A 72,089-nucleotide genomic window follows, 5' to 3' on the forward strand; every position below is an offset into this window, starting at 1 on the left:
TCGCCTGTCATGGATTCACACACGGAATCGATTGGAAAAGGTGTTATATAGGCGCTGTATCCTCTCCTGAGGCCATCTGACCTACAACTGTTGTACCTGGCTATTAATATGGTGAATACTGGCACTGGGACAGAGCTGACTACCAAGCTAGTCCCACACAAGTTCTATCGGGGACAGCTCTAGAGACCTTGCTGGCGACAGGAGGACCTCAACATCACGCAGTCTGTTCATAGAAATACGTGTAATGTGAGGACGAGCGTTGCCCTGTTGAAAAATGGCACCACGATTCTGTCGCATGAGAAGTAATACATGAGGACGGAGGATATCCGTGACGTAGCGTAGTGTACTCAGATTTTTCACAATGGCTGCCTGCCGTCTCCTGAAGTCATATCCGATGTCTCATCACACCATAACTCTAGGAGGAACACCGCTGTGCATCTCCAGAATATTAGAAGACTGAGCCGCCATACTCGCTGACGATGGTTGTCCTGGGCACTATAGAATCGCGATTCATCGCTGAACACAATGCGACGCCATTCTTCAGCAGTCCATGATTCCCGGGCACGACACCATTCCAAACGCAGCCGTATCTGTTGTGGTGTTAACAGTAGGCTAGGCATGGGGTGACAGTTCGCCAGTCCGGCTGCTGCTAGTCTCCGACTAATTGTGTGGGAGACACAGAATGTTGGAGGGAGTCTGTTTCTAGTTCTCGGATGGCAGACAATGATGATAAGGCGTTACGCTGTGCTTCGTGTACAATACGGCCAGCGTCCTTTGTGGTAGCCAGACATGTTCGATGCTAACCTGGACGACGTGCTTGTCTGCCCTCACGTTCCCCTGCAGTCCAACATCGGACCACTGTCACATCCGGATGCCCTACAAATCTTAAGGGGAGCCGGAGGTGGTCAAATCCAAAAAATTACGATTTTTTTTGCTACCGAAAATTAATTGGAACATTCCTCTTTAATGTAAACTTTGAATTATTGTTCTACTCGCCCTAGAAGTGGAGTTATTACCATTTTCCCCCACGCCTGCAGAGGAAATGGGCGGCCGCTGAATGCATCTAACACCCTCTCGTGACTTCCTGGCGAACTGCTCGGGATTTTCTCAGCCTGTTACGCATACAGCGCCTTATGTTACGCATACAGCGAGTGTGCAAGGGTTGGCTACATTGTTTTCTGTGACAAATATTACCCGTATTTCCTTACAGCTTACTCCTATTTTCCTCAGAATTTCGAACATCTTGCTCCATTTAATATTGTCGTACACTTTTGTTCTGGTTACGATGCCACGTTTTAGTAACCGTGTATATAAGAAGAGGAAGAACGTAGGGAAAAGAAAATTAACACTAATACCAAGTTGCGATACTACAATGAATAAGAGCGCGGAACATCTTCTCTTTGCTGTTTACCGTTTCGAATTAGTTCAGTATTTCGCCTGTTGTTGGCAGTATTATACTTCTTGTGTAAAGCGAGTAATATGCAGTATGTACAAGAATCAGGAGGGAACAATAAAACCAATTTTTCATGACTTAGCACAGCAAGAATTGTTACACAAATGTCTACACGGAAAAACACAGAATCCTAATGAGAGCGTAAACAATTTGATTTGGAAAGTGATTCCTAAAAGGGTGTTTGTAAGCATAAAAACACTGCACTTTGGCATTTATGATGCAATAGCAACCTACAACCAAGGGAACAGTGTGAAGTGTGAAGTTCTGAAGGCATTAGGATTTACAGCTGGGGTGAACACTCTACGAACACTAAGAAATATTGACAGAGAAAGGATAAGAGGAGCAGAAAGAAGAGAAAGGCATATGAAGTATGCTGGAACAACAGGCCAGAAAAGAAGACAGAAGAGGAAGCTTTTGGAGGATGAAGAAGAAGACCCTGATAATCCATCCTATAGTGCAGGAATGTATTGAGAAACTTTGATAGCCATTTCCCGTAAATTAGAATTTTTCGAATAAAAGGAACATTTTCTCAAAATCCACTCAACCAAGAGAGAATTTTTATACAGCACTCCTGGTGGTCAAACTTACATTGTAACACAGCCATTTGGCAATATGTTCAGTAGTTTCATTTCAGTTTAATTATAAAGCAATTATTTGTAAAAAAAATTGGGTCATTAATAAAAAAAATAATTGGAAGGAAACTAGAAAAGATACTCCAAAATCCCTCTGTCATAACTGCAATACTAAACCACTCTATATGTAAAAAAAATTCAAATTTTTCTATTTGGTAGTTTATTCATAAATGTTCCTCAAACTTAGTGATTTTAACATGGGCAGCATAGGCACCTCCGGCTCCCCTTAATATTACACGATTCGACCAGCCCGCCGAATGTAGACCCACGGTGAGTCCCATTTCCAACTCATTCGGGTACTGATAACGCTGTCTCACATGAGTACACGTCATCTCCGTGTCTTTCACAATAATCCCTCAACATCTGACACTGTTCACGCCCCTTAAATATTTTAGAGTGCCTGCACTCTGGTGGCCATTCCACCTGTTTCAGATAAGTACGATTCTAATCCTTTACATACCCACCGATGGTGTGTTCAACAATGGTTCAAATGGCTCTAATCACTACGGGACTTAACATCTGAGGTCATCAGTCGCCTAGACTTAGAACCACTTAAACCTAACCAACCCAAGGACATCACACACATCCATGCCCGAGGGAGGATTTGAACCTGCGACAGTAGCAGCAACGCGGCTCCGGACTGAAGCGCCTAGAACCGCTCGGCCACAACGGCCGGCGATGGTGTGTACGTCAACGAAATTACATTGACATCTGACCATGTTTTCTGACTGCTTCGCTATTTTTGTGAGGTACTGTATCCCTACCGCGACAGCAGGTATTTGATATACATGGAATGTCTTCTCAGCAGTGCATATAGATAACCATCAGTTGTATGACAGAGACGACAGTGAAAATTTGTGCCGATCCTGGACTCAAACCCAGATTTCCTGCTTGCCGCCGGCCGGGGTGGCCTAGCGGTTCTGGGTGCTACAGTCTGGAAGCGCGCGATCGCTACGGTCGCAGGTTCGAATCCTGCCTCGGGCATGGATGTGTGTGATGTCCTTAGGTTAGTTAGGTTTAAGTAGTTCTAAGTGCTAGGGGACTGATGACCTCAGCAGTTAAGTCCCATGGTGCTCAGAGCCATTTGCACCTGCTTACCATTAGCGGTCGCTTTATCATTCGGCTATCCAAGCACGAATCACGGCCAGATCCAAACTTTCATATGTCGTCAACGATGAGTCTGTAACCTAGACTCGTACATCCATTATGCATATTCCCATACAAGGGAGACACCTTAATTGAAAGTCGTTTGCCCGATGTCGGCGGATAAATACAGGGTGACAATTATTGAACCACATGAAAGAAAGGTAAATTAGTTATAAACAAAGGCGTACACACACTTTATTCAACATGTAAAAGTCAATACAGATATTCGGATTTAGTTTATGACATATTTGGACCCGCCAGGTTAGCCGAGAGCGCCAATACCCTGCTTCCCGGACGCGGGAAGACGCGCCGGCCCCGGATCGAATCCGCCGGCGGATTAACGACGAGGGCCGGTGTGTCGACCAGCCTGAATGTGGTTTTTAGACGGTTTTACACATCTCACTAGGTGAATACCGGTCTACTCTCGACGTTCCACCTCAGTTACCCGGCTCGCAGACATTTGAAACACGTTCGCACTGTTTCATGATTTACACTAGACTGAGACAGTCGGGGTACACTGATTCCCTCCTGGGGGGGTATGGGGTGGTGGCAGAAACGGCATCTGACCACCCTTTCAAACTAACCTTGCCAAATCCGATTGTAACCACGCCGACCCTGCGCAACCTGCGGGACAAAGGCGTCAACAAAAGAAGAAGAAGTAGTTATGACGTGTTCGATATGCCTGCCATCATTGGCGATGATGTGGCGCAGACGAATAGCGAAATTCCGCATGATCCGCTGAAGTGTCGGAACATCGATGCTTTCGATGATCTCTTGAATGGCTCTTTTCAGCTCATCAACGGTTTTCGGGTTATTGCTGTACGCCTTGTCTTTGATATAGCCCCACAAAAAAGAGTCACATGTGTTCAGATCTGGAGAATATAGTGGCCAACCGAGGCCCATGCCAGGGTCCTCTGAGTACCCTAGAGCCAAATGCGGTCCCCAAAGTGGTCATCCAGTACATCAAACACTCTCCTGCTTTCATGAAGTCGAGATCCGTCTTGCATGAGCCAATCTCGTCGAAATCAGGGTCACTTTGGATAATGGGGATGAAATCATCTTCCAAAGCATTCACGTACCGTTCAGTAATCACCGTGTCATCAAGAAATATAGCACCGATTATTCAGTGACTGGACATTGCACACACACAGTCACTCGTTGAGGGTGAAGAGACTTCGCGAAATGCGGATTCTCAGTCTCTAAAATGCTCCATCAGCTGATGGTGGTTATTATTCGCAATTGCGAATTCATCTGATATGTACACTTATTTGTGGTGAAAGATTTAGGTGCCTGACCCTGTACAGACGTAGACACGTGTCTCAGCCAGTGTGCATTATTGAGCTGAACGCCACACGGCGGCACAGCGCAGCGATGACTCGATCCGCTCCGCGCTACGCCGGTGGCCGTCAAAAGTTTACGCCGGCCGGGGGAACCAGAGGAAATTGCGACACGCGGCACCCGTCCCCCTGCGAACTGTGCAGCAGAGGGGCGGGCGGCGGCGCTGGCGTGCCGCTGCTATCAGCCGCTGACGGCGCCGGCCCGCGTCGCGTTACGCGAGCTGCACAGGCGTCAGCAAGGCGCCGCTCCTCACGCTCCCTGACGTTCCCCGACGCGACAACCGCTACGACTGTTAGGCACGCACGTGAAAACGGATACATTCCAGTTTCGTAAAGGTTGGATTTTACGGGCATTTCAAAGCACTGGCGTAAATGCTTGCAGTAACATATCGGAATGCGACGTTGAGGCACTGTGCAATAATTCGAAACTAACTTCTGTCATAATTACCAAACAGAACACAAAAAGTTGTGCTGAAGAATTCTCACTATGTTGTAAGGGTAGAAAATTTAAATTACCTGGTTTTCTGAAAATGGACTCACTCTTCGTATTGGAAAAGACACACACGCACACACACACACACACACACACACACACACACACACACACACACACACACACACTACATTCGAATATGAAGATTGTAACTCTTCTGGAAAGAACAGATACCATTGATGACCGTGCAGCTTCTCTAGAATAAATGATAATTAATTGAAACACTCAGCCGGCCGGTGTGGCCGTGCGGTTATAGGCGCTTCAGTTTGGAACCGCGTGACCGCTACGGTCGCAGGTTCGAATCCTGCCTCGGGCATGGATGTGTGTGGCGTCCTTAGGTTAGTTAGGTTTACGTAGTTCTAAGTTCTAGGGGACTCACGACAACAGATGTTAAGTCCCATAGTGCTCAGAGCCATTTGAACCATTTTTTTTTTTTTTTTTTTTTGAAACACTCAGCTGCCGACAGGTGTTGTTGATATACCTCGATGGGGACAAATACCATTGATGACCGTGCAGCTTCTCTAGAATAAATGATAATTAATTTAAATACTCAGCTACCGACAGGTGTTGTTGATATACCTCGATGGGGACAGTTGAAAACGGATACATTCCAGTTTCGTAAAGGTTGGATTTTCCGGGTATTTTAAAGCACTGGCGTAAATGCTTGCAGTAACATATCGGAATGCGACGTTTAGACACTGTGTAATAATTCGACACCAACTTCTGTCATACTTACCAAACAGAACATAAAAAGTTGTGCTGAAGAATTTCAACAATGTTAGAAGGGTAGAAAATTTAAACTACCTGGAGGAAATCGCGAAGATAGACCGACAGTGTTCAATTTTGGCTACACTCCTATTCCTTACATATGTTAATGTCCTGGTACTTTTTGCAGACAACACTAGTGTTATAACAAATCCCACTAGAGAAAAAGCCACAGAAAAATTACTAATGATGTTTTTCAAAGAATTACGAAGCGGTTTTCTGAAAATGGACTCACTCTTAGTATAGAAAAAACAGAAAAACACACTACATTCGTATATGAAGATAGTAACTGTTCTCGAAAGAACAGATACCATTGATGACCGTGCAGCTTCTCTAGAATAAATGATAATTAATTGAAACCCTCAGCTGCCGACAGGTTTAGTTGATATACCTCGATGGGGACACTTGAAAATGTGTGCCCCGACTTGGATTCGAACCCGGGATCTCCTGCTTACATGGCAGACGCCCTGTCCATCTTTTTTTCTTTCCTTTTTTAATCTCATTTTGTTCGTTTTCGTTCGTTGTATCAGCTCGGGGCGGACGTCGCAAGACACCCGTTTCAGTTCGTTGTTGATCCTTTAACCCAGTTTTTTTCATTACGGAGGGCAGCTAACCCTGTGACCGAACACGCTGAATTACCGTGCCGGCGATACATCTGAACCACCGAGGATACAAAAGAGTAGCGCGACTGCAGGGACTTATCCCTTGCACGCTCCCCGTGAAACCCACATTCCCAACTGTCCTCAATCTACATACGTAATGTACCTAATTGATATTTGCCCATCCACTCATTACTCGCGCCCACGAAGTTCCGTGCGAATGCCCACAGGTTGCCGGAACTCTTACGGGAATCGTCACCTTAGTGGGCGCGAGTAATGAGTGGATGGGCAAATATCAATTAGGTACATTACGTATGTAGATTGTGGACAGGTGGGAATGTGGGTCTCATGGGGACCGTGCAAGGGATAAGTTCCTGCAGTCACGCTATTCATCTGTGTCCTCGGTGGCTCAGAGGTGAATAGAGCGTCTGCCATGTAAGCAGGAGTCCCGGGTTCGAGTCCCAGTCGGGGCACACATTTTCACCTGTCCCCATCGAGGTATATCAACAACACCTGTCGGCAGCTGAGGGTTTCAGTTAATTATCATTTACACTACATTCGGTTTTGTAGAAGAAATAAGAGTCATACGAACAACTGACTTGGCACATAAACAAGAGTCAAACAACATGGTAGAATGCTCAAAATGTTTGGTTGTACATATTGCTGAAAACTTGGACTGGATGAACTATTGTATGCGTATTACTGATCTCCTCAAATAGTTTCTAGGCTTGAAAACAAAATAATTAACCTGCAGACATAATTTACATATTTCCACTCAGTAATTATGGAATAATTTTCTGGGCTAACTCGCCATCTGAAAAGAAAGTATTGATTGCAGAAACAGTAAGAATAATATGTGAACCGTAGACATCACGCAAGTACCTCTTCAGGGAGACATGAATTTTAACTGCAACTTCGCGATACATATATTCGCTGATGATATTCGTCATAAATAATCCATCAGAAATCGAAAATAACAGTGAGGACCGTACCTACCTACAACGCTAGAGGAAAAAATAGCTTTTATTACCCATTATTAAAACTGTTAGTGCCTCAGAAGCGAATTCAACCAACTTTTTCATCATTTGCCAAGTGACATAAAATGTCCAAAGCAAGTTTTAAATGTGACCCAAAATAATTTCTTCTCGGCATATGCTTCTATCACATGGACTAATTTCTAGATAAAAACAGATAACCTACAAAAATAAATAAATAATAAAAAGATCTGGTTTTTAAGTGTTCTTGTTTGAGTAGGGCTAAGAAATATTGTATTCATTAATGTTAACACAAATCGTGTATACATATCTTATAAAAATAGTCGTTTCACGTTATTTTGATAAAAGAATCGTTCAAATAGTGTATGAAACATGTAACCAACCAACCAACCAACTAACAGTGGGTTTAGCCCCCAATCTCGTAAACACTAGAATTAGTTCCGGCGCAGCTCTAGCGGCCTACCGACCTCGTCCGCGCAGTGGGGCCTGCTGTTTCTGTTCTGCTAACAAGGGAACCTCCCCATCGCACCCCCTCGGATTTAGTTATAAGTTGGGACAGTGGATAGGCCTTGAAAAACTGAACACAGATCAGTCGAGAAAACAGGAAGAAGTTGTGTGGAACTATGAAAAAAAATAGTAAAATATACAAACTGAGTAGTCTATGCGAAGATAGGCAACATCAAGGACAATGGGAGTCAAGGAGCGCCGTGGTCCCCTGGTTAGCGAGAGCAGCTACGGAACGAGAGGTCCTAGGTTCAAGTCTTCCCTCGAGTGAAGAGTTTAAATTTTTATTTTCGGTTTATGTGACAAGCTCTTATGTTTTCATCACTTTTTTGAGAGTGATTATCACATCCACAAGAAAACCTAAATCGGGCTCGGTAGAAGAATCTTTTTACCCATTCGCTAAGTGTACAAGTTAGGTGGGTCGACAACATATTCCTGTCATGTGACGCACATGCCGTCACCAGTGTCGTATAGAATATATCAGACGTGTTTTCCTGTGGAGGAATCGGTTGACCTATGACCTTGCGATCAAATGTTTTCGGTTCCCATTGGAGAGGCACGTCCTTTCATCTACTAATCGCAAGGTTTTGCGGTGCGGTCGCAAAACTTATTACAGTGAACAGAGACGTCAATGAACGAACGGACAGATCATAACTTTGCAAAAATAAAGAAAGTAAAATTTTCAGGCGAAGGAAGACTTGAACCAAGGACCTCTCGTTCCGCAGTTACTCACGCTAACCACGGGACCACGACGCTCGAGGGCATATATTTACCTTGATATTGCATATCTTGCACATGGACTCCTCAGTTTGTATATTTTACTTAATTTTTTTCATAGTTCCACACAACTTCTTCCTGTTTTCCCGATTGATCTCTGTTCAGTTTTTCAAGGCCTATCCACTGTGCCAACTTATAACTAAATCTGAGGGGGGGTGCGATGGGGAGGTTCCCTTGTAAGTAATGTAGATTCATGGTTCAAATGGCTCTGAGCACTATGGGACTTAACGTCTGAGGTCATCAGTCCCCTAGAAGTTAGAACTACTTAAACCTAACTAACCTAAGGACATCACACACATCCATGTCCGAGGCAGGATTCGAACTTGCGACCGTAGCGGTCGCGCGGTTCCAGACTGTAGCACCTACAACCGCTCGGCCACCCCGTCCGGATATGTAGATTCATGACTGGGTACTGCGGCGCTATAGCTTTATACTTGACATGGCCAATACTTCAGTCTTCAATAGCTTCTGAAGAAGGCCAAATTATTTTGGCTGAAACCTAGGTAAAGATTGGTTTCTATTTGCAACTCAGGCTGATGTGTTATATGTTTAACTATCACTGTTGCTCACAGGGCTGCAAGATGTTAAAAATTCATCATTAATTCCCATTTATTCTCTATGTAAAAATGCATGATGACGAAAAACACGAAACTTCCTCTCAGATTAAAATTGTGTGCCGGACCGAGACTCGAACTCGGGACCTTTGCCTGTCGCGGGCAAGTGCTGTACCAACTGAGCTACCCAAGCATGACTCACACCCTGTCGTTACAGCTTTACTTCTGCCAGTACCTAGTTTCATTCTACAAACACCCGCCAGGCTGTGGCTAAGCCGTGTCTCCGCAATATCCTTTCTTTCAGAAGTGTTAGTTCTGCAAGGTTTGCAGGAGAGCTTCTGTAAAGTTTGGAAGGTAGGAGACGAGGTACTGGCAGAAGTAAAACTGTGAGGACGGGGCGTTAGTCGTGCTTGGGTAGCTTAGTTGGTAGAGCACTTGCCCGCGAAAGGCAAAGGTCCCGAGTTCGAGTCTCGGTCCGGCACACGGTTTTAATCTGCCAGGAAGTTTCATATCAGCGCACACTCCGCTGTAGAGTGAACATTTCATTCTAGATGACGAAAAACACTTCAGACATGAAATGAATATAAAGGGATTGGTAATAGTGTAACATAAATAACACTACATTTTATTTGATACTGTTGCCACAGTATGAGAAGCACGCTGTTGTACAAAACGCTTTCATTGGTACGTACGCCATTTTGCTGTCAACAATAAATAGTAGTGTAAGACCAAAGCAATCCCAAGGTAACTTCCTCGAATATACTAAATTTCAATGTGACGATAGCATGTGCAAGGAAGTGCCTACGGTCAAGAACCTAGCAGGTTCATGAATGCTTATTTCGTTTCATCGCTCCTTCAAGCGCATCACAGACCCATCAGAGCAATCTTTGTACTGTTGTTGATAATTCTTCCGGGTTATATGGCCTTAGTCCATGGAATTCTGCTATTCCTAACGTTTCGTCCAATACTACGTTGGACATCTTCAGAGGTATGGCTGGTCCTGCTGAGTCCTGCCGACTAACGAGTCGGGCGTCGGAGAGCGGCCTAAATACCGAGGAAAGTGGGCGTGGGTGTGGGTGTGGTCTAGCTTGCGGTAAAAAAGCCTTAGACGAATTTTTTGATTATCTTAGTAGCATAAGCCCTAAAATTCAGTTTACCATTGAAGTGGAAAAAGACCAGGCTATTTCGTTTCTCGATGTGTTAGTCATGAGACAGACCGATGGCAGTCTAAAACATAAAGTGTTTCGGAAGAGCACACATACTGATAGATACTTACATAAGAACTCCAGTCATCACCCACAACAAAAAAGAGGTGTAATCAAAAGTTTAGTGGACAGGGCAAATCGGATTTGTACGCCGGAACATCTGGATACGGAACTGAATCATCTGAAACAGGCCTTCGAAAGAAATGGGTACTCAAACAAAGAAATTAATAGAGTTTTAAGACCTAATTACAGCAGGCCAAAGGACAAGGATGGTACACAGCAATGGAAGAACACGGTGTCTTTACCTTTCATTAGTAAGGTTACAGATCGAATCGGCAAAATTTTGCTGAAACATAAAGTGAAACCGGTATTCAAAGCTACCAGAAAAATAGGACAGGTACTTCGTTCTGTTAAAGATAGAAGGCCACCATTATCATCTAGCGGTGCGTATAAAATTCCGTGTACTTGTGGCAAGGTCTATATTGGTACTACGAAAAGAAGTGTGAATACGAAGGTAAAGGAGCATCGAAGTCTTTGCCGACTGGGAAAAATAGATAAATCGCCCGTTACGGAACATGCACTTCAGTCAGGTGACCATGTAGTTAAGTTTTCTGAAACTACAGTTTTAAGTGCTACCACGAACTATTATCCACGACTGTATAGGGAGGCTATTGAAATTTATAAACATGAAGATAATTTTAATAGAAAAGAAGTGGCCTTGAAATTAAGTGAGATATGGACAGTGGCGTTAGAGAATCGATAAGTGATTTTTATCTAAGACGGACTATTATCGATAGTTACATTTTATCTTTGACTAGCTTTCTTTCTGCTATTATGTGCAAGCTAGACCACGCCCACTTTCCTCGGTATTTAGGTCGCTCTCCGACGCCGGACTCGTCAGTCGGCAGGACTCGACAGGACCAACCATATCTCTGAAGATGTCCAACGTAGTATTGGACGAAACGTTAGGAATAGAAGAATTCCATGGACCACGGCCATATAACCCGGAAGAATTATCAACAACAGTACCATCCGGTCGTGAAAGCCTTCATTGTGTTATCTTTGTACTACACTACGGAGGTGTCGCACATTCGTCAAGGCAAAGATAAAAACTAAACTCCCGAACAGGCCATGAAGGCCCAACTGTACTGACCGGCCGCCGTGTCATCCTCAGCTCACAGGCGTCACTGTATGCGGATATGGAGGGGCGATGACAAAGATAGGACACTGAAGTAACAATATGTCATGACCACCCGACCAAATATAAATCCAAAATGATGCCCCTTTCAAACGCAGTCAGGTGCTGATGACGCCGTCTCACACGAGTACGGGGTATCTCCGAGTCATTCAAAATGACCAATTAACATCTGACATAGTTCATCCCTCTCACGTGCCCCTCTAGGTCTGGTAACAAAAATGAACACGATCAGTACTAACGATCTCTTGTGGTCGTTCTGCGTGTCACAGGGAATTACATTTCTAATCATTTACATACCCGCCGATGATCCGTACATGTATGATGTTACGTTGACCCCCGACCATGTCTTCCGAGTCCTTCAGTTTTGTTTATTATTTTTCACTTTTTTTTCCTTTCGGGCAGTGAAATTTATGGTTAAAGCAAAAATGAACGCAAATAATGAGATGCGTGAAGAACATAGCCTGAAGATGAATATTTCAGACTGTATTTAAAATTTTGGTACTGTGTGTGAAATTATTTTATATTACTGAGGAGATGATTAAAATTAATGTTCTTGCGTTTTGAAATTAGTGATAGGCTTAGCAATGACTAACGAAAATCGCTGTTCCTTCCTTCTAGCTTTTGCCGGCGGGAGTGGCCGAGCGGTTCTAGGCACTTCAATCTGGAACCGCGCGACCGCTACGGTCGCAGGTTCGAATCCTGCCTCGGGCATGGATGTGTGTGATGTCCTTAGGTTAGTTAGGTTTAAGTAGTTCTGAGTTCTAGGGGACTGATGACCTCAGAAGTTAAGTCCCATAGTGCTCAGAGCCATTTGAACCATTTTTTTCTAGTTTTATTGGTACGGACATTGCTGCTCCTATGAAATTGTGATAGTTTACTTATAACCTATTTTATTAGTGAATAAAAATATTATGGAGGAGCAGTTCGAATGCACTGTCGGTAAACACAGAGCCTTATGCAGCAAATTGCCTTCCATTAGGAAAGTGAAATGCGCTCAAAAGACTGTGCTACGACTTTCAAAGCGATAGAGAACAGCGGTCAGTCGTCGTTTCCCTTCTAGCTTTATTAAAGTTAATTCAGATTTCGGCTAGCAACTAGCCATTATCAGAGCATTATTTAAGAGTCTTTATTCATGCCCTAGTACGTGTACACCTGTTGTTGGGGTTTCTGTCACAGTTCATTCAAGACTGCTGTGTAAAGAAGATAGGCTTTGCTGAGAGCACGTCGGCTGGAATCTTCTTGTTCTCTATGGATAGTTCTGTTACTGATTATTGTACTTTAAATGCACCGTAGGTCATCTGAAATGGCAGATCAGGCTGTCTGGCGATTGCTCCTTCCTGTTTGCTTTGTCTCCAACTTGTCGTCGTTCGGCCGACAACACGCGGTGCACATGAACTTATCGCTGAGTAAATATTATTATCATAAATATTATTTTATCAGCGACTGACTCCGCTTTTTAAAGCGCAGAAGATGCCACAACGTTTCATCGTCAAAAAGTGTTTGTGTTTTCATATTATTCGTTTTATTTTTCAGTACAACGTAGGTTTATTTATCGCTTAGATGATTCACGTATTTTGTCATATCTGGATTTAATATTGTTGCTGAACGAGAGAATATGTTTAGCAACACAAGTTAATGCGTGAAATGGGTATTATGCGTTTTATTCATCTTGCAGTGGTAACAGAGCAGATTTATAACCGAAGAGAACATTATCAGAATAAAAAATGTAACACGTGCTTTCTTTATTTCCGCTGATAGCAGACCGCACATTTCCGCGGTCCCTGAAGAAATGCACAACACAACAGTTTCAGCGAATCATTTACATGGAATGCCGAATCGAGCGTGCTAGCAGATGATGATGTAGTCCCCTTTATTCTTGGCAAAGTTAATTAACCGCTTATTGTTCAATTATTTCGAGGTGGATGAGAAGTTATACCTAAACCAGAACGAAGGATCAGACTGTGGTCCCCTGCGAGATAACTAGTCTCTTTGAGATTCTTCAGATGTTAAGCAGAACTGGTCGTATAAATCCGTTTTTAGTGCCTCTGTAGCGCTTTTATTGGTATCTTGACAATAAAAGTGCCGTATCTGACACCTCTTATGGCACGCTCGGGCTACTTCCCTTTGTTTCTTACAGTGACAAAGTCGAGTTCTGAATCATAGCCCCATCTAGAAGGGTGTCTCCGATGTGATAAACATACAGAAGACTATATCTCTATTGATCTTCTCGCAATCAAACGGCCTGCCGCTCTTCTGTGGGTGGTACAACTCCTAAATACAAGACTGTCTTAGCAACATCACATTTTGCAAATGTCAGATTGTGAGATCGACCAGTTACTGAACATACACTTACCCTCTTGTTACAATAAGTCATCATCACAACATCCGAGATATAGACTGTAATCTTACGAGAGACTGAGATATGAATGTGTGGATGTACACTTCAGTTTATGTATTCTCGTCTCGTTGCTTGAACTTCAGTATCTTCTATTTGTTTTCCCTCGATAATTTTTTGCGATCTCATACGTGGTGGGAACAAAAACTTATATGTTACCCGATCTAGCAGAAAACTACAAACTCCCACTTTATATTGCGCAACGAAATAAAATAATACTTTCATAGGACAACCATATCTGAAAATAAGAAAACACTGCATGAAGCTTTCGGACGAATTAAAACTACGCGCCAGGCGGCGTCGCGACCCACACAGAAACTCCGCCACACCATTATTCCGTCGAATCGAGTAAAATTTAAAATTAAGCACGATCACAAACTCTTAGTTGTGGAGCTCAGGTCGTAAAACGACAGCCAAGCAGATACAAGTGTGCGGATGAATTTGATTTGTGTCTGTAGCTGCGGTTTTGTTGAATTAAACTGCTGCTGTGTTATGCTATGGTTGTGGTGCTCTACTGCACTTAATCATTATTAATAATATTGCACATTACAATACCGCACGTCGACTATCTTACTGCAGTGCTATTTCTACAGTACAATTTACATTCAGATCATAAGTCACGGTATACGTCCTAATACCGTGTCGGACATCTTTTTGCTCGGCGTAGTGCAGCAACTAGACGTGGCATGGACTCAACAAGTCGCAAGTCCCTTACAAAAATATTGATCCATACTGCCTCTGTAGCAGTCGAAAATTATGAAGGTGCAGGATTACATGCACGAAGTGATCTCTCGAATACGTCCCATAAATGTTCGATTGGATTCATGTTGGTCGATCTGGGTGACCGAACCATTCGAAAATGGGTCAAATGGTTCTGAGCACTATGGGACTTAACTTCTGAGGTCATCAGTCCCCTAGAACTTAGAACTACTTAAACCTAAGGACATCACACACATCCATGCCCGAGGCAGGATTCGAACCTGCGACCGTAGCGGTCACTCGGTTCCAGACTGTAGCGCCTAGAACCACTCGGCCGGCACCAAACCATTCGCTCGAACTGTCGAGAATGTTTTTGAAAGCAATCGCGAACAACTGTGATTCGGTGACATGACGCATTGTCATCCATAAAAATTCGGGAACAAGAATTTCACGGAAGGCTGCACATGGTCTCCAAGTAGCCGAACATAGCAGTTCCAGTCAATGATTGGTTCAGTTGGACCAAAGGGCCCAGTATGTTCCATTTTAAGGAGCAATATTTTGTGGTTTACTTACTCTAAGATTGAAGACGACTGTGCAAGTTGAAATGGCATAATTAATGTCGCAATATTAGCACAAAAACACACGCTTTTACACAGTTTTCAATGTGACAGCAAAAAACAATTGTCAGGATGATACATCTCGTCAACATCAAAAAGTGAAATAATCTTAAACACAAGAATATTAAATATTAATTCTCAGAAGGTTAAATTATTCTAAACACGACAGTATTAAAGTTTAACTACAAGTTTTTGTACAAAATTGTTCCTATACTTACGTAATGATGCTAGTCAGTACTACGAAAATCGTCCGATTCCAGTTCAAAATTCGGTACTATTTTAGGATGAAAATCAAGTCTACACTAGATGGTTAGTTATGTGACAAATTGAACAAAAGATTATCCAAGGTCGCTCGAGTTTACAGTACATGCAAGCTGGTGAACCAACAAGTTTACGCCTCTGCACGCGGTATTTACCTTAAGCTGCGATGAGCTGTCATCTGCTAGGCCACTCTCTTCCGCTGAAATTCGTATAAAACTAATTACACCTTTGCTGAATTTTCTAGCACAAACTTTCCCTATGTTTCTCGTTATGCGATGAGAATGTGCTGTACGCGTGTGTTTGAGTGGCATGCTCGGTTCAGGACCGGTCGTGCAGACGTCGAAGACGATGCTCACACTGTAAGGCCCGTTAGCCACACAACGCCAGACATTTTTACCAAACTTCAACAACTGGTCGTGCGGATCGACGTTGAACCATTCAAAACCTTGTGGATGAAGTGGGTATTGGTTATGGGACATGTCAACGAATGTTGACTGATGAATTGGGCATAGATCGTGTCGCTGCAAAATTTGTGCTAAGGATCTTGACTGCCGATCAGAAGGCACAGCACGTAGAAGTGAGCACGGACCTTCGTCAGACCGCATCTGATGATCCAGCCTTCTTGTCACGGGTTATAACTGGCGACGAGAGCTGGATTTACGGTTATGACTCAGAAAAAAAGCAACAATTGTCCCAGTGGAAGAGCCCGGGCTCTCCAAGACCCAAAAAAGCGAAACAGGTGAAGAACAAAGTGACGAGCGTGATCATCGTTTTCTTTGATACCAAGGGAATCGTGCTCAAAGAATTTGTCCCACCCGACCAAACAGTGAATTCCGCGCACTACTGTGACGTTTTTGCGACGGCTCCGTGAAAACGTGCAGTGATGACGGCCCGAACTTTGGCGTCAAGGGAACTGGCTGCTGCATCACGACAACGCGCCCTGTCACACGTCCTTGCTCACCAGGACCTTTTTAGCAAAAAAACAACATGGCGGTTGCACCCCACCCACCGTATTCGCCAGATTTGGCACCTTGCGACTTCGCGCTATTCCCAAAACTGAAACTCAAGTCGACAGGTCGTCGGTTTGACACTGTAGAGAGGATTCAAGAAGCATCTCTGGCGGTGATAAATACCCTCAAAGAACAGGACTTCCAGAAAACGTTTGATCAGTGACATAAAAGCTGGGACCGGTGTGTACGTGTGGGTGTGAACTACTTTGAGGGTCATGGTGACCATTAGTCCAAAGGTAAGGTTTTCAATAGATGGCAGCACCAGTCCCGAAAATTTTGGATAGCACCTGGTACACTGAGGTGATAAGGTCATGGGATAGCGATATGCATCTATGCAGATGGCGGAGAAGTGGGAAATAAACGTCCCACTGTTATTTTGACTTGTGACCTATTTGACCCAGTGATAATGAAGTGAATAATAATATTGTATTTTCATTTATGGCGCATTGTTTTAAAAAAGCTCACAGATCGTATTTATGGCTACAAATATTTGACATTACGGTAGATTGTTCCATATGACAAGTTCTTTATCGTTAGATGTAAATTCGAGTCTCTCATGTCAGAGTCACATCGATCCTGCTACCTGTGAAGGTGTGAAACTGTTTTTGCACAAAGTAGTCTGACACATTGTAATTGGCAATAACACGTAGCAAATTCCTACTGGTTCTCTGATAACCTACCGTTGGAGACATATGTCCCGGTAATAGTGAAAGAGTTAAGCCAGGACTATTATCGTACGCAGTCTGGTCACTAGGAACCGTGTGTTACGACACCTCTTCAACACTGCCAGCCAAATTCTGTCGAATAAAATTTCTTCAATCAGCAGGATTCGAAACGACTAACTCCGAGTTCAGCATAGTCATAAATGTCGTATATCGTATTAACGTCTACTGGGAAGCCAGCTTGGGTATACATTTTTTCTTCAAACTGATCTGTATGTAATAATCTGAAGCCATTTTGACTATTGTCCGACCATGACTATAGCAAGATATATGTAAATGTTTTTTTTAATTATCGCTACCAGTCACAAACTTTGTGAACTACTGTATTACTTATTTATTTAGCGACGTGTTTCGAGGGAATACCTCATCTTCAGGCTAAATGGCATTACAAATACTACATTACAGTAAGGTCATACTGATGTTACATAGTCTTATCGTAAATGCTGTGGTCATCTTGTGGAAGAAGAGAAAACTTAGTAAGAAGCGACGTCACTTTGGAAGTTGGACTGATGTTTGCACGAAAATGTTTTGTAACGGTCACTCACTTTGTTCTTCTGTCGTGGCAGTCTCGTTGTGATGTTACAATAGACAACGATCTCAAAGTACTACATAATTTAGAAAAGAGCTGGGAAATGGACATCTTGGAAGAAATGGAAATATTCACCTATGGCCACATGGGGAATAACGAGATCCTGCAATAAATGACATTCGGCCGGTGTGACCGTGTGGTTCTAGGTGCTTCAGTCTGGAACCGCGTGACCGTTACGGTCGCAGGTTGGAATACTGCCTCGGGCATGGAAGTGTGTGATATCCTTAGGTTAGTTAGGTTTAAGTAGTTGTAAGTTCTAGGGGACTGATGACCACAGATGTTAAGTCCCATAGTGTTCAGAGCCATTTTTCAACTAAATGACAGTCTTCAAAAATTCACATTTCTTTTGCAATTTCACTACAGTACTCCTAGGATAAAAGATACATAACATGACAGTCGTTTGACTGCTGCCGCAGCAATAGCTTGGAAGTATGTAAAATACACTCCTGGAAATTGAAATAAGAACACCGTGAATTCATTGTCCCAGGAAGGGGAAACTTTATTGACACATTCCTGGGGTCAGATACATCACATGATCACACTGACAGAACCACAGGCACATAGACACAGGCAACAGAGCATGCACAATGTCGGCACTAGTACAGTGTATATCCACCTTTCGCAGCAATGCAGGCTGCTATTCTCCCATGGAGACGATCGTAGAGATGCTGGATGTAGTCCTGTGGAACGGCTTGCCATGCCATTTCCACCTGGCGCCTCAGTTGGACCAGCGTTCGTGCTGGACGTGCAGACCGCGTGAGACGACGCTTCATCCAGTCCCAAACATGCTCAATGGGGGACAGATCCGGAGATCTTGCTGGCCAGGGTAGTTGACTTACACCTTCTAGAGCACGTTGGGTGGCACGGGATACATGCGGACGTGCATTGTCCTGTTGGAACAGCAAGTTCCCTTGCCGGTCTAGGAATGGTAGAACGATGGGTTCGATGACGGTTTGGTTGTACCGTGCACTATTCAGTGTCCCCTCGACGATCACCAGTGGTGTACGGCCAGTGTAGGAGATCGCTCCCCACACCATGATGCCGGGTGTTGGCCCTGTGTGCCTCGGTCGTATGCAGTCCTGATTGTGGCGCTCACCTGCAAGGCGCCAAACACGCATACGACCATCATTGGCACCAAGGCAGAAGCGACTCTCATCGCTGAAGACGACACGTCTCCATTCGTCCCTCCATTCACGCCTGTCGCGACACCACTGGAGGCGGGCTGCACGATGTTGGAGCGTGAGCGGAAGACGGCCTAACGGTGTGCGGGACCGTAGCCCAGCTTCTTGGAGACGGTTGCGAATGGTCCTCGCCGATACCCCAGGAGCAACAGTGTCCCTAATTTGCTGGGAAGTGGCGGTGCGGTCCCCTACGGCACTGCGTAGGATCCTACGGTCTTGGCATGCATCCGTGCGTCGCTGCGGTCCGGTCCCAGGTCGACGGGCACGTGCACCTTCCGCCGACCACTGGCGACAACATCGATGTACTGTGGAGACCTCACGCCCCACGTGTTGAGCAATTCGGCGGTACGTCCACCCGGCCTCCCGCATGCCCACTATACGCCCTCGCTCAAAGTCCGTCAACTGCACATACGGTTCACGTCCACGCTGTCGCGGCATGCTACCAGTGTTAAAGACTGCGATGGAGCTCCGTATGCCACGGCAGACTGGCTGACACTGACGGCGGCGGTGCACAAATGCTGCGCAGCTAGCGCCATTCGACGGCCAACACCGCGGTTCCTGGTGTGTCCGCTGTGCCGTGCGTGTGATCATTGCTTGTACAGCCCTCCCGCAGTGTCCGGAGCAAGTATGGTGGGTCTGACACACCGGTGTCAATGTGTTCTTTTTTCCATTTCCAGGAGTGTAGTTTATTATCATGATGTGTTCAATAATATTGTAACAGGTGCTCAGTTTGTAGTGTATTTCGTCAACCTACATCTGCAATACGATAACAAGATGTGCAAAAGACATGTAAATATCTGACACCACATAGATCGACAAATCGTTAGTCAAATCGAAACCAGCTGAATTTCGACCCCCATCTTGTCCATTGCATTACAGAACTGTTTGTGATCGTGTTTCCAAGTTATGTTAGTGACAATTTGTGAACAGTGACCAATATAGTTACGAAAATGGAAACACCTCAGCGCGTCACAACGAGACTGCCACGCCAGAACAACAAAGTGAGTGACCGTTAAAAGACATTTTCGTGCAAACATCAGTCCAGCTTCCAAAGTGACATCGTCTCTTACTAAGTTTTCTCTTCTTCCACAGGATGACCACAGATTTACGATAAGACTATGTAACATCAGTATGACCTTATTGCAAAGTTGTTTTTGTAATGCCATTTAGCCTGAAGATGAGGTTTACCTCGAAACATGTCGCTAAATAAATAACTAACAGTTGACAAAGTTTGAGACAGGTAGTGGTAATATATAAAAAAAAACCTTTACATGATCTGTATGTGGTTTGCGGTTACGGTGCGATATTTGCACTGTAAATTTGAAAGTACTTAAACACGGACTCGAGGCAGCTGCGTAGAATATCCATCTAAGGTATTTGCGATGTATAGGATTCGTCATGTGACATTGAATTACTGTTGAAATTCTTTTCAGAATGGAGAAGTCCCCTGTTTTCGTGCGACGACGTGTAAGTAATGTCGTTTTAAAGGGCTCTCGAAGGAACACGGAGCTGGCGCTGTTGCTCTCTTAACTCAGTCCATCCATTGAAACTCACGGCAGTGTCATCGACAATACGCAATATTGCTCTCGATCCAGAATTCCAACGTTAATTGGCCGAGTAACTCTCGCGTCTGTGTTTGTAGCTGCTGTTCGTATTCATAGGCTGTAACTGGCAGAGGAATTCTGTGGGGTATGTGGAGTATCGGCGGAGAACGGAGTGCTCTGTCAGCCAGCTGCCCGAGGGCCTGGAATGATGCGCCTCCGGAGCAAGAGGACGTTATTAAATAGCAGCCCGATCAATGGCGGGAGTGGGGAAGGGAGAGCCGAAATCTTCGTTGAACATACGCTATGCCTGTTAGGTTTACAAGTTTTCGTTTCGCATACTAAGAATATCTCCTTGTCTGGCGCCTCCGTTTCGCTATAGTGGTTACCCAGAAGTACCGGGTGGTTGTACACACGCCCAAAAAAGTTATACATCACCTCGGTTCCCAGAACTCCTGAAGATAGACGCTGATTGTGGATATTGTATCACAGACACAGTCCCTTTCACTGTTCAGGGATGTCACTAAACCCGCCCAAACATGTAAAAAACCTTGCATGAGCAGCGCCTATTAGACGGTGGGGGTCCGACAGCCGATCAGTTCCCGTCATTCCACCAGGAAGGAGGTAACGGCTAGTGTTGTCTGTACTTCAACCACGCCTAGTCAGGTCAATACCGCGGTTCGATCGCGTCTGCATTGTTACTTTGTGCCAGGAAGGGCTCTCAACACGGGAAGTGTCCAGGCATCTCTGAGTGAACCAAAGCGATGTTGTTCGGACATGGAAGAGATACAGAGAGACAGAAACTGTCGATGCCATGCCTCGCTCAGGCCGCCCAAGGGCTACTACTGCAGTGCATGAGCGCTACCTACGGAGGCTAAGAGGAACCCTGACAGCAATGCCACCATGTTAAATAATGCTTTTCGTGCAGCCACAGGAGTCGTGTTACGACTCAAACTGTGTGCAATAGGCTGCATGATGCGCAACTTCACTCCCGACGTCCATGGCGAGGTCCATCTTTGCAACCACGACACCATGCAGCGCGGTACAGATGGGCCCAATAACATGCCGAATGGACCGCTCAGGATTGGCATCACGTTCTCTTCACCGACGAGTGTCGCATATGCCTTCAACCAGACGGAGACGTGTTTGGAGGCAAGCCGGATGGGCAAAACGCCTTAAACACGCTGTCCAGCAAGTTTTTGGGTGGCATTGTATGGGGCCGACGTACGCCGCTGCTGGTCATGGAAGGCGCCGTAACGGCTGTACGATACTTGAAAGCCATCCTCCGACCCATAGTGCAACCATATCGGCAACATATTGGCGAGGCATTCGTCTTCATGGACGACAATTCGCGCCCCAGTCGTGCACATCTTGTGAATGACTTCCTTCAGGATAACGACATCGCTCGACTAGAGTGGCCAGCATGTTCTCCAGACATGACCACTATCGAACGTGCCTGGGATGGATTGAAAAGGGCAGTTTATGGACGAAGTCACCCACCAACCACTCTCAGGGATCTACGCCGAATCGCCTTTGAGGAGTGGGACAATCTGGACCAACAGTGCCTTGATGAACTTGTGGATAGTATGCCTCGACGAATACAGGCATGCATCAGTGTAAGAGGACATGCTACTGGGTGTTAGAGGTACCGATGTGTAGTGGACCACCACCTCTGAAGGTCTCGCTGTATAGTGGTACAACATGCAATGTGTGGTTTTGATGAGCAATAAAAAGGGCGGAAATGATGTTTACGTTGATCTTTATTCCAATTTTCTGTACAAGTTCCGGAACTCTCGGAACCGAGGTGATGTAAAACTTTTTTTTTTATGTGTGTAATTAAACTGACGGTGTTCAGAGTGCTGCAATGCTGTCTGTGTACACTTAAGGACGCTGAAACAGCGTAGATATGTTCATTAATCAGTGTGTAAGTAGAGTATGCTGAACAAGTTATAGTTGCACTTACCGCCACCACGTGAAAATATGGCGCTGTAAGCACTCAGAATGTTGTGTGGGTACAGCAAAAGGAGCGTAGTGCTGTCAGTGCTAGCAGACAAGCAACACTGCGTGAAATAACAGCAGAAAGAAATGTGGGGCGTAATTCCAACGTATCTGTTAGGATCCGTTTGGCGTTAATGGGCTACGGCAGCAGACGAACGATGTGAGTGGTTTTGCTAACAGCACGACAGCGCCTGGAGAGTCTGTCCTGGGCCCGTGGCCGTATCGTTTGGACCCTATACGACTGGCCTGATCAGATGAATCGTGATTTCAGTTGGTAAGAGAGGACGGTAGGGTTCGCGTGTGGCGCAGACCACACGAAGCTAAGGACGCAAGTTGTCAACAAGGCCCTGTGCAAATTGGTGGTGGCTCCATAATGGTGTCGGTGATGTTTGCATGGAGTGGACTGGGTCCTCAGATCCGACTGAGCCGATCGTTGACTGCAAACGGTTATGTTCGGCTACTGCAAGACCACTTGCCGCCATTAATGGGCTTGGTGTTCCCAAAAACGATGTCGTGTCACTGGTCACAGTTATTCGCGATTGGTTTGAAAAACATTCTGGACAGTTCGAGCGAATGATTTGGGCTCCCAGATCGCCCAGCATGAAACCTATCGAGCAGTTGTGGGACGCAATGGAGAGGTCAGTTAGTGAACAAAACACTGCACCGGCAACATTTCCGCAATTATTGACGGCCATAGAGGCAGCGTAGCTCAATATTTCTGCAAGGACTTCCACTGACTTGTTGAGTTCCACGCCACTTCGAGTTGTTATTCTGTGCAGGACAAAAGGAGATGGGACACAGTATTAAGAGGTACCTCATGACTTCTGTCGCCTCAGTGTAGTATGGTATGCTATGGGAAGACGCATCCTATAAGCCTCCAGCCAGCAATCTTCGTAAATTGGCACGTGATGGGTTTCAGGGATGGCAACAAATTTCTCAAGATGACATTCAGAGAGTGTATTCGTGAGCATGGAGGTACACCTCATACTGGTGAAACGTAACGATCTGTGGCATTGTTGTTCAGCTGCCTAGTGCAAGGCTTTTTATTGGACTCCACATCGGTGACGTGTGCATTGAAGATGATGAAGACAATACAGTAGGCAGTCACCTAGCGAATAAAATCTATGACCAGGCGGGAAGTCGAACCCGGGCTCCTGCATGACAGTCAGCCGCGCTCACCTTCAGCTACGCAGGCGGACATACTGGTTTGATGATGAGTGTTAGTTCCGAATGGGCTGCAAATTGAAGTTTGTAATATCCGATCACCATATACAAAGACGGAAAAAAATCGGAACATCATGAACAAGATGTGCGTTATAAATGAAAGTTGGTAGGCATGTTTCTTCATCTGTAAGATGATGTCTATTACAATTTCACGTTAGTTGCATACCTATGGCGTTAGTAGTACTACTATGAGGATACAAACCACCTTTAAATACACGTTGTAACTGTCTTGAACGTTAGTTACCTTCGAGATTCGATGTGGTAAGTCGATGTTAGTCAAGAATGCTTTTAAGCTGACAAAAGCGCCATTATCAACACCTCACTGAGTTTGAACGAGGTCGTGTAATAGGGCTACCAGTAGCTGGATGTTCATTCTGCGATATTGTAGAAAGACGTGTCAGGAATATAGCCAGTGTACAAGATTGCTAGCAGCAGCAATCACCAGAATGTACAGTCGCAAGAGGACCAGACCCCAGACGGCCACATGGCACTGCCGAGGGGGGAGACCATCATCTTCGGTGCATGGGTCTGGTGCATCGTACTGCATCTGCAGCAGTTGGCACCAAAGTGGCCCAACGAACTGTTACAAGTATGTTATGATATACACACATTTGTAATGATACACGTTGTTTCCATTATTTGGTCTTTTGACGTGTCTTGGACATTCATTTTATATATATGACATTAGTATAACCCTCTACGGTTTGCACCTCAGCATTTTATAAATTTTACATAACATATAGATGTATTTATATTGTCATTTTGACAGCTTATCTACACTGAAACTTAAAGTTTGTTGAGGCTGGCCTTCTGAAGGGGCTATTGTCACACAGATGCTTAGATGATGTTGATACTGAACATTACCTTCGGTTCCATATATTCTGTGTATGACATGACATGCGGTTTTCTACGTATTACTCTTGACACGTTCTTGGACATTCATTTTGCACATGTGACATAAATATGCCTATATTCGGTCTTCAGCTTGGCATTTTATAATTTTTCTGTGACATATAGATATATTTACACTGTCATTTAGAAAGCTTCACTTATTTTGACACTAAGATATTGTTAATGCTGTCCTGGAAATACTACTTGAATATAGATGCATATTTCTTTGATTTACTTATTTCTGATATTATAGTTTCTTTTATACAGTATCATTTCCGAGAGTTAATTTTATAAATTAACAGGTTACTTCAAGATTGTGCAGTTTAATGTATGATACAACTGACAAGTTTTAATCATGGAATATTTAATTAATCACTCCGTCTTCGGGCCACAAGTGGCCCATTGGGACCATCCGACCGCCGCGTCATCCTCAGGGGAGGATGCGGATGGGAGGGGCGTGTGGTCAGCACACCGTTCTCCCGGTCGTTCTGATCGTATTCTTGACCGAAGCCGCTACTATTCGGTCGAGTGGCTCCTAAATTGGCATCACGAGGCTGAGTGCACCCCGAAAAATGGCAACAGCGCATGGCGGCCTGGTTGGTCACCCATCCAAGTGCCGACCACGCCCGACAGCGCTTAACTTCGGTGATCTCACGGGAACTGGTGTATCCACTGCGGCAAGGCCGTTGCCCATTTAATTAATGAGTTTGTTAATAAATAGTACATTTGTACTAAGTATAGAGCGGAAATTCGTTTTAGTATACAGTATATAACTCTATTTTGGGTATGCGATTATGGACGTATCTGTTCGTAATTACATGATTACTGTAAATTCACTTGTATAGTATTGTCCTTGATTCTATTTTTAATCTGTCTTTGTATTTGCATGGTTAGTAAGTTGGTGTTGCTGTCATTAGTCTTGACGCATCCAGGCCTGAACATGGTGTATGGAATGACCGAAACTGATAGCTATATAATAAGTAACATCGAATGGACGGATGGAGATGTTCCATCTCATTACGTTGAAAATCTTGGTCGCAATTTATCTGCATTTACTTTTCGTTAAAGGCCCTTCTATTGTTCCTTTGTACTACGAAAGTTTGCATGTTTCATTAACAAGTAGTCATATCGCGTTGTTCATTCATGGATCAAATTTCATAAAAAGAGGAATATTTTCATTGCATTAATATTGGACTCATAACACTCACAGGTAAAACTTACAAGGTAGTGGCAGCTATCAAATTTCACAAACACTACACTACAATCTAGACACACTCAAAACAGTAATCTACACGAAACAGCCACACTTGTCACATATACTCTACCATCTCACGGAATAGTGCCCCGTGAATGCGAGTAAAGAACATTTTACCGATTTAAATGTCTGATTCGTTAGATACCTTAACAGTGTTAACTAAGTGATATGTGAAGACCTCACTGACTACCTTCCACTATCCTGATCTATAAACGTATATATTTGTTTATTAGTGTAAGAATTCTTTGCATTGCATAGCAGTGGTCCTTCCCATTCCATTGTCGTAGTAAGCGTCGTAAGAATGATTGATTGCACGCCTTTTTTCGAGCTAGAACTAATATGACCTGATCTTTACTGTCCCTCAGATATTACTACTGTCCATCAAGATATTACATGTAGAAACCTGCACTAACTCCTCGATTCCCTTCTGAAAATAGTTATTCCAATTTACAGTTCTGCAAGGATCCTCTATTTGTCAAATTAATCTCCAGTAATCCATACCTGACAAGTTTCGTCTGTCCGCAAAGCCATAAAAAAAGGGGAGCAAGCAGTATAGGTTTGTTTATGTTCATAATATGTATTGGTGGCTTATCGGACAGAATTAGCTGACTCTCAACAATAAAATTTTTAACTTTTCAGATCCAGACAAAATATCAACTTGGTAGAAAGACGGCTAAAAGCTCTTATTTAAGAAAACTGTGAAGTTGAGCAATTGACGGAATGCAAGACTATAGCGGATTGAGTTTACCGATTAAAGAATGACAGCTTACGCTATTTTTAGTACAAGGATTGTGAAGCGAAACGATGGCACATGACAAAGCGAATGACAGGCCTCTATTTTTAGGAGACTACTGGGAAAATGTGCATAGTTTACAAAAGAGATAGCTTACAAAACACTCGAACACTCGTACGGCTTACACTGGAATACTTACAAGCTTGTTAGGTTCACATAAGGGCAGACTAACATCCTGTATATCAAAGAAGAGCAGCTCAAATGGCACAAGCCTGTTTGCTCCATGGGAGAATAAACAAAAATCATCCTGCAAGAAACTTTGTTAGAGAATTCCAAGAGTCGTTTCTATGGATAGCCATAAAGTTCCCTACTTTACCACTGCTGTAAACATAATGGAGATATGATTAGGCTAATCGCAGTGCGCACAGAGCCATAAATGCATTCTTCACACGCCCCATCCGCGAGTGGAAATTGGAAGAAATTTTAATACATGGTACAGTGAAACAGAGTTTACCGAGATATGCAGAGTAAAGTAGGAGTACCTTCGTATGTTCGACCAAGAAATGTTTGTCACACATTGTATGGAAACCCTCTCCTGCAATTCTGACCAGTGACACTGCGTCCAGTATGCCACTGAATATGAAAGGCGCCTTCATCGGAGCGGTAGCCACAAAAAACCTCTTCCTGTCCAGCTGGTCGTATCGCAGCAGCAGCAGCAGCCCGCCTGGGGGCGAATAGAGACGGCGCCGCGATGTCTGTGCCCTGTTACATTTGGTTCATCTCCAGCAGCATTAAAACGACTGCTAACGTGCCAAGACCCACGCGACAATAAGCAGTCTTCGGAAGCGAACAAAATGTATTGACTTCCCTTGCTCTGTTGCCAGGGAGTTCTAAAGAAAGATACTCGATTCGTTAAAATACTTCCCGTTCTAACACAAATATGCAGGCTGTTCCACAATTCCTATTACAGACTTCTAGGGTTTGCAGAGGGGAGTTGGTAGAAAAAGCTGGTGGGGAACCCTTTGGCAGTAATATACCATTTGTATCCAACATACGTTTGAAAATCCAGTCACTTCCAAATCCCCCGCTTCACAGTTCGCACATAGCGGAAACAGTGAGTGTGTTTTACATGAACTGCTCAGCGTGGTGACTCGGGTTCAAATGGCTCGAATGGCTCTAAGCACTATGGGACTTGACATCTGAGGTCATCAGTCCCCTAGACTTAGAACTACTTAAACCTAACTAACCTAAGGACATCACACACATCCATGCCCGAGGCAGGATTTAAACCTGCGACCGTAGCAGCAGCGCGGTTCCGGACTGAAGCGCCTAGAACCGCTCGGCCACAGCGGCCGGCGGTGACTGTGGGGTTAGTTGCATAAGGTGTATGTTCGACGCATGCTTCGACACAAAGTTCACAGACGCCGGTGTGTGCTGAATAATTAATATTGCCGCCCAGAACACCTGCAAGGAAATCCTCTAACAACATTAGAAGAGTCTCATACACAAGAGCCTTTATATTGCTCCACTAGAAAAAGTCGAAAGGACTTAAAGCTGACGACCATGGCGGCCTAGTAGTTGGTCCATCGACCTGTCCACACTTCTCAACAAAAGAGTGGAATACTATCATACGACGAAGTCTACGATCCTAGAAGTCTCTCTGACCTAGGCACTTCGTGCATTAACCGGTTAGAGCCCATATATTGGACGGTGCTTACTACTGGCATGCTTTGTGACCGTTTCCCTGTCATGTAAACATATCGCTGCCGCAGCGGCACACCGTGAGCATTCCAGTATCAACAACAGCTTCTTTTAAGCCTAGTTTACACGACGACTCTAGGTTGCAGGCAACTGAACTACCGGCCACGCAACTCGTTGGTGAAACTAAACACTTTCGGTGTGTTCCAACTTTGGCGACACTAGTTGCATGAGTTTTATGTTCGGAGAGTGTAGACAAACTGAAGTATGAAGTGGGGAACGGAGAATAATGTTCGCTTTTTGGATATCTGTGTTTTGTATACGTGTTTGTGGGGTTTCAGAGATGGTAATTACAAAAATAAGCAACATAGTGCTGCCGCTTAGACCATCAGGTGAGATCATAACATAGAAGGTTTGACAATATCTGAGCTGCAGGGCAAAATTTATTGAGCTAGAAGCACATATACATCTGAATTAAGAAAAATACAAGCAAGTTTAATTCTAACTGTGGCAATGCTCTTGTCTACAAGACTAAAATCCCATCGTTCGAGTTGGCCAACTTTTTGCTAAGGAATATTGTTGACAGGAGGGAAGGCTACAAAAATTCAAGAAGCTGCATTCCTAATTCAATATTCATCTGTTTAAAACGTAACTGCAGTGCTCCCCATTCACATAGGTTAGAATTTTGAAATATTGCCACTGTACAGATCTATCTTCAAGAGAGCAGTTTGCAAACCATTCTCTTCTTAATGCGGCATGCTTCGAATAATTATTGTTGCTAATGTTAATAATTATTACTGTTAATGTTAATAAATATTGGTGTTAATGAAAAAGCGTCATCACCAACTAAAACCGTATCTTGTAGCATTCTGAGTGTTCTAGATTGTAATGCACGCAATATGATATGTAATTTCAGTCGCCGGCCTGGTGGCCGAGCGGTTCTAGGCGCTTCAGTCTGGCACCGAGCGCCCGCTAGGGTCGCAGGTTCGAATCCTGCCTCGGGCATGGATGTGTGTGCTGTCCTTAGGTTAGTTAGGTTTAAGTAGTTCTAAGTTCTAGGCTACTGATGACCACAGCAGTTGAGTCCCATAGTGGCCACAGCCATTTGAACCATAATTTGAGTCCTGGCGGCAGTGCTTCATGCGTTACAGTAGCTTTATTCCTTATCGCATAATTAACTCTATTTAGAAGAAAAGTAAACAGTTCTGGTGACATTCTAAGATAATTAAAAGGACTTCTTGGATCTTCCGTTATAAATTATTTCAGCAAGGATGCTGAGCAACCGAGCTCACGTGTTTTCTTCATCCATTCACAAATCGATACACGTTTCTTATTTTTTTCTTATGCAGCGATTCCACGCAACAAGCTTTTAACTCCATCACAACTCTTGCGACGTGCAGCTGCCAAAACTTTCTATTCAGACACAACTCAGGGACCTACAAAACGACGAAAGTGAAGTGTATACTGGTGTCGCCGTGTCTACAGTCATATATGAAACCACTTGCGTGCTACTTATTCCACGCAACGAGTGGCGCAACCCAGTGTCGTCGTGTAAATTAGGCTTTAGTTTGTTTTCGGCACTGCCAAGTAGAGGCATACAACACTTTGATAGACAGGATAGTTGCTTTACCTTCAGCAGGTCATATGCAACAAGATGCTGCCGATCAGTTATATGTCACTCAGAGTGGTGTGTCTATGGTGAGGAGAAAGTAGATAGATAGAGACAGAGAGAGAGAGAGAGAGAGAGAGAGAGACGGGAAATTTGTACGACACATCTCGCAGTGGTCGTCCTCGTATGACTACACCAAAGCAGGATCGTTTCCTCCAACTGTCTGCTCAGAGGCGTCCAACATCAGTTGCCAGAAATATTGGAAATGACTTCTCCGGACAACAGGGATTCGTATCTTAGACCAGACAGTGCGTAGAAGACTGTATCGGATGGTCTTCATGCCAATGTAAAGTTTGGCGCCGACTCAACGGAACCGATGCAATCGAAGGGCATAAACATTGAACCTTTGCAGAACGCAGTAATTCCATGTTTTCTAACGAGACCAGGATTGGTTTGAGACTGTACAATAGACGCGGTATGGTTTGGAGAAGCGCTAGATGACACCAGGAACGCCGATACGTTAAGGAAGTCTATCCATTTGCAGGTGAAAGTGTAATGTTCTGGGAGGCCTTAATGATGAGAGGGCGGACCCTTTAATTCCCATCTACGGCAATTTGACTGGTCCTCAGTACCTCTAAGAGGTCCTACAAACGATTGTAAGGCCCTACAGACATGAAGTCGGTGACAACTTCATCCTAGCCGATGACAATGGAAGAACACATCATACTCCAGCAGTGTCTCGGTATCTTCAAAGATACAACATCAGCCAAATGCATTGGACAGCACCCTCCCCACACATGAGAGCAATTGAGCTTCCATGGGACCTGTTGGAGGTGGCCGTTGCTCAACGTCCGAATGCACCTAGTCTTCAGGACGTCAGTGAAGCTAACATTGAGGAGTGGAACCTCATACCCCAAGATAAACTTGATGGTTTCGTTCAGAGCATGCCTCGCAGAGTGAAAGAACTCATCCGTGTGCAGGCAGGGCACTCTCACTACTAAATACCGAAAATCATCAACATGAGATAAAGATTTTCACTACTTTTTTTTAATGTACACACAGAAGAGAATCTGCTTTGTGTTGAAATGTATTTTGTAACTAACCAAATTGGTACTTGTTTTCAGAAGGAATTATGTTTCTTTTGCTAATAACATATTGTGCAAACATCAATGGGTGTGATGTAAGAAGTCATCGTAGTAAATTCTGTGGCATTCCAAACTTTTGTTGAAGTGTGTATCTTTCACCAAATTCTTTGTTTAAATTTTCGAGGAAGTCACGTGCGAAATGTGCAGGTGCGCTATCATGATGGGATCACGTTTTCCGTTGGAGTGATAGTGGACAATCTTCCAATAACACCACCAGTATCTGTTGCTCTCGTCTCAGTCTGCATGCACATCGTAAAGTGAGAGCGCCTAATCAAATAGTTATCTGCAATCCAAATGTTGTCGGATACGTGTGATATAATAATAAAAACGCTTGCCTCCTTCCCTTACTTTTACTCAACAACGTCATAGGAGATCCTCTTTTGGGGTTACTTACCAAGCCAAACTAAAATTTTCCGGATCCAAAAGCGTGTAATACGATTTGTTTGTGGTGCGAAGTCACAAACGTCCTGCAGAGGCCTGTTCAAGGAACTGACGGTTCTAACTAATGCTTCCCAAAACATTTATTCCTTAATTAAAACTGTCATAGCCGGCCGGTGTGGCCGTGCGGTTCTAGGCGCTTCAGTCTGGAACCGCGTGACCGCTACGGTCGCAGGTTCGAATCCTGCCTCGGGCATGGATGTGTGTGATGTCCTTAGGTTAGTTAGGTTTAAGTAGTTCTAAGTTCTAGGGAACTGATGACCTCAGATATTAAGTTCCATAGTGCTCAGAACCATTTTTTGAAAACTGTCATAAATAATACATTTCTTTTTCGGACAAACAGTTCAGGTCATGGAATCAGTACTAGAAAAGAAATTAGAACGATATGCATACAAATATAAAGTGACTTACTTTGGTCGAGAAAGATGTCTGTTATTGCGGTACCCACATTTTCAATAACTTGCCAACAATAATAAAAATTTTTACTGCTAATAATCTCCATTTCAGAGGAGGTTTATAGATTTATTGGTGGCCAGCTCCTTCTACTCCACCGATCAGTTTCTAAGTAGAACTGAAAAATGTTTGTGTTGGTACAATACCAAAGAAACTGAGTGATACGTAAAATTTGATCTCTGCACATCATCAGTGCAGTAATGTCATCAACGCAAATAACCCGGGAACTGAGTTTGTTTTTGTTGACAGATGGCTATAGTATCCTCAGAATAAAGAACTCTGATTATTATTATCATATTATCAACAATATCATCATCATTACTACTATTATTACTACAGATAACGTGTGAACGGGAACTTGGAAGCCAAGGGAAAAATTATTTTAAGAAATATCTTAAGCCCCATAAGAAAGAATTTCTTGAATGATATCAATTTTCCGCGCTTTCAGGATTCAAGTACCCTTTTACGTTATGTATTGTTTGCAATATTGTGAATAATATAAAATAAAAAAAGTTCAAAACATGGAAAGTTCTTTTAGTCAAAATTCCCCGCCTGCCAAAATAAGACAGGAAAGATTGCCATCGGATCCGGGGGGCAATCAACCAAAGGAACTTACGGATGAATCGGAGCATCTGAATACACCGAAGCAAACACTGAGAACCAACACCTTTACAAACTTCGCCACGATAAACATAAACTCACTAGCTAAGGTTGGAAAACTCAAAACTCTACTGGACACTGCCATAGAGCAAAGGATAACAATACTCGCCATACAGGAGATGAGAAACACAATGCGGGAACCATACGAATCACAGGGATTCAGAATCTACCAAGGAATCCCTGGAAAGAGAGTAATGAAAAATGTACCACAATTCGGAACAGGTTTCATAGTGAAAAACACAATAATAAATTCTGTCAAGGAGTTCAAGGCCTACACGGATAGAATAGCAACTCTGACCATCAGGTCCGCAAACAAGACGTACACGTTAGTCAACGTGCACGCACCCACAAACGAGAAGAACAGAACTGACCCGAAACATGTAGAGGGATTCTGGAATCTGCTAGACCAAGTCCTCACTAATGTTCCATCAAACCACACTAAAATCGTAATGGGAGACTTCAATGCGCAGATAGGAAGAGAGAAAAGGTTCAGGAACATTGTTGGGGACTGGCCGGCACAAAAGAAAACTAGCACGAATGGCAGAAGATTGATAGAAATTTGCAGAGAACACAGAATGGTGATTAAATCGACCAGATTCAAAAGAAGACCACACAAGAAGAAAACGTGGAAACACACTGATTGGAAAAAGGGCGAATACCAACTTGACCATGTCTGTATGGACAAAGACCATCACAGAGAAATCTACAACGTTAAAGTTCTGAGGGGAAAGGACCTGGGCTCTGATCACTACCTGTCCAAAATAAAAATCAAGATAACACCGGCTGGAAAAAAGAAAAAAAGAACCAACCGGTTGAGACGAACCCACGACCAAGCAAAAATACAAAACAACACACAATACGCAATGAAAACAAACACAGTCCAATCAGACACGGAACTGGAAGAACTGACAGAGAAGTTGAAAACAATAGCCGCAGAAATAGCACAACCCGAAAAGAGAAAAAAACACCAGTGGTGGGACAGAGTGTGTGAGGAGGCAGTCGACAAGAGACATGAAGCGTGGAAGAAATTCCAAAATAACAAAACTGACGAAAATTTTGCAACGCTGACCCAACAAAGGAAAATAACTCAAAGAACGTTAAGAAATAGCAAAAGAAAGTATCATCACGGACTGCTGGACCAAATAGAAGATAGCTTTGCCAAAAACAACTCACGGCAATACTATAGAACATTTAGGGAAAAAACCAAAACCTTTACACCACCAACCCTCATGCTCAAAAACAAAGAAGGAGTAACGGCACACAACGATGAAGAAAATGCCAATATTATGGCGGAAAGCTTCCGAAATCTTCTGAACTGCGAAGACCCGATCAATATACTCGACATAAATACTAACACAGAAGTCAGGACACCGGAAGAGAACATACAAGCACCATCAATATCAGAAGTGGAAATAGCAATTAAACAATTAAAAAACAACAAAGCTAGCGGAGAAGACCAACTAACGGCAGAGCTATGGAAGTACGCCGGAGAAAACGCAGTGGCCAGCCTCCACAAGAACATTCAAAAGATCTGGAAAGAGGAGAAATTACCGACAAGATGGACAACAGCGATAATATGTCCCATCCACAAAAAAGGGAGTAAGACAGACCCAGGCAATTATAGAGGGATCTCCCTACTGGACTGTACGTACAAGATTCTCTCCAAAATAATTTATAACAGGGTCAGAGACCAACTAGAAAAAGAACTGGGAGAGTATCAGGCGGGATTTAGACCGGGAAGAAGCTGCCCAGAACAAATATTAAACCTAAAGCTAATCATCGACTACTACAAATCAAGAAACAAACAACTAGTGATCTCTTTCATCGATTTCCAAAAAGCCTACGACAGCATACATAGAGAATCTTTGAAGAAGATACTGAGAAATTTAGGCTTACACCCCAAACTGATCAAAATGATTGGGCTTACACTGGAGAACACAACCTCTAAAGTCAAATTCAGAGGAGCAACCTCAGACGCGTTCGAAATTAAAACAGGATTAAGACAGGGGGACGGGCTGTCCCCAATTCTGTTTAACTGTGCACTGGAATATCTGATGAGAGAATGGAGGAAGATTAATCCAGAACTAATAAAAGTAGGAACAAAAATCAAAGTAAACTGTTTAGGTTTTGCGGACGACTTAGCGCTATTAGCAAACAACATAAAAGAGGCAAGAACGCAAATTGAGACACTAGAAGAGATAGCTGGGAAAATTGGACTAAAAATCTCGTTCCAAAAGACCAAAATCATGGTCAGGGATCCTCTCTGCGTTGATCACATATCAATTTTCAACACTAAAGTAGAACTGGTGAAAAAATTCAAGTATCTAGGGGAAACAATAACACACAACAATAACGAGAAAATAAACTGGAAAGAAAGAACTGACAAACTGAAGAAGTCTCTATTCACAACTCAGAACATATACAATAAGAGATGCCTATCAACAAAAACCAAAATCAGACATTACCAGACGGTGATTCTCCCGGAAATACAATACGCATGCGAGACAATCTCCGGACCGTACAAAATAGGAGAGATAGAAGCAATAGAAAAAATAGAAAGAAGGATAGTAAGAAAGTGTATAAACAAGAAGAACCTAGTGGAAGGCCAATGGAGAATAATCCCAAACGAAACCGTCTACAAAACAATCACTCCACTAACAGAATTCTTCAGAAGGAAAAGGATATCATTCCTGGGACACATACTGAGAACGGAAGACACTAGACTAGCTAAACGACTGATCGACTTTTATTGGAATAAAAAAATCAAGTCAAACTGGGTGAGAGAAGTGCAGAAGGACATGGAAGAACTAGGAATCTCGAAGGAGGATCTTGTAACAAAATCACAGAAATACAGCGAATGGGTAAAAACAAACACAATAACACTCACGCACAAACCAAGGCAGAGACGAAATGTGGTGTATTCAGAGGAGGAAAGAAAACGAAGATCGGAACGGCTCAAAAAAATATGGGCTAAGAAGAAAGAAGAAACAGCCAAACAAATGAAACGGCTAAGGACGACTACAAGATTTGAACTAAAGTGATCCAATAGGGTAGTAAAAAAAAAAAAAAAAAAAAAAAAAAAAAAAAAAAAAAAAGGATAAATTACTCCAGGCAATAACAACCACTGCGGGAAATTTTTATCGTTCACAAAAGTTATCGTATCTGTGGTCCTATTACTGCCAAAACAAGAGAGGATGACGAGTACAAAGGACATCGTAACAAAAAACTTTACTTGCATATCGAAAAGGTGACAGACACTTCGCGAAAAAGTACGATTTCTGTCCATTGACATACAACTGGAATGAGCACCATCTGACCAAGTAGAGATTTCCGGTTTTCCTGGACAAAAAGCCAAGAGGTCATTGGTTCACTAAGAAAAAACTTAGAACACGCTAGCGTTCCCTAGAAAAAGCAAAGTTGAAATCTGGCAGGACGTGAGCTAATAAAAGAGGATTACAGAAATCGAATGCGAGAATTCTGGGAAGAAATTACAGCTCTATGTAAGATACGTTTGAAATAATGTGGTCTTCAAATGGCCGTGACGGTAGAATAATAATAAGAAAAAGGTTTAGAAGAAAATGACTGCAAAATCACCTCCAAGAAGTCTAAAAATGGTTAGAGTTAGTGCAAAATCTCTACAACAAAAAATCCATGTCAAGACAGAAAAAATTGCCCACTACAACACAGTCACAAAACCAACAGTAATCTACGCAAGCGCAACACTAACTCATAACAGAAGACACGAACTTTAAGAAATCAAAAAAGAAAAGAGAAAGATCATCAGGAAAATGTTAGGCGCAAGACCGAACACTGCTACAGGCTGCAGTCAATCAAAACAATAGTAAAGTTTTCGAACATCTAAATTGACATTAAGAAGAGGCAAATGAAATTTCTTGGCCATCTCAACAGACTACCAGAAAAATGATTGGAAAAAACGTTAACAGACTATATAATAGCACTTCAGAACTCAATACCTTGGTTGAACGAAATTCGAAAGGACCTCAAAAACGCAAACATAAGACCAACCGACATTTTAGAAAGATACGTCTTCAGACACAAAGTAGACAGATGGGAAGTTACACCAAAGTAACCAAAACAAAAACAGTACAGACCAAAGTGGTCGGATGAACGTAAACAAGCCTTCTCGGGAAGAATGAAAAGCTGGTAGCTGTGGCTGAGTGGTTCTAGGCACTTCAGTCCGGAACCACGCTGCTGCTACGGTCGCAGGTTCGAATCCTGCCTCGGGCATGGATGTGTGTGATGTCCTTAGGTTAGTTAGGTTTAAGTAATTCAAAGTCTAGGGGACTGACGACCTCAGATGTTAAGTCCCATAGTGCTTAGAGCCATTTGAACCAACTTTTTTAAAGAATGAAATCCTATTGCAACAACAAGACTAGCCGAAAGAAAAGTTGATTGAGTTATTTGCTTAATGTCTTCCATTTACTGGGAGAATTAGCAAATAATAATAATAAGGAAAAGAAGAAGATGATGATGAAGACGAAAGAGACAAAGACTAGTATTTGATACTGATGCATTTTTTATCTCGGACGCGTTACGATGTGAAAAGACATTCGCTGCTCGCTCTTAAAATTGCAGAACCACGAAGGTAAAAACGTGAAACAGGCGAGAAGTGTACTATATGCTTGGATATGGAAACAGTATTTCAGCGCAGCCGCTCAAACTGGGTAGGAATAAAGCCATCTACATTCTGCATGCAAGGGAATATAATGCAGCATGTCTCTCATTCAGAAATCGCGTTTCAGTCTTGTTTGTGTTAAGCCTTGTCTAAGAAGGTCAAAAGTCTACCAGCAGTAGTGGGAATCTTCCAGCGGCAGGATCATGATCTGCATGGTGTGCGGCCGTTTGCTCCGAGATATTGCTGCTCACGTTGGTCAGAATGCCATGACTCTAGCGTGGATTAGAATCGATGGGTTGAGGAGGGCCATATTTGAAGCCATGCAGGTTCAGTCATCACACGTGTCTAGCGCCCGAGAGGGGAGAAGTATTGCTCGCTCGGGCGTCGTGTAGGCTCATACAGACCCGTAACGTATCTTGACTCAGTTGAGACAAGTATTCGCAAGGGCAGGGCGTCGACGTCTATAGCACCATGGGGTGTGAGTACTACGGCCAGTCATGCGACTTCCCTTGACGTGGCAGCAGAGAGAGATGCGTTGACAACGGTGAGCCCAGCTTCTACTCTAGATGTTGGAATGGAACCACGTCGTCTTTTCAGACGACTCCCGGCTGTGACTACATGATCATGATGGATGTTTCTCTGTGTGGAAAATCCGAAGAGAACGAATGTTGCTAGATTGCTTCTGCCATTGTCATATGGACTCAGAACCTGCCGTGATGATTTGGAACGTCGTTTGGTACACAACACCATATCCTCTGGTTCATGTGGCTGGTAATTAGAATAGTAGCCTTTAGATTTATGACAGGCTAAGGGTCTTGGCTCCCATCTCTCTTCGAAGCCTCTGTGACGTTATTTTTCAACACGATAACACGAGACCACATTTTGCTCGTGCTGTCCTGACCTGCCTCGATATACAAGTTATTTCCGTAAGAGCGTACAAAAATGTAACAGGACATTGAGAATGCTCTAGTGAAAAATTTGAGGAGGGGAACCGGGGGTCGAAAAAGCCAGTTTAAGCAGATATGTAAATAAACGTGTCTACCGCTTTGTCTAGCATTACTGTTTTCCAGATTATTTGCAACTAACATGTGCGCAAGTTTACACGTATTGTGCTGTTTATTTACATGTACATTCTTTATTACCTGCAAGAAAACAAGGAGGACGAGCCTGATTACTAAGAAGTCATGATGCAAGTTTTGTTCGCTTGTCCACAAGGTGGCTCTGCTGTATCGTATTTACATTGGCCTATGACACAACTATTATGAATCAACAACATGACGATGCGCCGCCTCACTTCAGTGTGTATTTCTTGGTGGCTGGAATAGAGAGGGTGGTCTCCCATGGCCTGTGAGATCACCTGACCTCAACACCCTTCACAATTTCCTATGTGGATAGCTAAAGTCACTTGTGTATGAGACCCCAGTGGTTACGCAGATGGAATTAGTTGTCAGAATTGTGGCTGCCTGTGATGTGATTCGAAACACACCAGGGATATTTCTCAGGGTGCGACAAAATCTTGTTCGCCGATGTCATGCTTGCATTGAGGTTTGTGACCGTCAGTTTCGGCACATTTTGTAAGATTCAGTACAAATGGTACTTTATTGTGCCAATGATGGTATTTGCAGTTAACTGTGACTATTCTAAATAAAAAAGTACACAGTAATGTGATTTTATTTCTATTATCTCCTTAAGCTTGCTTCTCCGTCCCCATGCTCCCTACCTCAAATTGTTCAGTTAAACACCCTCTGTGCCTTGTTAAATTTTTTCACGGTCGTACGGAAATACCCTGCAGAGGGTGTTTGAGTGTTGCCCTGGCCAGAACGGTCTGCACAGGTCTCGTTCATTCAAAACATCTACCGAGAGACTAGCACACAACCACACACCAGCCGCTATGATTTATGAACTTTGACATAGAGACGGCGTAGCTTGGAATGTCGGAAACCTTATATGATGCCTAGCTGGGTTCGGGCTATCGTTCCTGCCAGAAGTCGCGTACTAAATTTGTCACCCTGTGTCTCCCGTGGTCACCCGAAAATTTTATCAGGTAACCTTCCTACAAAAGTCTGCTTCCGTAGCTGAGTGACCATCACGGCTGACTGTCATGTGAGGACTCACGTTCGATTCTCGGTACTGCCAGGGATATTTTTTCTTGGTGGGAAGACTGGTACGGGGTGCATTCAGCCTCGTGAGGAGCTGCTCAACTGGTCAGTAGCGGTTCAAAGGCCAAGAAACCCGACAACGACCAGATTAGCGGTGTACTGACCACGTGCCCATTCCTACAGCATGCAGTGACGTCATTCAAAGAGGATGACACTGCGGTCGGTCGGTCCTGACTAATCAGTATAGGGCCAGAATACGGAGCTTTACCTTCAGCTTCCTACAATAGAGCACATACGCAGAAACCACATTTCGTTATTCTCTAATCTTTCTGTACTGCGCCCGCCTCCGTATCTCTGTGGTCAGCGTGTCTCGGGCTGCTATTCAGAGGACCCCGGTTCGTTTTCAAGAACTCCTAGGGATTTACCTTCATAGGACTTGAGTGGGTCGCACTGAGCTCGTGATGCCAGCTGAAGTAGTGAGTAGTGAGTAGTTGCCGCTCCAGGATATAGAAAACTGTTAACGGCCGGGAGACTGATGTGCCTAATCCACACCCCTCCAAATCACATCCGTGTTACGCCATTGTCATAGGATGACACGGCGGTCGGTCGATCCCGATTGGCCCGTCTGAGCCAGAATGCGGAACTTTTCTTGTTTGTATTGCAATTTTTTAATGGCCAACAGCGTAGTTTTCCTCTCGGATTCATGGAGAGAGCAGCGCAGCAAAGCACGCGGCTGGATTCTTAGGCGGTCGGCGCTCTGGAGGAGTTGTCCTGGGTAACAAGCTTCACGGTGCGTCTGCAGCGTGCAGGGGCGCCCAGAACGTTCGCGGTAACGCGGCAAAAACTGGCCCATGCGCTAATATGGACCCGAAATGTTGCCGACCCCTCACCGGCAGCGCCGCTTTGCGTTCCAATACCCGTCGCAGTCTCATTTTTCCCACCCAATAAAATCACAGTGAAGCTAAAAACGCAATACGGGATCTCAGCTGCCTACTCAAATTTCAAATGAGTGCTCTTCGTATCAGCTACACTGATTATTAATAACCCTCTATAACTGGTATCTACAGCTCGAATGAAATTATTAAATGAGATCAATTTCCATTAATTAGACTATATTTTTAACACCGCTTTAGACAGGAAATCTTTGAGGGGTTCTGCGGCCATTTTGACACTAATGATTACGCATTTGTGTTGGTCACCAATTTATTTAACTTCTCGTAACATGTTTCGGGTTATGTCATCATCAGATCTATGGTTTGAGAATACAAGAATACAAAATAAAATTGAAAAATCTATATTATAATTAAGCAGTGAAGACGAGAAACATACAGCAAAAGTATCTTTCCGCTTGTACTCGTTCCACAACTACATCCGTGCCAAACGTAACTCAGGCATATGAGTATGTTATGATGGGAACAATTTTTGCCATTACTTGGCCTTAGTTTGTACCGTGCTTCTGTGAAGGTCAGTTACTACATTAGAATCCGAACAGATTTGGAATGTAGCAATTACACCCTTATTAATATACTGTGTTGGTACAAATTTTTCATGTCACTGAAAGAAGTTGTAATGAACGTTGTCAGTTTACACATACGCCCGTTGACATTACGGTTCTATCACTAACGCCACATACTGGCAAAAACTGTTTACCTTATAAGATTCTGACCTCCCTGAGTCAGTTTGAGCACTGTTGTAATTGACGAATGAGTAGAAATGACAATACTCCGTGTATCGCTGTTAAAGGTATATTCCTCGTGTTTACTATTTTATTGTAACGCATCTTTCTCAATTTTGTCTTGCATTCATCTACATCCACATCATTACTCTGCAGTTCACTATTAAGTGCCTGGCGTAGGGTTCATTGAACAACCTTGAAGCTATTTCTCTCCCGTTTCAAGCTAGAACGGCGCGAGGGAAAAACGAGCACTTACGTCTTTCTGCACGAGCTCTGATTTCTCTTATTATATCATGATAGTCGTTTCTCCCCATGAGAGCGGACTCAAATGAAATATTTTTGCAAGTTGGTGATTTAAACTTCACAAGAAGATGCTGCTGCAAAGAAAAAAGCCTTTGTTTTAATGATCGCCACTCCAATTCTCGTATCATATCTGTGGCACTTCCTCACCTACTTCGCGATAATCCAAAACTAGCTGTCCTTTTTTGAACTATTTCGATGTCCTCCGTCAGTCCCATCTGATGCAAATTCCACACTGCAAAGCCCTCTAGAAGTGGGCGGACAATTGTGGTGTAAGCAGTCTCTTTAACAGACCCGCGGCATTGTCTAAGTGTTCTGTCGTTAAATCGCAGTCTTTGATTTGTTTTACCCACAGTATTATCTATGTGATCGTCCCAATTTAAGCTATTCGTAATTGTAATCCCTAAGTATTAGTTGAATTTACAGTCTTTAGATATGTGTGATTTATTGTGTAACCGAAATTTGGCTGATTCCTTGTAGTACTCATGTAGGTGACTCCACACTTTTCCTTATTTAGGGTCAATTGCCACTTTTCGCACCATACAGATATCTTGTCTAAATCATTTTGCAATTAGGTTTGATCATTTGATGACTTAACTGTATGATAAATGTCAGTATCATCTGAAAATAATCTAAGGCGGCTGCTCAGTTATTTCCTATGTCGTTTTTGTAGATCAGGAGCAGCAGGAAGCCTATAGCACTTCCATGGGAAACGCCAGACATTTTTGTGGCACAGATCTGATGATTGCTATGAGAAATTAAGTGAAAACAATTGCCGGTCAAGGCAAGAGTATAATCATTACTGTATTTAAAAGTGTGCCATAGTCAGCTGGTATCGGCTCAGTGAGATCCTCGGACAAAAGTTAGAAACCCCTTCAAAACAAGATACTGGTCGCTTTGGAGCGATAAGAATAATATAGAACTTGTGTCAAGCAGTTATGGACCTTTCACCACTGACGTTTCTCATGGTAGTGAAGCGGTATGTACGTTCCAGTCGGTTGTATGGAATCATCGCTCGGAGATGGGTCGACGTGACTGAATACCAGGAAGGAGTTGCTTGGACATGTTCCTGACTGCGCCGTCAGCGACGTTACCTGATTTGTTGGTGTGTCAATACGCAATGTCCAGCGAGTCTACAATGAATGGTGTACCATTCGCAACACGGCCTAAGAACTGTGGTCGTAAAAAGAGCCTGACCGACAGGGACCAGAGACGAGTTGACGCCTTTCGATCAAGGAAGGTTCCAAAGCCTACGGAATTTGCTGCTGTCAGTGAACACAACTCTGTCAATAAAAAGTACTCGGGTTTCCAGCCGCGACAGGTGATTAAAATTACACCCTTTGGCCATTGTCAAGTGATATGACTGCCAGTGGGCTGTAGGTACGCCCCTTATTATGCAAGCAGCCGCATGTGACGTCACTGATGCTCGTGGCATCGCCGTTCACCGGCATACGTTGAGTCGGCGTTCGATATGCCAGCTTCAGCCGCACGATCACTGGATCCCACGCCCTCCTCAGCATAAATGTGGTGTCTGTCCAAAGGAAAAGACACCACATACTTATATATGTAATTAAGGCGATGACGGCCAATGGTCACTTCAATGCAGATGCATACCGAGCTCGAACGGGAATCGGAAGATGCTGCCAGTAATGAGGCTAGTGAGCAGAGGCACTACATAGTAGTGTGCGGCATAAGTTGAGAATTACGGTCCTGGCAGGAGGCGTGTTCGGGTAGTCCGTGCGGTAGTGGTGACCTCTGTGTCTAGATGGCGTAGTGATCAGCGCATCTGCCTAGCAAGCAGGAGACCCGAATTTGAATCCCGCCTGGCACAAATTTTCAAATTGCCCCATTGATATAAATCAACGCCTGCTGGCAGCTAGCTTATTTATTCCTTTGTAAAGTCATGTTTCACCTGCTTATAACTTGTTGAAGCAATCGGTCCAGTTCATGTTTCCAAGAATAAGTGCAATAGAAGCTTGAGAGCATAACTGAAGAACACGATGTTGGCAGTATTGCAGCACACAGTAACTCTTAATGAGTTATATCTAATATACAGTGATATAGACATCATTACAATAAGCCAAGTGCTGCATTATATCCCCCACTACGGCAGTACGCGCCTGCGAGTCACACAGACTGTGGTCGGCAGCAAAGAGATACGTTTACACACGCGCCGCCTGTAGCGAAGGCGTACAGACATTCGATTCACTTATCGATGTAATGTTCGCCGGCGATGACACCATGACGACTTCTCTGCAGGTTAATTATCCCAGGAGCCGGATTCCATGGTTTGTCGAAATTAAAACCATTATCTCTATTTACTAAATTATTATTAGCTAATGTAATCTCTATAGCTTCCTTGGAGGCAGAATCCCAAAAGGAAAAGGTGGATGTTAGAATTTCACATCACTGTAGCTCATGGACTGCCCTGTATCAATACAATGTTCGGCCACAGATGACTTGTCTGACTGTGATAAGCATGTGTATCTTCGATGTTCCACACAACTCGCATGAACGGTGCATGGTGTTTGACTTATGTATGACTTCTTACAATCACCGCCGGACATACATCAATAAGTGAAGAGAATGTCTGTACGCCTTCGCCACAGGCGGCGCGTGGGTGTACGTATCTCTTTGCTGCCGACCAGTGTCTGTGACTCGCAGGCGCGTAGCGACGCGGTAGAGTATATAACACCGCGTTTGCACTTCGGCGTGGGCCAGGCTGTGCCATGTGTCTCACTCATGAGAGGATGTAAGTTTTGGGATGACTATGCTATATGTTTCCTAAATATGGGTGGAAGTAATTTCTGTGAGGAAATGCTCGCCCGAAGTTTGATGGGCCATTTACTGCTCCCCGATAAAATAGAAATTGTTCGATCTTTAGGCAAAGCGTGATCGTTATGAGGTTGGCCGAACGGTCTAGGCGCTACAGTCTGGTGACCCGCGACCGCGACCGCCACGGTCGCAGGTTCGAATCCTGCCTAGGGCATGGATGCGTGTGACGTCCTTAGGTTAGTTAGGTTTAAGTAGTTCTACGTTCTAGGGGACTGATGACCTCAGGAGTTAAGTCCCATAGTGCTCAGAGCCATTCGAAACATTTATGAGGTTGTGTATAAGCTGCTTCGACAGTCCATATAATCCGTCTAAAACAGTTGTGTGAACCTCTGGAACAGTATTTGACGGCAGTTCACGGCATGCAGTCCGCCTCCTGGTAAACTGTACTTACGAGAAATATGATATGAGCCTGTAGCACTTCAGCTCTGTAACAATCAACGCGGCAGTATTCCTCCTACAATAAAAGAAAATTTGAATCTCCTTACGCTACTCAACATGATGACATTCCATACTAAGACACCACCACACGAAACTGGTCCTCTTCCACGGTGTTATTCTGGTATAATCGGCTTGTGCGTTTCATCTAGATCAATATGAAACGAAAAACATTAAGGAAACTCAATTTCTATTCATCTGTGATGAGCTGAAACTGGTGTCTCAGTCCGAGTGGTGTTTCAGTCCATGAACAACAGAGTCTGACTGGCGCGTTATGGTATTACCTCCACCAAGGTAGTGCAGTTTGCTCACAAATACAGTACAAACACGACTGAGTCTTTATTGTTCTGATACACTGCAATTCGTTATATTTTAACCACATCCTATTTGAAGCAGGTCGAATCACTTTCGTATAGCGCTACTCCACTTTATACTGACGTCTGAGGCCGGCCGGGGTGGCCGAGCGGTTCTGGGCGCTACAGTCTGGAGCCGCGCGACCGCTACGGTCGCAGGTTCGAATCCTGCTTCGGGCATGAATGTGTGTGATATCCTTAGGTTAGTTAGGTTTAAGTAGAAGTTGCAGGAGACTGATGACCTCATGAGTTAAGTCCCATAGTGCTCAGAGCCATTTGAGCCTGAAGTCTGAGGACATTAGCTGCGATTGTGCATCGTTTCCTCTGCACTGTACCCCCTGTTACCAGTACTATACAGTATGTCCAGAACTGTCCGCAGCTCGTGGTCTAGTGACTATCGTTGTTACCTCTGGATCACGGAGTCCCGGATTCGATTGCCGGCCGGGTCGGGGACTTTCTCCGCCCGGAGACTGGATGTTTGTGTCGTCTTCATCATCATTCGGAAAGTGGCGAGATTGGAAATGGGAAGATTGTAAACTTGTACGGACGGTGATGATCACGATGTTGAGCGCCCCACAAACCATCGTCATCATGTCCAGAACTTCACTGCTGCGACACGTACTACGTGAATATGGCGTGAGGGGGAAGAAAGGAGGGAGACAGAAAGAGCGGTTTGTGAGAGGGGGATGGCAAGCAAGTATGAGAGACTGCAAAGACTGGGAGCTTCAACGTAAATTACTTCTTGCTGTCAACGCCCCACAGTATGAAAATGCAGAACTGAATATTTCCGGTCACCACTAGATGCCACGAAGGGCGGACCCACCAGTGTAAGAGGAGGCGAGCAGCATTGCGCTGTCAGCAGAAAAGTAGTAACAGCACAATGGTTCGGCCAGGACTTCTATCGTGGATCAGTCAGTGGGCATCACCTAGTCCTACTAAAGGTGCCCACTTGGACTGTTGGTAAGGTGGTAGTAAAGCGGCAGCTGCGAAGGAACAACCGCAGATGAACCAAGGCCAGGTAGGGACCATCGGTCACTGCGAAGTGTGGTTCCAAAAATCACATGAATTCACCGGAAGGAATTACTAGTGAGTTCCAAAGCGTTACCAGGAGTCCAGATAGCACAGTGACTGTGCGTATGGAGTTGAAATTAATGGACTATAATGGTCCAGTAGCACCTGACAAGCCACACATTCTTGAGTCAATACTAAGCGACGCTTGGAGTATGTAGAGAGATGCCACTGGGCAGCGGGTGCCTGGATACGAGTGATTTCGACTGATGAATCACGCTATACTTTGTAGCAGCGCAGTGGAAGGGTTGAAGTTTGGCGAATACCTGGAAAACGTACTTCCCTTCATGTGCAGTGCCAAAAGTGAAGTTCGGAGGAGCTGGTGTTACTATAAGGAGGTGTTTGTGTGGTCAGAGCATGGCTACATTAATTTCCTTAAGGATACACTAATTGCCCGAGGCTATGCACACATTTAACAGCACTGTATATTGTGTACTGGGTACAGTAGAAGAACATTTCGGGGAGGGTGACTGATCGTATCACCAACGCGATGCACCCTGTCATAAAGCAGCGTCTGTGAGTCAATGATTTCTCATCGATAACATTCCTCAAATTGACTAGCTCGCCCACAGGCCAAATGTAAGTCTAAAACCAAACTTAAAAGGAATATCTTTTGGGTGAATTAGAGTGTCGACTTCTCTTCAGACCTCAGAGTCCATCATCATTATCTTCTCTTGAGGAAAAATGATGTAACATTCCTCCATCGACACTCGCGCACCTCACTGAAAGCGTCTCCCGCAGAGTTTATGCAGTCATAAAGGCGAAGGGTGGACACACCCCGTATTAACATCCACCACTACAAGCCGGGATGCGTTCGCTCAATTGATGTAGTTCAGTTGAGTTTAATTGAATTATTAATTTAATGAACTAACCGGTGCTACGTACGCTGTGATCTCACTACATCAAATGAAAGTGGTATGAAATACAACAAAAAGGGTATGAGTTACACTTTTACACTCACCCTGTTTTTAGTTGTAGTACAGTATTGGGAAAGGTGGGGTAAATCCGACCTAATAGTTTCTTGTGGCTATAAAACACCTATCCGAGGTAGTATCTTAATGTTGTATACGTTAAATGCCAGGTAATATAAAGAAGCAACTGTTTGCAAAATATTTTTGTTATACCATCAATAGTTTTTGAGATATCCGTATTTTAAGAAACGTCCATTTTTGCCATTTGCAAAAATGGTGGGGTAAATCCGGCCCCCTATTTGTTTGGCTGATTTTGCGCAGAAATAGTTCTAAATGAACGGTTTTTTGCGAAATAATAATAAGCAATTATGTTTTTTACGTAAATGAACAAGAGTGTTCAAAAAATAACAGTGTTTAGAGTACTAAATGTGTTGAAAGTTAAATGAATGTAAATTTTAATTGAAAAAAGATGATTTCATTGCACGGCGGTGCAACAGCAATGTAGATCTCGGAATGTTAAAATCACAAGCGACAGCTCGTAAAGACATTCCCATTTGCATTGCAGCAACTGCTCGGCGAATATCTTTTTGGTTGCGTATTGTCGTTTTTCGTTTGTAATTTCGAACCATTTTTCTAAAAATAAACAAAAATTCACTTTGTTTCCATAAATAAATAATTCCATACACATAAACGATAAAAAATAGGTGGTCGGATTTGCCCCACCATTTAGCGGTCGGCTTTACCCCACCATGCCAGTTTTCATTTTACACACATAAAAACAATTTACACGAAATTTCCAACAAAGACGATACATAAACTGAATAGATCACTAAATGCACTACAAAATAACTTACCGTTTGTTTTGAGATCGTTTTATTTAATAATGTAAATGTAGTGATGGAATTTGCACAAAAATTAAACTGAAGCAATCGAAAACACACTTGTTTTCTTTTGAGTGTCTAAATGTCAACTGCGGCAAAGCTGTCAAGGTGACGTGACATTTTCGTTATTTCGAATGCTCTATATGGTAAAACTACTGCGAAATCCCTCCGCTTTGCCGTTTCTTACTAATAGAGGGCGGTCGGGTTTACCCACCAGGTCGGATTTGCTCCACCTTAACGTATGTATAGGGGGTATGTCGCGCAAGACGTAACACTCCCTTTTACGACGTGAATTCTTCAAAACATCGGTCTCAGCTTTTCGCTAAATGATAGCACGAAGAGCAACATGTTTAATTCCCTCAACTCTTGTATATAACAAGGTATTGAAGGAGTTATGTTTTCATAAATGGAACTGTGCACTTTTTTAACAACAATATAAGGCCCTTGAAAAGCCGAGTACAGAGAAATAACGCTTGCAAATTCTGGAATTGAAGCTTTTCGCAAATACAGCCGAGAAATGTAGTCCCAGTCTAAATGGCTCTGAGCACTATGGGACTAAACGGCTGTGGTCATCAGTCCCCTAGAACTTAGAACTACTTAAATCTAACTAACCTAAGGACATCACACACATCCATGCCCGAGGCAGGATTCGAACCTGCGACCGTAGCAGTCGCACGGTTCCGGACTGCGCGCCTAGAACCGCGAGACCACCGCGGCCTGCAGTCCCAGTCTAAGGACAAGGAGTCTGGAAATAGCTATTTCGGTGCGGTCATCGCCAAGTAGGGTTCAGATGCCAGGTTCCGTCGTTGCATGTACAAAGGAGACACGATTACGCTGTTAAGATAAAACGTTTCTTCTCTTGGCCCTACTTTCTACGATGCAGATGAAGAGTCATATACGACTTTACATGATACCTGCCCGAGTATCAGAATGGCCTTAGCAAAACCCGTTTTAAAACGCGTGTACGTACTCAGGTTTAAGTGAATAGCTTTTGTGGAAACAGATAAACAGTTGAAAGGGCAGTCTGAAGTGCCGGAGGGGTTCCAGGGTCCACTCTTGGTCAACAGATCTTGTTTGTACTTGAGAGGATACCGCTAACCAGCTTTACTCCTCACAAAAACAAGTGCTCCTTCTTCCCAGATCCCCTTGTTTGCTGGCAGTGTAGGAAATTTTTCACCCGCCTTCCTTCTTTGGAGACCACTTTAGGATTGCTGCATTCAGCATCTTCACCAGAGCTCATTACTGTGGTGACTCTTCGAAGGCTCATCAACCACTGTTTAAAGACTCCAAAGGCGTATGCATGCTGAAAAACAGAATCTCCTGCCATTAATCTTTTTTGGCTAATACTGACCCAATCCATTATAAGTAAATACAGTCTGTTAAGTAAGATCGTGGTCGGGTTAAACAGTAGAAAAATGTGTCTGACAATAAACTAAAACATATCCATATGTAATATATGAACAAAGGAATAATACAGTTACAATCAATAATTTGTCCAGTCATCCGCAGCGTCGATAATTCCTTGGCATCTCCGAAGCACGCTTGAAACAAAGTTCTCGCGTATTCACGTGAAAGAGACCAAATCCAACGAATTTGCGTTGACAGCTGCTCCAGAGTTAATTTGCTTGCACTTGACGCAGTGTTAAGAACGGGTTTCCCGAAAAAAGGTTAATAATTATTTTTGCCACTTTTGGAGTCACTTTGCCGATTGAGCCTCTTTCTTCAAATTTTTTAACCATTTCGTAGCGTGTTACCTACATTCTTACAAATGACTTCCCCGTGTATTCAGGCGCCGCGGCATGACTCATTTTCGAACTTTCTGTGTGGCTACAGAGCAACATAGCCTCAAAATCTGACGCGTAGCTGCACTCATGTCTCTCCTTGTGCATCTCTGTCAAGAATTCAAAGTAAACTAATATTTTATGGACATTTGATGAAGGACAATGGTTCCCTCTATTGGGCTGTAAAAGAACTAGGACGATATCTTTCACCATCTGTGTGTAATGCCGACCACGCTCTTACGTAACAGACTGTATGTATGGGGTCTATCGTATTATATCTCGACGAAGGATTTCACAGCATAAAATTAACTAATGAAAATCTTCTCCCGAATTTTGATGTTATCCACATGCAGTCACAGCGTACAGGTTTGGAACATTAACAGGGACTAAAGGATGTGAAACTTCTACAATCGATGTTTTGCAGATTAACACAAGGAAGATGCCTGTTCCACCTTACAGTATCATCAGCCAGTCATGAAACTCAATTCTGGTGTAAGTTCCGTAATTATTGCTTTATTTGTTAATTTCGGTTTGATTGTCGTCTGATGGTGTGTCTTTTTTAACTTGGTTATGGCTCTTATAGCGGTTGAAAAATTTTTGCTTTGTAATTAATTTGGATTCTTAGGTGCAAAGTCTTTTGCTAAAGTGCCCATGAATAAATTATTATTTGTTTGATACCTACACTGAATGAATGCTTGAGATATCGTGGCCAGGATGCGTTCATTGTCACTGGCAGCGAATTAGTTGGGACACTAACCAGTTCTCTCTCCCTCATTGGGCCGTGTGTGGTACACGTGTCTGATCTCACATAAAAATACCAACTTCTTTTGTGCTGTCAGTAAACCAGTAGTAATTGTGTTCCATGTAGGATGATTAAAATTAACTCCAGGTTCAGAGCTGTGAAGGGAGAAAAAGGTGTTGATGGATAGCGTGCAGTTTGCGAACATTAATGAATTATTACAGCAAGATGCGTCTCTACAGCACCATCGTCACAGAGCACTCTTGGTGTGAAGAAACAGAAACGGTTTGGTGGCACGTTAAACTTTCTGCTCACACTACTGCTAATCGTTAAGTTATTTTGATGACGCTACTGTTTCTGTAGTGGCCACGACAACCATTTCACTCTTACGAGGGTGATACAAAATAACTTCTTCCTCACGAGACATGGAATTAACTGCATCTATTGCCTTAACCACTGCACCAGGCTGCTCGGTCAATGTTTTAGGCTTCGACTCGAATTCGTAACGAACGGCTTCAAATTACTGTCCAAATATCTCAACTGAAGTGTTCCGTGTTATCTCTACATTACTCTAGTAAATCTTAGGTTGATTCCTTCGATAAAGGCACCGTCGCAGTTCTTCCTCTTTATTATACATGAAACGTATTCTCAGTTGCGAATAGAACAATTATCGACTGTATAAGGGAATGACGACAATGAAAATTTGTGCCGGGCCGGACTCGAATTCGGATTTTAGGTTTTACGCGAGCAATCACCTTAATTGCTTCTGCTATCCGTGCACAACTCGCGGCCAGAACCAATCGTCCATATGTCGTCATTCCTGCGTCATAGCCTGCCAAAGCAGTTAAGACTACCGCTCGCATAAAGTGAAAAATCCGGATTCGAATCCCAGTCCGGCATATATTTTCATTGACCTTATTCCCATGTTCATACTGGCAACTGCGAATACATTTCATGTATTTCATAATGGCTGTAGTCGCCGCGGTGCCTGCTTCTTCGGGTTGCATACATGTCCGAAGATGTCCAAAAGAACACTGCACCGTTTTTCGTAACAACAGAGGCGCTGAAAAATCGTAATCCTCATTCTTGCCTCTCAGAGCCGTTCTCCTAGCTTCTTTACATTTCTACGAATGCTCTCTGAATTGAGTGTACTTTTATTCTTGTCCCCATAACCACAATAACAGTGTCCGCTGGCAAGGCAGACAACCAGAACATGCGCCTTCAGGGAAGAGAAAAATGGCGATACAGTTACCATGGTCGAAATTGCGCAGTTCTGTTTGGATTTCTAAAACTTGATAATTCTTCATATTCTCAGAGGACTCTAAATATGGTTAAAGTACATTGGGTGGATAGCCTAACGTATTAACGCTACAAAACCCTTAAATTAAACGTCTTCTGTAAAATATTATTTCTGTTTGATTTGTCACTTTTCTGACATTAGGTTTGTGACGAAATTTTGCCAAATTCTGTTTGAATAATTTTTGGTTTCATTTTCAGGTGAGTGTCGCTGGCTCGTGTTCCTTGCATGCTGCCTAGTTTGGTGAGTGCATCGTGTCTGATATCTTCACAATACCATGACCAATCATTTTCGTTCTAATCACCCGTATATGTGATAAAACTGGTTGCATTGCCAAAACCACTTTCTGTCCTTCTACATTACTCTTTCGTCAACACACGGTGTAGCCATACGACTAAACAGAAACAAAGAGTAAAAGGGCATCTGTAAATCAGCTGTTGTTACGACAGTGCTTTAGAAATTATTGCCGTATTACAAGAATGGTGTTTTCAGCCATTATAAAGATCGATAGGATGTATCAGAGTTTCTGCGATGCACAGTAACCCACTGGTTAGCGTTTCTGTCTATTGTGAAATGCTCTTTACTTTTCGATGACCATCTCATATTTTTGTTCGAAACGCGATTCACTCGTCGTGGTTAAAGCGGGTGAGTAACAGCCTCCAAAAGTGACGTTGACACGCAGGCCGCCTGTGAGGCATCAATTGATAACGCAGGCTGTAAGCCGTTGGGGTACTTGTGGTTGTTTCTACAGCGCAATCTTAAACATTGTCAAGAAGTGTGAATGTATTTTCTGGAGAGGATACTGGGAGAATTACAGAACTAGGTACGTACTGATCGCAAGGGATTCTGCGCTCGATAGTCTCTAAATAAATAATCAGAAATGTCAATGTCCTGAAACCTGTGACAGTCACGTATAAATGGCACCACAGCAGGAAAATTACTGCCTCCTGGGTGCGACACATGGCTTACAGCGAAAATATATTTTCTCCGTGAAGTGGTGCAAGAGCTCTGCTGACAAATTGGTTCAAATGGCTCTGAGCACTATGGGACTTAACTTCTGAGGTCACCAGTCCCCTAGAACTTAGAACTACTTAAACCTAACTAACCTAAGGACATCACACACATCCATGCCCAAGGCAGGATTCGAACCTGCGACCGTAGCGGTCGCGCAGCTCCAGACCGTAGCGCCTAGAACCGCTCGACCACTCCAGCCGGCGCTCTGATGACAGTTTATCCCTGAAGAAAAACAGTGTGGAGCCCTGGAGAGTTGTTCTACCCTGGCTGACTGGTCACTGTTCGTCACCCAAACACATCCTGGCAATACTCGATAGTATTCATACTCTGAGACCTCGTTAGCTAATCATCCACTGTATTTACATGTGACAACTCTCAGAAAATGAAAATCAAATCTTTTCTAGCCCGAGCAAATATGAATATTGCGAGCGAGAGCCGTTTTACACTTAAGGTGCCTGTAAATCGGCTGTTCCAATTTAATCAGGTTGCCAGCACATTCGTAAAATTTTAATAAAGGGAAAGTGCGGTTACCTAACGAATGATAATGACTTCATAATGAGGTGATTGTTTAAGAAGTGACGCTCAAAACTCTAAGACTAATCAGTCTGCGCGAATTTTTATTACATCCGCCTTGATCACGTGCGATATGGAAAAAAGTGCAAAGTTATCATTGATGTAAGATTATTGTAAACTCTACAATCGAAAGTATCAGGACTCCCCTACGTAATGCAGCAATGGCCGCTAGATGTCACGAGAGGTGGACCAGCCAGTATAAAAGAAGGTGTGGATTGTTGTGTTGTCAGTAGAGAAGCATAAACAGCAGACTGTCTCTGTTAGGAGAGCTAAGTGACTTCGAACGTGGCACTGGATGCCACCTAAGTAACAAATCCATCAGTGACATTGGATTCCTTCTAAAGCTGTCCAAATCGACTGTTGGTGATGCAACCGTGAAGTGGAAACGTGAGGGGACAACCGCAGACCAGGCACACTTTATGCACAGACATGTCGGTATCAACCAGCGTTGCTGAAGGTGGCTGTAAAAATGGCATGAAATGAGCAGAATGAATCAGTCGTAAGTTCTAATGGGCTAGCAGAAGTCCAACCGGCAGAATAAGAGTGCGTATGGAGTTAAAAATAATGGGGTACAGTGGTTGATCAGCTCATCATGAGCCACACATTTCTAAAGTAAAAGATAAGCGACACTTGAAGTTGTGCAAAGAATGATGCCATTGGACAGTAGATGGTTGGAAACGACTGATTTGGAGTGTTAAATCGCACTATACCCTACGGCAATCCAATTGTAGGGTACGGATTTGGCGAATGGCTGGAGAGCGTCAACTGACGTCATGTGTAGTGGCAACACTGAAGTACGGGGGAGCCGGTGTTAGATTTGGGGATATTGTTCATCGTTGGGTTGTAGTCCCCTCGCTGCATCTAAGAAAACACTAAGTGTGTAAGGATATAACTTTTACAGAATCGTGTACGGCACAGTAGAGCTGAGGAGAAATTCGGAGACAATGACTGCTTGTACTAGCGTGACAGTGCACCCTGTCATAAAGCAGCATGTGGGAGGCAATGATGTAAGGACATTGACATTCCTGAAATGGACTCGCGTGCCCAGAGCTCCGACCTAAACCCAATGGAACGACTTCGCTCCACTCTCAAGCGTCCAACATTACTACCTTCTCCGGTTGCGGCTCTAGAGGAAGAACGAGCTCCCATTCGTCCACATACATTCAGACCACTCCCCAACAGAGTTCAAGGAATCCTGAAGGTGGAGGGTGCATACTAATAGATGTCCGGTTACTATCGCTCTAATGGCATATTCCGACGATATGCAGAAAAAACATTCTGAATGAGTAAAGGCAGGTTGCTTGTCCTGTCCATAGAATTAGCGAATGTTTTATCACCAGCTATTCACTAAGTACTTTCGATATAGTGTTTGTGGCAAGTGCTTCTGTCTTTTGTTATTTTTTATTCAGGCAATATAAATATGATAGTGTTTCTGTATCTCCTTACATCTAATAAAGATAGTACTGATGGCGATCAGTAAGTAATGCAACACGTTTTTTCTCGGCCAGTTTCGGTTGAACAGATGTGAAATTTATTGTGGGACATCGTGGAATATTCCCGCATCAGCCCCTATAGTTTCATGAAGTTCCGGTTGGTGGCGACTCTATACATAGTCTTCAAAATGGCGTCTCTAAAGGAGGTGCGTCACAGGCAGAGACGTGTCATTCACTTTCTTTTGGTGGAAAACCAGAGCAGTGCAGGTATTCATAGGCGCTTGCAGAATGCTTACTGAGACCTGGCGCTGAACAAAAGCACGGTGAGTCGTTAGGCGGGGCATCTATCATCATCGCAACAAGGTCGCGCAAACCTACATGTCGACCGGTCGCACATAGCTATGACACATTCGAGGTGAGCGACAGATCACAATCAAGCAACTTGCTGCTCAACTGGACATCTGTTGGTAGTGCTGATGCACACGTACACCAGTTGGCCAACTCAAAGGAGTGTCTTGATTCGTTGCCACCTAACAGAAGAATGTAAAGAGCATCTGTTTGGCCCAACGAATGTTGCAGTCGGCGGGAACAGTACGTGGATGACTGGGAAGTTATTGACGTAGCAAGACGTTGGCTCCGACGTCGACCAGTAGAGTGGTACCATGCAGGCTCTTCCAGTAAGGATGTGTAGGCCCGCCGCATTGAGCGGAGGTTACATTGAAAGATAGGCTTTTGAAGATAGGTGCTGTTGTTGAGTGGTTATTCTCCGTCGACAGTATACTGGCTTAAGACGAACACTTCCTGTGATTCCGCACCATTGCCTAAAGCTTGAAACGAAAATTTTCGCCGGCCGGTGTGGCCGAGCGGTTCTATGCGCTTCAGTCCGGAACCATGCGACCGCTACGGTCGCAGGTTCGAATCCTGCTTCTGGCATGGAAGTGTGTGATGTCCTTAGGTTAGTTAGGTTTAAGTAGCTCTAAGTTCTAGGGGACTGATGACCTCAGATGTCAAGTTCCATAGTGCTCGGAGCCATTTCGAAAATTTTCGGCACATTCAATGCTGCTAAGACGTCTCCTGCGTCTTACTTTGTTTTAAGGCGTCCAGGAACCTATGAGATACGTTTGGTGGGATTACGATGTAAACCTCACGTAGAAACTATATCTTGCTAAAAACGAAAATGTCACACGACTGAGACATTATTTCTCTAACGCACTTTTTGTTGTTGTGTTTAGGTCAACTAAGGAGGTGACGTGGTGGCTAAGACATTAGACGCGCATTCTGAATGGGCAGTATTCCCAGACAGTCCATTCAGATTTGGTTTTTGCATGAGAGAGGATTCCTTTGAGAAAGTCGAGTTTGATTGTCTATCCGGCTCTTCCCAATTACAACTTGTGTTCTGTCTCTAATAACCTTGTCGTCGAGGGAATGATATAGAGCACTCTCCCTCCCTTGGCTTCTTTCCTTCTGTGTATTCGGAACAGGTTATAATCTGCCTCTGCTTTCTCGTCGTTCGCTGTTTCCTCGCGGTCGCAGTAGATAAACACTTTAATCCAATTACTAGATTCCAGGTGTGAAGGCAACCTTATCATCAGGTCAGAGGATAGGCGCCAACTACAGCTGGATACAAAGTTCGCTTGCAACGATTAATATGTTATTTAATAATTTAGACAATGTGATATCACGTAGCACCTAATTAAGCATATGTTAATAGATCATTTAAATCTTAAAAACGTAAACTATGTGCAATCACAGAGACTGACTATTAATACTGAGGCGTCAGTCATTTCAGTTTAACATTACGAGTGTGCATGATAACCGCCAGCGTAGCCGAGATCGCTGACGCACTCCTATCCGGTGCTGAATGAATGAATGGCGTGTGACGAGGGCCTCCCGTCGGGTAGACCGCTCGCCTGGTCCAAGTCTTTCGATTTGACGCCACTTCGGCGACTTGCGCGACGACGGGGATGAAATGATGAAGTTTAGGACAACACAACACCCAGTCCCTGAGCGGAGAAAATGTCCGACCCAGCCGGGAATCGAACCCGGGCCATTAGGATTAACAGTACGTCGCGCTGACCACTCAGCTACCGGGGGTGGTGGTTGACTCGGAGGTAAGCCGGTTCGAATTCTCGTCAGTGGATGACATTTACACTCGTAATATTTGTCCGGAAAGGAGAGGAGAGGTGGCAGCATAAGCTTGCTGATCACCAGTCTTTGCCCCAACGTCCTTTATTAAATTCCAAACCTCTTCGGAGTGTTTAATGACGTGAGGTCGTGTGGCATTGTTGATGGTTATCCGTCCGTTGGATGGGGTCGCCAAGTTGGGCCGACCCCCTGGCGCTATTCCGGAGAAGTAGGCTATGCGCCGGCATCGGGTTCCACCCTCTCCCTTTCTAACATCCGCAACAACACAAAACCATCACTACACTCTACAAGTAGACACAGGACACACATACACACTTGACACTTCACAACATGTCGGAGGAAGGCAACGGCAAACTAGCTGTAATGGGACTTCGCCCAGAACGGCGACGCAGGATTCCTGCCCTGTACTCCTACCCTATGCTCATCCCCCGCGTATGGAGCTACTTCACACACACATACACTTATATTATGCCAACGGCCTTGCCTTAGTGGTAATACTTGCTCCCGTCAGCTCACGGCAGTTAAACGCTGTCGGGGTTGGCTAGCACTCGGATGGCTCACCGTCTGGTCTGGCGAGTGTTGTTGGCAAGCGGGATGCACTCAGCCCTTGTGAGGTAAATTGAGGAACTACTTGAGTGAGAAGTAGCGGCTCCGCTCACAAAAACTGAGAGTGGCCGGGAGAGCGGTGTGCTGACCATATGCTCCTCCAATCCACATCCAGTGGCGCCTTAGGTTGAGAATGACGCGGCGGTGGGTCTTCAGAGTCCTGTTCGGACGGCGTTATTTATATTGTGGACCACTAGTGATGCCTAGTAGGAATACGTGAGACGTGTTTGGAAAAAATAAAATAAACATTTAGTTGCTAAAGATCGATTTGTTCTTATCCGTATGATAAACATAATCAAAAAAGCGAGTCAGAAAAATGGCAGTAACTATTAAAAAGAAAGTTCTTTTTTGTTAAAGAAGAGCTATAAAAATACAATACATACTTATGCAGTACCGAGCGAGGTGGCGCAGTGGTTAGCACACTGGACTCGCATTCGGGAGGACGACGGTTCAATCCCGTCTCCAGCCATCCTGATTTAGGTTTTCCGTGATTTCCCTAAATCGTTTCAGGCAAATGTCGGGATGGTTCCTTTGAAAGGGCACGGCCGATTTCCTTCCCAATCCTTCCCTAACCCGAGCTTGCGCTCCATCTCTAATGACCTCGTTGTCGACGGGACGTTAAACACTAACCACCACCACCACTTATGCAGTACAATGGATGCAGGTACTTTCGTTCCGATGTCATACAGCTTTCCATGCCGTTTTAGGCGTTGACATCGGTAATCAAATATCGTATGGACTTAGTATTTTTTGTGCTCCTAATCACATACAAGACATTCTGTATTTCACACAGACTGAAATGACTTTGACATCACCGGCTAAAAACAACTACTGAAGTAAACGAGGACGAGCGTAAAGGCGTGCAGATGTAATTCTGGCGGGCAGTCTGGCAGTACACGATGCGACTTCCTGAAGGAGGAGAAGGAGTTGGCCGGCTGCCCAGAGGGGGCAGGTGGCGACAGCACGCTCCGTGATTTACGCGCCGTATTAAATTTTTAGTGCGCGGCAGGGGAGGCTCGACGAAATGTACCGGAAGCCCTCGCCTCAGACGTGGAGAGGGATATCCCACGCTGAGTCATGCGCGACGAAGCCACCACTACGGCGAAGGACGACAGAGACCACGAAAAAGTATTTTTGATTACACATTGTTAGGTACTACGAGGTGACAAAATTTTATGACTACCACTACAGCTTAATCGTATGATTCTCATACTGAATCAAAATCTGACCTCCGTTATTGTCGATCACCTACATTTTTGTCACAGTTTGACTTGATTTTTGTAGCTGTTATCCTAAGACTGGTTTGATACAGCTCTCCACATTAATCATTGCATTTCTGCGTCACTACTGAAATCTGTATCCACTTTAACCTGCTTACTGCAAAGTCCGCAGCTCGTGGTCGTGCGGTAGCGTTCTCGCTTCCCACGCCCGGGTTCCCGGGTTCGATTCCCGGCGGGATCATGGATTTTCTCTGCCTCGTGATGACTGGGTGTTGTGTGGTGTCCTTAGGTTAGTTAGGTTTAAGTAGTTCTAAGTTCTAGGGGACTGATGACCATAGATGTTAAGTCCCATAGTGCTCAGAGGCAAGGCTTACTGCAAACAAGTCTTGGTTTCTCTCCATAATGTTTACCCACTCACTTCCATCCCTAGCCACGCGGAATGGCAGCGCGATTAGAGTCGCCATGTCACGGATTGCGTGGCCCCTCCCGCTGGAGATTCGAGTCCTCCCTCGGGCATGTGTGTGTGTGTGTGTGTGTGTGTGTGTGTGTGTGTGTGTGTGCGCGCGCGCGCGTGTGTGTGTGTTGTTCTTAGCATAGGTTAGTTTAAGTAGTGTGCAAGTCTAGGGACCGATGACCTCAGCAGTTTGGTCCCTTAGGAACTCACACACATTTGAACATTTTCCCTCCCTACCGAATTTATTGTTCCTTGATGACTCGGGATAAGCCACTTCTCTCAATAAAGTTCTGCCATAAATTTCTCTTCTCCTCATTTCGATTTGGTACGTCGTCATTAATAATTCCAGTCTACCCTCCAGTCTTCATCTGTTGCATCACATTTCAAAAGCTTCTATTCTCTTCTGGTCTTTACTGTTCATCGCCCACGCTCTATATTGGATATCATCGTATTTCTCTTTTTCAGAAAAAGTTTTCTTGTTATTGCCAGTTAATTTTATACCCTCTGTAATTCGGCCATAATTAGTTATTTAGCTCCCCAAATTAGGAAATCTGATTTACTACTTTCATTGTCATGTTTACTTATCTACTACACTCAGCATCACCTGATTTTATCCTACTGCGTGCCATTGTCCTGCTTTTACTGTTGTCGATGCTCATTTTACAGTCTCTTTTTACGACATTAGCCATTCTTTCCAAATGATCTTCCTAGAACATTACTGTCTCTGGTAGAAATATAATCTCATCAGCAAACATAAAAGTTGCACTTCTTCTCCCTGAAATCTAATTTCGTTTCCTACTTTGTCCTTGGTTTCCTTTAATACTTACTGAATGTACAGATTACCGAGCGAGGTGGCGCAGTGGTTAGCACACTCCTGATTTCCGCGGTTTTCCTAAATCGCTTCAGGCAAATGCCGGGATGGTTCCTTTGAAAGGGCAGACCGACTTTCTTCCCTACCCTTTACTAATCCGATGGGACCGATGACCTCGTTGTCTGGTCCCCTCCCCCAAATCAACCAATTTACAGATACAACATAAACTAAAAAAAATTGCAACACATATATAACTGGAATGGAAAGTCATATTTTAATATGAACAAAGGTACTGTTGAAATATAAGTATGAAAACGTATCTTCCTTACGTATCAATTACGTGTCCATTCGATTATATTTCCTTCATCTCTTCCCTTTAAAGCGTCTTCCTCTCAGATGAATCGTCTGTTCTACGTCTCGGCGATAAGACCAACTGCAGTCTCCGATCAAATTGCTATTACAAGGCCCTGATACAGTCTTTTCATGACTTTTTACACCACTGAAATGTTTATAAAACAAATCAAGGTGACTGCTTAGAAAATGAATGTTTTTGATCATCTAAGAGTCTAATCGCTTAAACTTTTCCAGAGTGTTAGCTCAGCAATCACCACTCTAAAGCGTACCCAATCTTCCCATCCATTCACAGTCAGTTTGTGACTCATTGCTGAAACCTAATTTCTTTTTTCAAACTTTAAGTTCAACAAACATGTCTTCTTTCAATTTCACTTCGGATAGTTGAGAAATCTTCTCGCAGAGACAAGTGAAATATTTTCTGTCTTAGAGTAGGGTTTTCAGAAACTGTTTCATTAGGTACAATTTCATGTGTAGAAGTTGCAATAGAGTTTTTTTCGAATCCGTTAGTTTCTTTCGCAAAAAGAAAAAGCACCTAAGAATTCGTCATGATAGCAACCATAACCACCGAAATCTCATAATCGTATTGCTATTCCGTGAAATAGTATATGAAATATACATCAATAAAATAGCTAAAATGTTTTTTAAATATCGCGTGTTACTTGTAAAAAGATTGCTTCGGCTTTTTTGTTATCATATTCGGGTCAGTACATTAAAAACCATAAAAATAGTCCACTTTCAATTAAAAAGTGTTTGCATCGTTGTACTGTATTACATTTACGTAATACGCACAGTACAAAACAGTATTCATCATTCACTACAAGAGTGACAGTACTGTCATCAATTATCTATCACCGGCTCGGAACACCATGCGCTCCTTCAACAAGCTTGGCTCCATCTCCTAAAATGCCCAATGAAGTCCTTTTCGGATTCGTTCCGCCAAAGAGTTCTTGGTGTCTCAAGTGGGAGCTTCTTTACTGGTGGTCCGTCCAATGCAACCGGTTTCATTTTCAACCTCAACTGAAACGTTATATAGCTATGACCGAGTGCGACGAGTCAGTATCATCAGGTCACCAGTCCTACTGTGCTTCGTAATACAGCTTGAGACGTCGCCTTTACTGATGTCCCACAGCGGGGGGTCAGTTTCCAAATTCTCTATTACATTTATAATCACCGAACGAGCTAGCACACTGGACTCGGATTCGGGAAGACGACTGTTCAAACTTGCGTCCGGCCATTACGAATTAGGTTTTCCACGATTTCCCTAAATCGCTTCAGGCAAATGCCGGGATGGTCCCTATATAAAGGGCACGGCTGACTTCAATCCCGATCCTTTCCTAATCCGTTGGGACCGATGACAGCGCAAATCACCTACCCACATTTGTAACCATATCGCTCTTGGTCATTCGTACGAGGTGGTGAACCCACTGAATACGCTTGCCTCACAAAATACCATAATTGTGACCCGCTGATCTTCCATCGCGATATATTTCTATTTATTCGCCCGCTGTCTCCATTGTTTCCCGTCTGTAACTCCAGTTAGGATATGCCGAGTTTCCGAATTTTTACCTACAGGATTACTTTTCGATGCCTACAGGAATGTTACAAGAAAAAAATGTGTGTGAAATCTTATGGGACTTAACTGCTAAGGTCATCAGTCCCTAAGCTTACACACTACTTAACCTAAATTATCCTAAGGACATATACACACAGCCATGCCCGAGGGAGGACTCGAACCTCCGCTGGGACCAGCCGCACAGTCCACGACTGCAGCGCCCATAGACCGCTCGGCTAATACCGCGCGGCCATGTTACAAGCAGAAGGTACAGAAAATATGCAGATGAAAATTTACTTTCCACTTTTTCCTTGACCAACCGTTTAATCAATAATTTTCTGCTGATAGGAACTACCTTCGGGAAGAGACTGTGTCCGAAATCGGCACCTGCACTCGGGTATGGTTCAAATGGCTCTGAGCACTATGGGACTTAACATCTGTGGTCATCAGTCCCCTAGAACTTAGAACTACTTAAACCTAACTAACCTAAGGACATCACACACATTCATGCCCGAGGCAGGATTCGAACCTACGACTGTAGCGGTCGCGCGGTTCCAGACTGAAGCCCCTAGAACCGCTCGGCCACACCGGCCATCGCCAAACCAAGAGGAAGTTAGTAAAAACACTCCGTCTTCAGGCTACAAGTGGCCCATCGGGACCATCGGACCGCCGTGTCATCCTCAGATGAGGATGCAGATAGGCAGGGTGTGTGGTCAGCACACCGCTCTCCCGATCGTGATGGTAGTTTTCTCTGACCAGAGCCGCTACTATTCGGTCGAGTAGCTCCTCAATTGGCATCAGGGGGCTGAGTGCACCCCGAAAAATGGCAACAGCGCATGGCGGCTCGGATGGTCAGCCATCGAAGTGCCGGCCACGCCCGACAGCACTTAGCTTCGGTAATCTGACGGAAACCGGTGTATCCACTGCGGTAAGGCCGTAGCCCAGTTAGTAATACACTGACAGAAAAAAATCGCAGCAGCAAAAAGTAATGTAGAGTTGAGAGGCACCCACATGCCTTGCTCATACTGTGGCATCAAGCAGTCAGGCCTGCAAGATGAGTGGTCTGCCAAGCGAGTGGATTCATTCTTATTTATCGAGTAACATGAACTCTAGTACTCACACTTAAGTTACAAGTTATCCTCCTACATGATTAATACGCAACGGAAACACGCATCTGACTATCAGTAATTTACAGAACTCTGACTGTACACTACGCACTGGCAATACCACATTTTCTTTTTGTCTTTTATTTAACGGCTTTTGTCAACACGTGGCCACCGCGCTGAATATGAATGGCGCACACATTATAAATTCGGGACATTATGACAACATACAATTCGAAGGAAAAGTCCACCAATCTTTTTCTTTTCACTATCTTATTTATTCCGATAAATTCTCTAACCTAAACACACAAATTCTATAACCTACAACAATAACACATGAGAAATTCCGCCCAGTGGGCATGGCTTTACATTGGTGAATCTCTATATTATGGTCTCGTAATTATTTAACGCTACAGTGCACTTTCTGGATAGGATGGTGGATCTTTTATTATATCTCACACTTCGACTCTCACAATCATCATCACGAAACTTTCCTCCAGATCGAGCGGTACAGAAGGAACAAGCATAACCCACTAATCTTTTGAAACTACCTTGCTACTCTCCCATGCAAACCACACATACCCAAAATTACATGACATACATCACACTACAATATGAAATACAAAACACTAAATAGTCACAACACTATCACTTTCAGCTTTCCCACTTCAATTAATATTTATCCCAGTTTCACACGACACTGCCCCACTTCGTAATTCTACTTTCCTACTATGAACTCTGGAGATACATGCACGTTTTCCTGTGCAATGCAAGCCAAGTGGCGTTGCTGGATAGACGGCTGACTCACCTTGCTTCTCTCTCGGAGTTTGAATCTAGCGTCACACGGAATCATATCACGCAAAGTAATATTAAGAACGTATTCACACGCGAGTCCTCAACTGATACCATGGACGAGTACTTTTCTTTATCTTTTGTCTCATACACAGTTTGAGACTCACACAGTACTCACCACATGGAAGTACTCGTCTCTAATTTCAAGTCCTGCACACGCCATTTCTTAAATATTTCAACTTATGGTACACACGCTATTTCTTAAATATTTCAACTTATTGTACACACGCTAGTAATTCAGTTTAACTTAAGCACACGGAAGTATTTCAACTTATTGCTACACGTGGTTTCATTGTGACTGTTGGTCACTTCTGAAGATTACTACAACCCCATTAATATTACCTGCCTGACATTTAATTCTCCCCACAAAAGTTCCTGAAATAGAGAAATTATTATTTCAAACTACTCTTAAATATTCCACATGCATACCATGTCTCCACTCTTTCGTCATTACGGAGCACAACTAAAACAGGTCTTAACAGCACAGGATCCAGCGGCAGAGTGCTGAAACATGGCCGTTCTCCAGGTCCTCTCGCACCTTTGCTGAAGTGGGGGAGCACCTTGCTACTGTATTGGTCAGCCACATTTCAGGCACTCAAAGCTCAGGTAAATTTCATCTCTTTGGTCCCACCAAAGGTGGCCAAAGGATCGTCTCAAAGATGATCATATATTCACATTCACTATCTGCGGTTAGCAGACGACCATACATTCATTCATTTCACAGATCTCACCAAACTGGATGTGGGGATTTACTTTGTGGGAGTGCACATGTGATCAATTAAATAAATAAATTGTCATTCTTTCCCACACTGGTATCCGGCTTCGCTGTATTAATTGAAATTGAGTTATTTTACAAAAAAAATGTGTTGTTCTGACAAAAACAATGAAGTATGTTGTACCTATTTTCAATGTCGGGCGGTACTGTACCCTTTCAGAGTAATGAAAATTAGGAAATACGCTTGTCTAGGTAACATATTTAACTGATTAACATTGCAAGATCTCAGGGTAACGGAAGCGCGAGATGAGCCTTTGCAAATGTGAAACGCTGGTGCATTAATAACTGATATAACCACCGGAATGTTAAATGTGAGCATGCAAACGTGCATGCATTGTGTTGTACAGGTGCCGGATGTCAGTTTGTGAGATGAAGTTCCACGCCTGTTATACTTGGTCGGTCAATACAGGGACATTTAATGCTGTTTGTGGATGATGCTTCAGTTTTCGTCCGGTGATGTCGCATATGTGCTCGATTGGAGACAGATCTGGTGATCGAACAAGCCAAGGCAACATGTCGACACTCTGTAAAGCGTTGGGTTACAACAGCTGTATGTGGGTGAGCATTGCCCTTCGGAAAACACCCCCTGGAGTGCTGTTCAAGAATGACAGCACAAGAGGTGGAATCACCAGATTGGAGTACAAATTTGCAGTCGTGGTGTGTGGGATAATCACGAGAGGGCTCCTGCCGTCATACGAAACAGCACATGAGACCATAACTCCAAGAGCAGGTCCAATGAGCCTAGCTTGCAGGTCCTCAACTGACCTCCTCCTAATCAGCATCCGGACACCACCACACCGAGGCAGAACCCGCTTCCATCACAAAACATAACAGACCTCCACCCTGCGCTCCAAGGATCCCTCTCATATCACTGAGGTCACAAATGTCGGTGATTTGAGGTCAGTGGAATACACGCTACAGACCGTCTGGCTCGGAGCTATCCTCGAAGCAACCGAGTTGCATCAGTTCGTTGTGTCACTCTGGTGACAACTGCTGCTCGAATTGCTGCTGCAGATACAGTTCGATGCGCCAGAACTCCACGCCGAACACAATGGTCTTCCCACGTGGCCGACCGGAGCCCGGTCTTCTTGCGAGTGTAAATTCTCGTGACCACAGCTGCCAGCAGTCATGTATAGTGGCTACATTCCTGCCAAGTCTTTCTGCAGTATCGCAGAAGGAACGTCCACCTTCTCGTGGCCCTATTACAGGACGTCGTTCAAACTCAGTGAGGTGTTGACAATGGCGCCTTTGTCATCTTAAAGGCATTCTTGACTAACATCAGCTCAACACGTCCAATCTCAAAGGTAACTAACTCTCACGAACGATACAGTGCGTGTTTAAAGCAAGCCTGATTTTGATCCTCATAGTTGCGTTACTAGCGCCTTTCTTACGTTACTGGCGCGAAATAATAATATGCTTCATCTTTTGGAGATGAAGAAACACGCCTACCAACTTTCGCATATGTCGCATAACTACTTGTTGGTGCTGCGAATTTTTTATTCGTCAGTGAATATATTCAACGATGAGCCAAAACATAATCACCACCTGCTTCAGAACGTTGATCCACCTTTGGAATGCAGTACAGCAGGATTCTACTGAACATGGATTCGACAAGTCGTTTGCAGATTTTAGAATGTATGCGGCACCAGATGTCCACGTACAGCTCACGCAGTGTCTGTAAATTGCGGGCCGGTAATTTGTGAGAGCGGTGGTGGCACCCGATAGCGTCATAGATGTGCTGCATCGGTTGCAGGTAAGGCGAATTTGGCGGTCGAGACATCAACGTGAATTCAGTATTACGCTTCTCAAACCAATGCAGCACGATTATCACCTTTGACATTGACAGTTATCCTTCACGAAAATTCCATCGCCGGAGTGGCCGTGCGGTTCTAGGCGCTATAGTCTGGAACCACGAGACCGCTACGGTCACAGGTTCGAATCCTGCCTCGGGCATGGATGTGTGTGATGTCCTTAGGTTAGTTAGGTTTAAGTAGTTCTAACTTCTAGGGGACTGATGACCTCAGAAGTTGAGTCCCATAGTGCTCAGAGCCATTTGAACCATTTTTTCATGTTGGTAGACATCAAGCATGACGGGCTGCAGATGACCCGTAATAATGTTCATGAAGTCCACAACTGTCATAGTGACTTCGATTAGAACCGCAGATCTCGTGGAAGTACAGGTAAATGTCCACCATAGCTTGATACTGCCCCCACAGTCCTTCGTCCTTGGCGTGGTGCATGTTTCGAGCAGCTGTACGACTAGGTGACAGCGTATCAGGACACGATCATCAACCTGGTATAACAAGAGACATGATTCATCCGACCACGGATTTGTTCCAACTGATCTACAGTCCAAAATGGTTCAAATGGCCCTAAGCACTATGGGACTTAACGTCTGAGGTCATCAGTCCCCTAGACTTAGAACTACTTAGACCTAACTAACCTAAGGACATCACACATATCCATGCCCGAGGCAGGATTCGAACTTGCGACCGTAGCAGCCGCATGGTTCGGAACTGAAGCCCCTAGAACCGCTCGACCACAGCGGCCGGCGATCTACAGTCCAATCTCGACTATCCTTCGCCCACTGAAATGGTAACTGAAGATGTCGACGGGGATCAACCTGGGAACGCCTCATGTGTCGTCTGCTGTGGTGGCCCGTGTTGAGCAATGCGCGCGGAACGGTGTGCTCTGGAACACTTCTGCCCGCACCAGCAATGGACTCTGCCGTCAGATCGCCGCCTGTCCTGCTTCACTAAGTGGGCTAGCCTCTGACCTGCACGTTCTGCGACGGACGTTCAACACCTTGTCGCCTACTCGTCGCTTCACCACCTCATGCTTTCCCTGCCGCGTCACGTGCGTACAACGTCGCCAGGCGGAATTCAGTCTCGCGGTGGGCAGTGGTCAAAACATTTTGGCTCTTAGGTTCATCACTACAATATTACCCATTAACATCCCCCTCCCCCCCTCTCCTCCTAGCCTAAACATCCCACTCCACTGCTGTCCTCTATCGTTCCCATGATCGCTCGGATAACAAGCGACAAGGGCTAAATGCCGTGTACAGTAAGCGTTATTATGTCAAATGCCTAATAGTGGGTGGTGTACAGTTAATTTGATACTTATATTGTGTTCATCTAGTGTCTTTACAAGAGCAAATGAGAACACGAAAAGAATAAGGAACACAAAAGCCAGTGACGATTCCTAATACAAATAGGAGAAACACGTTTAACTATATGTGAAGGTAGTATATGTTCCCGAAAGAACAGATACCATTGATGACCGTGCAGCTCTTCTAGAATGAAATGATAATTAAATCGACACCCTAGCTGCAAACAGGCGTTGATATACATCATTGGAGTCCTGTTGAAAATGTGTGCCCCGACCAGGACTCGAACCGGGATGTCTTACATGGCAGACGCTCTATCTATCTTTTCTTTCTTTTTCATTTTGTTCGATATAGTTCGTTGCGTTTGGTCTCGGCGGACGTCACAAGACATCCGTTTAAGTTGATCGTTGATACCTTGACTCAGTTTTTTTTTTAATTACAGAGAGCACGCAGCCCTCTGACCGAACACGATGAGCTACCGTGCCAGCTATCCATCTGAACCACCGATGGCACAGAGGATAGTGCGCCTGCGAGGACTTTCCCCTTGCACACTCCCCGTGAGACCCACATCCCCAAATGTCCACACCACTACATGCGTAGTGCGCCTAGTAGATGTTTGCCCATGTAAGCAGGAGACCCCGGGTTCGAGTCCCGGTCGGGGCACACATTTTCAACATCTCCCCAATGATTTATATCAACGCCTGTTTGCAGCTAGGGTGTCGATTTAATTATCATTTCATTCCAGAGGACCTGCACGGTCATCAATTATATCTGTCCTTTCGGGAACAGATACTACCTTCATATATAGTTAAAATATGGCTACCCGGCATTGACCTTCTTGTGCGAATGCACACACTCTGCCCCAACTCGTACGGGATTTGGTAGATTTATCTGCCACGAGTAATGAGTGTGATGGGCAAACATCTATTAGGCGCACTACGAATGTAGTGGTGTGGACATGTTGGGAATGTGGATCTCACGGGGAGCGTGCGAGGGGTAAGTCCCCGCAGGCGCACTATCCTCTGTGCCATCGGTGGTTCAGATGGATAGCCGGCACCGTAGCTCAGCGTGTTCGGTCAGAGGGTTTAGCTACCCTCTGTAATAAAAAACTGAGTGAATGGATCAACGACGAATCTGAACGGGTGTCATGGGACGTCCGCCCCGAACATATACAACGAACAATATAGAACAACATGAGATAAACAAAGAATTAAAAAAAGAAAAGATGGATAGAGCGTCTGCCATGTAAGCAGGAGATCTCGGGTTCGAGTCCCGGTCGGGGCACACATTTTCAACATGTCCCCAATGACGTATATCAACGCGTGTTTGCAGCTAGGGTGTCGATTTAATTATCGTTTCAGAAACATGTTTGGTTGAAAACAAAATATAAATACTCGGTTGCAAAAGACGGATAGTATTTAGTGTTATCTACATCACAGACATAATGGGAAGAATGACTTAACTTTTTATGCCAGAACTACGCGCTCGATGTGAGCGCTGTATACTAATCACAAACTCGATGGATTTCTCGAACGAGTCCTGTGTTTTACTCAAAGGGTATGGTAGTGCGCCTTCTAGATATTGGTAATAGGGATACACTTCACACGGGAGTCCAGTTAACGTGAAGGCCGTATCTATATGGTGTAGTCTGCTACCGATGTGCTACCAGGGTATCCACCTGTCCGATGTTGATTTAGATACATTCTGACGTTCATATGCATCTTACAGATTTAATCCCCTTATCATCTGCCGTGGGTTTTGGCGTTAACGAGAATTTTAACATGTCGATGTACACGTGCCCTGTGACGAGTGTTTTGGAGGAACAGCATTAATTATGTTTACTTTTTGACTTTCGCGCTCGATGAAAGTGCAGTGTGTAGCGGAACCACATATCCAGATATGCGTACGGGTTATAAAGCAATAATCAACAGAAGCAAAACAGTAGTAAAGGAATATGGTCGAATTAAGATCAGATGATGCTGAGGTTTTTAGATCAATAAATTAGACACCGAAAGTAGTAATAGAGCTTTAGTATTTGAGCAGAAAAATAATTAGTAATTAGTAGTAAAGAGGATATAGCACATAAGCTGGCACCAGCAAGGAAAGCTTTCCTAAAAAAGAAGCATCTGTCAACACTGAATGTAAATCTATGTGTAAGGGAGTTATTTTCTAAATTATTTGTCTCGAGTATCTCCTTACATGAATGTGAAATGTGAACGATTGGCAGTGTAAACAAGAAGAGAATACGTACTTTTGAAATGTGATGCTACAAAATAGTGCTAAATTTTAATCGGATAGATCAGTTGACAAAGGAATAGATGCCAAATACAGTGGATGACAAGAGTGCTGTGCGGTACAAGTTGGTTAAAATAAGCGATATGTTCATAGACAATATCCTGAATCAATAACAAGTAGTTAATTTGATAACTGGAGGAAGTACGTGAGGTAAAAATTATAGAACAACATAAAGACTTGACTACAGGAAACAGGTTCGAGTCGTTGTACGTTGTAGTAGTTATGCAGAGATGAAGAAGCTTGCAAAGGATAGAGCTGCATGAAACCACTCTTCGGAGTTACAACTACAGAAACAACGACAGCATTCAGCCATAGGGCCTATTGGCTTCTCCAGATAACGCATAGGCTACAATCATTCATAATGAATCATAGTTACAAAATGTCGTCCTTTCCGGTAATTTATATGACATTCATACAAAAAACACTTTCCTCAAACTGGATCATTAGACAATAAAATGTAAATGCCGTGTGGCTAGGGCCTCCCGTCGGGTAGACAGTTTGCCTGGTGCAAGTCTTTCGAGTTGACGCCACTTCGACGACTTGTGTGTCGATGGGGATGAAATGATAATGATAAGGACAACACAACACCCAGTCCCTGAACGGAGAAAATCTCCAACCCAGCCGGGAATCAAACCCGGGCCGTTGGGTATGACATTCCGTCGCGCTGATCACTCAGCTACCAGTGGCAAACAGTAGACATTTAACAGTGTTCCAGTTGTGCTTTCTGCGAGACTCACTGTAATAACTTCCGTAGTACCTTCCTTACTACTTATATTGCTTTGCTGTGGATTCCAAAGAGAAATTTGACGCAATTTATTGATTGCATTTTCTCCTGCACAACGCCACATAGCATGTCCTATTCCTTCATAACTTTCGCGTCATCTGTCGTAAAATCAACGCAGTAGCTTCTGACAGACGTGGACGAAAGAACAGGACAATGGAGTGGCAGGCTTAATGCTCGTAGAACCGTAACAACGTTGTTCTTCAAGCATATTTCTAGCAGAAGCCACTTACGACCTGCCAGTAAAGTCGTGATGTTCACACACAGCTATAAAAACGTATACGTTTTCTGCGTGTAGAATCAAATGTCAACGTCGTGCTACAAAGTATCCGCTTTACGATGGCGTTAAAAATCATGCATTCACGTTCTCCTGTAGAAAACTACGTCCTGCAAGCTTCACACGCGCAATATTATTGACAAAATAAAATTGTGTCAATACACTGCGCGGAAGTGCTAGGCCAAGAACGGCATGACAATACTGTGTAATATTTATGTCCAGGAAGCGTCAGTTAAAAATAGTGAACATGTCCGTGCGCGACGATGTGGAACTAGCATATATTGCGATTGAGTTGCTTGCCTAGCAAAACATAAACAAAAATTATGCATACAGGCTAGACAACTCTGAAAAGCTTCCAGTGAACATTTCAGTGGACCAGGGACTCATTCATTGCAGCATAAATTTGTAAACCAGAACAACAACTAGTAACAAATTAAACAAGTGAACTGTGTAATTTATCGCGCACCTGTGTTGTTGCCTACGTTTTTCTTATTAGTGACAAAAGTTGCAAACGAAGGAAAACTGTTATTTCTGCGTATTGAAGGCTTATATGATATTGCGTCTGCACTACAACTACTGTTGCAAGAACGACGAAACATATGCTCACTGGACGGCTAACTTGACCTTATTTGTAAAGTCTAAAAACTGCTACCAGTAAGTGTTTTGGCGACGAGATACCTGGCGTTCCTAACCAATCAGGAATTTCAGTTCTCAAAGAACTGAATGGTGCTTTCTTACGCATCTTCCAGCCAACCTCCAGATCTTTTGTCATTTTGATTTTTCAGTTCTTTGCGGCAATTAGTTCGGAGCGAATTGAATTCCCCTCGGTCTGGGCAGAAACTGCCGTCTATTGCGCAATACCACCATGACACGGGACAATGTACTGCACAGTATACTAAGTCAGTGTCAATATTTTAAGCCTTTGCTGTCTTCAGTATATTGCGCAAACCG

General features: G+C 43.9%; 1 pseudogene; it reads right to left on the reverse strand.

Annotated features, from left to right (window-relative positions):
• Positions 1-25,359: 25,359 nt before the first annotated feature.
• Positions 25,360-25,477, reverse strand: LOC126254259 (5S ribosomal RNA; annotated as a pseudogene).
• Between the last annotated feature and the right edge of the window lie 46,612 nt (positions 25,478-72,089).

The sequence above is a fragment of the Schistocerca nitens genome, chromosome 4 (genome assembly GCF_023898315.1).
Source record: "Schistocerca nitens isolate TAMUIC-IGC-003100 chromosome 4, iqSchNite1.1, whole genome shotgun sequence".
NCBI lineage: Eukaryota > Metazoa > Arthropoda > Insecta > Orthoptera > Acrididae > Schistocerca > Schistocerca nitens.